The sequence below is a fragment of the Ruditapes philippinarum genome, unplaced genomic scaffold, assembly GCF_026571515.1.
Source record: "Ruditapes philippinarum isolate M1 unplaced genomic scaffold, ASM2657151v2 ctg7240_1_1_1_1, whole genome shotgun sequence".
Classification (NCBI taxonomy): domain Eukaryota; kingdom Metazoa; phylum Mollusca; class Bivalvia; order Venerida; family Veneridae; genus Ruditapes; species Ruditapes philippinarum.
This window is the reverse complement of record NW_026863495.1, coordinates 10,007-82,095: the sequence shown is the minus strand read 5'-3', so window position 1 is coordinate 82,095 and position 72,089 is coordinate 10,007. Positions and strand designations below refer to the sequence as shown.

The 72,089-nt window shown below is 32.6% G+C and overlaps 4 protein-coding genes across 9 annotated transcripts in view; 2 read left to right on the top strand and 2 right to left on the bottom strand.

Annotated features, from left to right (window-relative positions):
- The window catches only part of LOC132722235 (uncharacterized), a 23,966-nt gene extending 32 nt beyond the window's left edge, over positions 1–23,934 (top strand). Inside the window, exons 1-15 of one of the 3 annotated variants that reach the window (XM_060706688.1) lie at positions 1–86; positions 1,707–1,739; positions 2,007–2,029; positions 2,576–3,010; positions 3,275–3,309; positions 4,295–4,351; positions 7,850–7,879; positions 12,366–12,650; positions 12,948–13,249; positions 13,812–14,096; positions 14,662–14,971; positions 15,381–15,480; positions 18,722–18,992; positions 19,489–19,608; positions 21,826–23,934. The exon at positions 1–86 is cut by the window's left edge and continues 32 nt beyond it. In XM_060706688.1, coding sequence (XP_060562671.1) covers positions 1,713–1,739; positions 2,007–2,029; positions 2,576–3,010; positions 3,275–3,309; positions 4,295–4,351; positions 7,850–7,879; positions 12,366–12,650; positions 12,948–13,249; positions 13,812–14,096; positions 14,662–14,971; positions 15,381–15,480; positions 18,722–18,992; positions 19,489–19,608; positions 21,826–21,948 — 2,403 coding nt within the window. In that variant the 5' untranslated portion in view covers positions 1–86; positions 1,707–1,712 and the 3' untranslated portion in view covers positions 21,949–23,934. The remainder of the gene's footprint in view (positions 87–1,706; positions 1,740–2,006; positions 2,030–2,575; positions 3,011–3,274; positions 3,310–4,294; positions 4,352–7,849; positions 7,880–12,365; positions 12,651–12,947; positions 13,250–13,811; positions 14,097–14,661; positions 14,972–15,380; positions 15,481–18,721; positions 18,993–19,488; positions 19,609–21,825) is intronic. The other 2 variants (XM_060706691.1, XM_060706689.1) reach the window with 2 other exon arrangements.
- Positions 23,935–28,631: 4,697 nt separating this feature from the next.
- LOC132722234 (ciliary microtubule-associated protein 2-like) lies at positions 28,632–41,721 on the bottom strand. The gene is made up of 10 exons (XM_060706687.1): positions 41,382–41,721; positions 40,270–40,357; positions 39,770–39,940; positions 35,999–36,137; positions 35,470–35,588; positions 33,667–33,810; positions 32,629–32,796; positions 32,041–32,169; positions 30,991–31,115; positions 28,632–28,927 (listed from the first exon to the last, which is right to left on the bottom strand). The coding sequence occupies exons 1-10, from the start codon at positions 41,429–41,431 to the stop codon at positions 28,789–28,791; spliced, it is 1,272 nt and encodes a 423-aa protein (XP_060562670.1). The 5' UTR covers positions 41,432–41,721; the 3' UTR covers positions 28,632–28,788.
- Positions 41,722–47,520: 5,799 nt separating this feature from the next.
- On the top strand, positions 47,521–64,784 carry LOC132722233 (antiviral innate immune response receptor RIG-I-like). 4 transcript variants are annotated; one of them, XM_060706685.1, is made up of 18 exons: positions 47,521–47,618; positions 51,544–51,730; positions 52,519–52,653; positions 52,966–53,298; positions 53,687–53,767; positions 54,189–54,473; positions 55,213–55,428; positions 55,904–55,978; positions 56,203–56,351; positions 56,707–56,891; positions 57,654–57,849; positions 59,457–59,619; positions 60,072–60,167; positions 60,672–60,844; positions 61,218–61,356; positions 61,906–62,133; positions 62,406–62,573; positions 62,710–64,784. In XM_060706685.1, the coding sequence occupies exons 2-18, from the start codon at positions 51,598–51,600 to the stop codon at positions 63,342–63,344; spliced, it is 3,390 nt and encodes a 1,129-aa protein (XP_060562668.1). In that variant the 5' UTR covers positions 47,521–47,618; positions 51,544–51,597; the 3' UTR covers positions 63,345–64,784. The 4 variants fall into 4 exon arrangements, with proteins under 4 accessions (XP_060562668.1, XP_060562666.1, XP_060562669.1 ...); XM_060706683.1 differs by lacking the exon at positions 47,521–47,618 and adding an exon at positions 49,857–49,983; XM_060706686.1 differs by lacking the exon at positions 47,521–47,618 and adding an exon at positions 50,764–50,782.
- A 2,975-nt stretch (positions 64,785–67,759) lies between these two features.
- LOC132722236 (uncharacterized) lies at positions 67,760–71,090 on the bottom strand. The gene is made up of 7 exons (XM_060706692.1): positions 71,071–71,090; positions 70,410–70,623; positions 69,892–70,019; positions 69,630–69,715; positions 68,485–68,627; positions 68,097–68,259; positions 67,760–67,925 (listed from the first exon to the last, which is right to left on the bottom strand). The coding sequence occupies exons 1-7, from the start codon at positions 71,088–71,090 to the stop codon at positions 67,882–67,884; spliced, it is 798 nt and encodes a 265-aa protein (XP_060562675.1). The 3' UTR covers positions 67,760–67,881.
- Between the last annotated feature and the right edge of the window lie 999 nt (positions 71,091–72,089).

Below are 72,089 nucleotides of genomic sequence, written 5' to 3'. Positions count from 1 at the left end.
AAGTCACGTGGTAGGAGTAAGTCGTAATTTTGCGGGAAGGGGAAACCATTTAGCAAGACCAAAACGAAACAGAAAATACGCAGAAGGTAATTCAGAATCAGTTGCTATATTTAAATTACAAGTACTGTTTTCATCATAAGCATAAATAAATTTGTCGCGCTCTGCTATTTTAAGATAGATGTTGTAAGACTTTGAACCTGACCTCGTGGTGAATTTTCTGGAAAATTATGTATATTTTTTTTTGGAAAAAATCTCAAGTCCATGAAAATTCAAGATGTATTTTATCAACTATTGGAGACACAGTCACTTATTAGTTTTCAGTCACATGAAGGACCTATGTGTTTATTTGAGGTTATTATCACGGGAATTTGGCACATGCCTGATGTATTTCAGCAGAGACATTTTCTGAAAGCTTTTGCATTTGTCTATGCCTGCAGGTAAAAACACAGACACTTTGGGTGTGGAGCTTAAAACGCCTTTAAAATCCAAATAAAATATAAAAGGTATATTTGTCAATCCCAGCACATGTACTCAACCAGTGTTTTTTTTATTTAGAGACATTTCGACCACAAGAAATATCGGCCCCTATTCACCCAAGACATTTCGGCCCCAGACGTTTCGGCACTTTATCAAATCGGCCCCAGAATAAGTACTGCGTTTTAAACCGATATATTTAAATTTCATAGTTATAATAATCATAAATGACAATTTTCATGAAGTGGAACGCCAATTTCCAGGTACCTTGAAAGATTTACGATACCTCTTATATATTTTACGTAAGATTAAATCTTTACCAAAACCATCAACAATTAGATACTTGTTGCATTTAATGTTAACTTCAATGTTTATAAATATCTCACAATAAATAGCTACTCGTAATTAGTTCCTTGATATTGAAAAATCTAACACATTTAATTATCGGGTAAGGAAAGTTAGTTGTTCATGCACGGGAAAATCGAAACATTCGGTCATGTAATTTTACAATGAAAAGAAAACAGAAGCCATAATAACTATAATTCTTTTGTCACTGTAAACATTGTTTGATTAAACTTTTTTTTTCTTTTTCATTAAAACTAAATAATAAATATAAAGCAGGTACATAGCATAAATTTATAATTTGGTTTAATTCAGTCTTTCAATCACTTTAATAACATCTAGCATCTAATAACAATAATTATTAAAAATATTATCAGGAGATTATAGCAAACCGTTTTTTTTTAAACTTTTGAAATTTTCTCTGATATAACTTACATAAAGCTATAAATAGTTAATTAGTTACACCTTGAAAAAATACGATAGTTTAATTTAAAATCCAAAAATATTTTTTTCTAAGGAATAATTTTAATTAACTTTCGTAACCAAGAAGTTTAAGTGGTTTGTTTTATAAATTAAGGATTAACCTGCCTTTAATAACAAATTTTGAATTGAGTCGCGCCATGACAAAACCAATTTAATGGGTTTGCGACCAGCATGGATCCAGACCAGCCTGTGCATCCGCACAGTCTGATCAGGATCCATGCTGTACGCTATCAGTTTCTCTACTTGTTATAGACTTTGTAAGCGAACAGCATGGATCCTGATCAGTCTGCGCAGATGCGCAGGCTGGTCTGGATCCATGCTGCTCGCAAACGCACAATGTTGGTTTTGTCATGACGCGGCTCAATTAATGAAGACTGACACATTAAAATGACTATTTCTTTTTATAGGTGAAAATGTCGGATGACTGGGATGAATCACCAGTGAGTACAATTTACTAATTTCCTTGGCCAGAGCAAAAGATTAAGCATGGTTGATTTAATTTTAAATGAAACCAATTTGAAACTTAATTTCTGTTCTGTAAAAGTAATTAGAATAAAGTTCATCATGTTAAAACTCTTAATCTCTTGTAAACAAGTGAAAACAATTTACTAATCATTTTCGTTTAATCTCCTTACTTTGTCAACTATAATGTGGACTAATGTGGCGTAGAATAAGTACATATACTGAATACTATTTTCCATTTGCAGGCTCAAGTAGCGCCATCATTTGGGTAAGTGTGTTTTATTGTGCTCTAAATTAAATACAGTTTTTAGGCTTTCAATTCTAATTGAAGAAGTAAGACAAATTGTTTTAAATAGAATGAAGATGTTTGTGTTCTGTTTTGTTACTATTTAATGCTTAATCTGTAGAATTGATACTAAATTATAAGTTGGATTTATACAGTGCCCTAATTACCTTAAATGAGAGTCCAATCAAAATAAAATTTTGTCTTGTCATCAATAATGGTTGTAATACACATTTTATTTCTTATAAAGCAAATTCAAGGTCATATTAAGGGCCTCCTACTATAAAAGGCTACTTTAGGCAGAGGCAGGAAAAACGTAAACAAATAAAAGTTCTTGGTTTTTGTTTGTATAATTATTTAAAAAAAAAAAAGAAGGGAAAATGTCAATTATTTGGGGTAAGGTATGGGGTATTACAAATTTATAATATTTCCACATTAAGGGACAAATTTGGATAACGAGCATTTGTTCAACAAATTTCTGCTCCAGAAAGATGAGTTGCAGTCAAGCTAAAGCATTATTTTTTTAAACAGGGGAGGACAGAAAGGTTTTGGTCGTGGTGTACTAAGACAAGATGATTCTAGTGCTGGAGATACAAATGTGGGCAAAGTAAATGGCTTTGGAGGAGGCCGAGGGGGATTTGGTGGCAGCAAACCAAATGGTTTTGGAGGTGGAAGAGGAGGCTTTGGAGGCGGGGACCGATCCAACGGTTCAGAAAGTGGGGGGTTCGGATCTAACAGAACAGATGGTGGTGATGGGGGTTTTGGACAAAAGAAAAGTTTTGGGGGTGGAGGTTTTGGTGGGGGACGAGGCGGTGGGGGTGGGGGTTTTGGTGGTGGGAGAGGTGGTGGTGGCTTTGGAAATAAGTCAGAGAATGGTGACAGCAGCAGTGGGGGTGGTGGATTTGGAAGCAAAGGTGGTTTCGGCAGTGGAGGTGGTGGTGGATTTGGAAGTGACCGTCCACCTAGGTGTGTATCTAAAGTTTGTAATCTTAAGTTTAGAATTTTTGTAACTTAATTTTTAATGTGATACATGCATATTTATTTTTTTGAATCGAACTAAATAAGCCAAAATCTTTGTGTCTTGCATAATATTCTGATACTGTTTTATGTAAAGGACACAATATTTTAATATATTTCAGTTAATCTTAAAACTTAGGCCAGTATAAAAATTAAGATTTTATGTGAGTTCATCAATTTTCAATCATTGTTATCTTTGGTTTCACATTGCAGGGGTGGTGGATTTGGTGGTGGAGAGAAAAAATCAGGTATGTGTATGTTTTAAGATCTGTCATGTATACCATATGCTGTTGTAGTAGATTTATTATCATTGCTTAAAGACTAATAATCCTTTCCCTATCGGGACAGGCTTAGAAAGGTTAAAATAAATGCATTAGAGATAGTCATTTTGGCCTAGATTCCAATTGACAACCCTGTAAATTGGTCTTAGATTAAATGTCATTCAAGGTCATGTATGTCTATGTTGAGGGATTACTGTTTACAGATCTACATGAATCCCTTGTTGGAAATGTATTCTGCCATTGACCTTTTGGAACTTTTAACAGATAAGTCTACTGGAAAAGTGATTAAAATAGCAAAATAGTCAAGCTTTCAAAGTATAGAGTCAGAACAAGTTCTGTGTTTGTATAGGCTGATCAGCTTCTGTATAAAACTGGAAGCAAATCTCTGGTTCCAGCATGTTTAAAATTAGATACAAGATACAAGAAAAGAAATGTCTGTATGACCAGAAAGCAGATAGTAAATGTCAGTCTGTAAAGCCTGTGTTGTGTTTGGTGTTTGTGTGGTCATCAATAATCCTGAGATAAAATGCTTGTTAACTCTTTTATCATTGTGGGTACATTGCCATTTTATCACATTGTAAATAGCTGTAACACCTGTTATCATATGTGTGTGTAATGTCATATTATTATTAAATTTACATGGATTAATATGTGGCCTTGATAACCACCTGTAGTCAGCAATTAGTTTTTGTCCTAGCTTCATATTATTGCCATGGTTTAAAAAAATAACAAATTTAGAAAATTGATAAAGGGATCGAAAAGTTAAACTCATCAAGTTGTAGAATGGGGGGCCCTGTTTCAAGATTAGATCACTTGGTTTATCAAATCCTTTAAAAGTTTTGTATATAAAACATCATCTATGAGGGAATGGAATGTTCAATAATTCATAGACCATGTTAACAGTGGATAGTCATGCATTTTATCATCATTGATCATTGTCTGTTTATAAAAGGTGATGGATGCTTTAAATGTGGAGAAAGCGGTCATTTCTCAAGAGAATGCCCCAATGGTTTGTATAACCCTTCATCAATTGTATCATTTTTGCTATAGACCGGTTAATTTTCTCATCGATACCTATATATTTTGTCATTTTTCGATTTCTGAGTTAGATATTATGAAAAAAGTAAAAATGTCAAGTGGTGCAATATTTCTATGATTTGATAAACATGTGAAAATCGATGTATGTAATCAAGTGGTATATATTATTGAGATGAAAATTAACCTGTTTATAGTCTCATTGTTTAGGCCATCCTTAATAATATATATGTTTGCTATTGCCGACCCAGAGTTATAAGGAGTGGGTCGGTAGGTAGGCTTTTTTTTTTTTGATATATGATTTTTACTGAACGTAAGTTAATACGCGTAGTACGTTGTAGCAGATTGTGGAAATTTGGACTACACTATCATCATCGGCGACGGCAAAACTGACATGTAAAGACAGTCAAAAAACAATAAAAAAACATGTTCACTAGTAATCATAACATGAAATAAAAAAATGACTATGTGGACATAAATTCAAGCATGGTCAAATTACCGAACTGTGATAAACTTATCCTGCGTAAATATTCCCGTACGAACTGAAAAAATTATAGTGGATCTCCAGGACATTTCATGCTCTCGGGTGATCATTACTCAATCTATTACACGTCTGTAAAAAATAACACACGCAAGATTTGTCAATGGCAAATGTTTGCACCCCTGTTTTAAAAATGTTAAAATATTTCATTGTTAGTTACCGAAAATTATCGCCGATTGTTGAAATTCCATAGCGCTAAAAGACACAAAAACACTCGCGCAAAAAGTAGCATCCATAAATAAAAGGAATATAATGTTTCCATTGTTAAATAATAAATACAAAATTTACACACGAAATGACCTCTGACAAATGACTGGTCGGCTCTTCTGAAGAATCTGTGAATCTTTGATGTTTACACACCTGTAGTTGTTGCCGAATCATCAAAAAAAATGCCCGACACTCAATTGACTTCCACCTCTTTTTTATATATCAGAAAAAAAAACTGTCATTTCTTTTTGTCAATGAATGATTACACATGTTTAATTATTGCTCAAGTAAAAAAAACTGTTGGATATTTAGTGTGTCAATTATTGACATATTATTAATCGTAAGTGCATTTTGACATGGAGTTTAATTAGACGTATGTATATCTGTGATATTTTATTTACATTTTTATGATCTTGAAGATATTGTGCAATACTTTGTGTCTGCTATCAAAACAATAATGCATATGAAAGGACCACAGCTTCCAAAAAAATTATTTTTTCGGTCAATTTTATGACAGAATCCCCGCTGCTACCAAAATGTTTATTGCATGCGCTAAGTATTTAATCTGTGTCGACAGTCGCATAACAAACGTAACATGTACTGCCAAAGCACATTAAAATTACACATGGTAAACTAGTGAACCATATAATGCTTTAACAATATTCATTAATTGAACAAACATTATTTTTAATCCCGTTTCCAACACCTTAATTTGATACGTTATATTATTAGTTAATTTCAACTTAATTGCCGCGCGCATGCAGTACTGGCGTGACGTAAGGAAAATATCCTTCCCTGGTTGGTCGCTTTTTATGTAAATACTTTAGATAGGAACGCACAGAATGCCCTCATGAATGATCACTCGTTACTTTACATATTAAATATGTGATTTTCCTCCGATTTTATTTTTGTTTTCGAGGGATTTTTTTAAGTCGAATGCCCTGGCTGATTTGGTGGAAATAAAAAAAAATCTGATTTTTTTAAGCTGAAAAAAACTTTTGAGCCGGGGCATTTTCGATGGGTCGGCCGGCAATAGCAAACAGATAATTTTTTAAGAGTGGCCTTATTCATACAATGTTACTGCCTGCTTGATGGAATTATTGGGAACCCAGCTGTTGTAACATTGTTAATTTTCTACACAGTTGCCATGTGAATTGAGACCAGTTATCGGCATTGACATACAATGTTTTTCAATATACTAAAAAAGTATTAATGCACAGCCCTAACGATTTGGCTGTTCACTTGTTACATCAAAGTAAAGCCTCAAAGGTTTCTTTTTGCAATATGATTAAAAAAAATTAGCACAATATGATTTAAAAAAAATTGGCAGTAAGAGAAGTTTATTTTCTTTTAAATGAAACATCTTTCAAGCTATTTGGTTTTAAAGCTTTAGCTTAAAAATAAAAGGTAAATGGTTCTATATCTAAATGTAATGTACTTTTTAATGAAAAATGTATAGTTAACCTTTTGATTTTGTTCTAAAAAGGTAATATTCTCATTTTAATAATGAAATAATTCTGAAAATGAAAAAAAGGTGCAGTATTAAATTTAATAAAGTTAATCTTGAGAATTTGAGTATTTGACTAGTGTCATCCCACTTGAAATTAACTTGTAGTGATGTACATAGAAAATAACCAATAAAATTGTTATTATAATTATCATATAAATGCACATAATGAGTAAAAAGATATTGAAACAAAATACCAAGTATAAACATTTTTGAGAAATAAAAAGGGAGCATGTCTTAGGCATAATGGCTTTTACAACTTTACTGTGTACATTTTTTTGTTGCACTGTGGAATGAAATTATTAAATAAAGTAAAGTAGATGTTTTACTTTGATTATAATCTGTTCAGAATAGCAAGTAATGAATGAAAGATTTTTGCATGTTCTTAATATGTCCTTCAGAGTTATATGATATTACTGTTATTAAATTGATTTCATACAACTCTTGGTATGAAAAGCGAATATTGATTTTAACTGTTCTGTCACCTGTATGACTAATCATAAGAGAGGAATATTGAAGATATTTAAGTATCACTGAAGATCTTTTGAAATACTGTTTTCTAAAAATTGATGCTTTTAAACTTACAGATTATTCAACTGTTGCTATTTATATCTTGTTATATGCATTAATGACATAATATAAGTAGTAAGTAAATAGAAATATATTTGAAAATTGCATGTATGTCAATGCCTGACTGAATCTTAATCACATGTATGAACATGTTGGGGAAAGTTTTACCAAGGTTATACATGAGGGGTTTATGGCCCGATGTAAAGATTGTTATATGACCTTTCACCTGCTGAATTATGTAATGGATTTCGTCCATTGCAAATTTTAAACTGTCCATTTAGAGTTAATCAAAATACAAAAAAAAATGAGCTACCAACAGTATGGGGTCAGTTGAGGCTGCACCAACCCATGTGCAGGCAGACCTTGCTCTTTCTCTGGTAGCAAAAGCTAATCACTTTCATTTTCAGTGGTGCAATGGTTTCATTAAGAGTTTAAGTAAGAATTAAGGGAAAGAAAATAAAGATATAGAAATATTTGAATACTTCTTGGGTGTTTTCATGCATTTATGAAAAAAATAAATCCAAGACAATTGGCTATAAACCCCTATTTGTATATTGTTGGTATTTTATTTCTCCATAGTCAAGCTAACTTCAAGAATTTTCATTTAAATTTCAAGATGAAATAATTTTATGTAATACTGTTGCCAGGTTTTGGCCGTGGTAGAGGTCGATTTTCAGGTAAGATTTGTGCACAACTAGTGATATATAATAACCTAGACTTGCTGTGTATCCTTGTATATTATTTCTTCCTTTACCCTTATTGCTGTGTGGTGATTTGGACTGGTGTTGATAATGTACTATCATTGTATTTCTGCCAATCTCATTACCATGGATGCTGTTTTACTTGGTGAAAATGATGATCAAATGTTATGCTATTTAAAAATATTTGAGATGCATACATGTGCTTTCCTGCAATTTCTCTTGCTTACTTCCATTTCATTGACCAATATCTTTCGTATTTGGTTGGGAGATACCTAGGATGGTTCTTACTTTTGGTGGGGTTGGGGGTCATTGAGGTCAAGGTCAGCAGTGCTAAAAGTTTTAATTGACAAATGTCTTTTATTTGGTAAAAATACATCTTTGTTGGAGTATGGGGACATAGGGGTCAAGGTCACCGATTGGATGGTCCTCTAAGTTTAAGTGGGGTTTGGAAGCACTTAGGTCAAGGTCAAGGACACCAGTGCTAAAATAGATTTTTTGTGCCCCCACGTTAGTGGCGGGCATTTAGATTTACCCTTGTCCGTCCTTCCGTCCGTCCGTTCACTTTTGTGTCGCACGTAACTCAAAAAGTATTTGACCTATAGTCATGAAACTTTACAGGAATGTTGATCAGCATGTGTAGTTGTGCACCTGGGTATTTTCGTCTGGATATTTTTAGTATTTTCAGAGTTATTGCCCTTGACTTAGTAAAATTTTGCAATTTTCAACTTGTGTCGCACGTAACTCAAAAAGTATTTGACCTAGAGTCATGAAACTTTACAGGAATGTTGATCAGCATGTGTAGTTGTGCACCTGGGTATTTTCGTCTGGATATTTTTAGTATTTTCAGAGTTATTGCCCTTGACTTAGTAAAATTTTGCAATTTTCAACTTGTGTCGCACGTAACTCAAAAAGTATTTGACCTAGAGTCATGAAACTTTACAGGAATGTTGATCAGCATGTGTAGTTGTGCACCTGGGTATTTTCGAGTGGATATTTTTAGTATTTTCAGAGTTATTGCCCTTGACTTAGTAAAATTTTGCAATTTTCAACTTGTGTCGCACGTAACTCAAAAAGTATTTGACCTAGAGTCATGAAACTTTACAGGAATGTTGATCAGCATGTGTAGTTGTGCACCTGGGTATTTTCGAGTGGATTTTTTTATTATTTTCAGAGTTATTGCCCTTGAGTTAGTAAAATTTTGCAATTTTCAACTTGTGTCGCACGTAACTCAAAAAGTATTTGACCTAGAGTCATGTAACTTTACAGGAATATTGATCAGCATGTGCAGTTGTGCACCAGGTATTTTAGTCTGGATTTATTTAATATTTTTAGAGTTATTGCCCTTCACTTAGAAAATTTTTGCAATTTTCAACTTGTGTTGCAAGTTTCTCAAAAAGGATTTGACATAGTCATTAAACCTTATGGGCAGGTTGCTCAGCATATTTTAGATTTGCACCTGGGGTTTTGCTTGTGGATTTATCCAGTATTTGTAGAGTTATTTCCCTTGACTTAGTAAAAAGATTGACAGAACAGTGGCGCGGTGGGGGCACCCGTGTCCTATGGACACATTTCTAGTTTATTCACTTGATTGTACAGCCTTTACATCTAACCAGGAATAACACTTACTTGGAATGAATCTACCTTGGATGGTCCTTAAATTTTGTGTGGTGTTAAGGGGTACTAGTTCAAGGTCACTAGTGCTAAAAATAGATTATTCACTTTGCTTATACAGCTTTTATTTACTGATCAATATCTTTCATATTTAGTATTTTACCTATACAGTAGAATGTTATGATTTACCTATGTTAATTCTCAGTCTTTTGTTGGAGATTCAAAGTCAAGGTCACTGATGCTAAAAATAGTTTTTCACATGTTCTTACATATTTTTGATGTTGGGGAACATTCTTTGTCTTTGGAATAATTTTCTTTTTTTCTGTATCGCTTTAGATATTTTTCTTTGTATGCTTCATATTTATTAAGTGCATTTTTATGTATCATACTTTCTGTATACGGAAAAAAAACCCCAGTAAATTATGCTTATAAATAAATAGTTAAATTGCAAACTGGCTTTGAATGAATATCCTGATTGTAGAGCACACTGTTCATAGCTTCGTAGTGCTTAAGATACATGCTTGTTTTACTTTTTATAGTGTACATTTTATATTAATACATAAGAGATTGATGTGGTTTTAGGAATAATGCTACATGTAATGTAACAGCTGGTTATTATGATAAACTACATAATTATAACATGGTTTATAATTAGAAAAAAAATGAATTCTTATATCTTTTTGAAATGATTAAATAAAACATGGGATGTGGTAGAAATTGTAGTACAAAGCATATTTTAACCCTTACCATGCATACAATCATCCATGCCATCTTGTCAGTTCACACTGTTCAAAACTTAGTATTCTTCAAGTATTTATTTTGAAATTGTCCCTAAAAATGATGGTTTTGGCCAGATTTAAAGACGGAGAAGTCTGTTTAAGATATACAGCATGGTAAGGGTTAAATAATGCAGTTACTGTAGAACTTGTAGAATCGTTCTGTGAAAACTAGAAAATATGTTGCCTTCATTTTGATTTATTAGGAAAATATTCAAGAAATTTGGTCTGTGCATATTATTTTAGAAGTACAAGCATGTAATTTATAAATTTATAAATTATGTTCCTTGAAAGATTTAAATAAAAACGGATGCTTGGAGGCATGTTATCTTACTGAAAATAAAGTGAAAAGTTAATTTAATTTATTAAATTTCTCCTGATACTACCCTATTATCAATTATTATTAGCTGTTCCTTTCTCCATAAATTTTTAATGATAAATATTTCTTAATATGTGAATGATTTATGAGATTGTATAATATGATAATAATTGTGGTAGTTGTAATTATATAAATTACATCATGCATTAGTGTGTCTGCCAAATTAATTAACTAATTTACTGCTTTATCAGTAGATACAGAAGAGCACCTGGTCTAAGCTCTCTCCCTTAAAGTTTTGCTCTTTCAGTTAAAGTTTTGCATTATGTTTCAGGCCAGTAAACAGTTATGCATTTCATACATGATTTAATAGATCACTGCACTTTCATTTTCAGTTAATTGAATTTACTGGTTATAAAATTAATGTAAATAATAATGTATATTTCAATTAAAAAGATTTTTTAGGAAGTCGGTTGGACCCTTGATAATGTTTGTATAACTTTCAACCCTTTCTTATGTAAATTGTACATGTATTAATGCTTAAGATAATGGAAGTTAAATAGTGTAAATTTATCATTTATAAGTATACAATAAAGTACTATTAAATTAAATTAACAATTAAATAGTTTGTTTCTATAGTTTGTAAAGAGATTAAACAGATATATAAAGAAAGAGGGAAATGACATACAAGCCCAAGTAAAGATTAAATAACTGAACATTTCTGAGGATATCTATTTCATAAAGGCCTGTTAGTAGTGGTTGGCATCACCTATACATACAACACTTATCATTGTACACACTGATAAACACAAGCAAGTGTTGCTAATTAGGCCAGATAAAAAGCATTTCATCAACAAGAAAAGGCATAAATAATATAGATAAACACTAGTTAATTGAGATAAAACAAAACTGGCTGGTGTCTGTTAGCATTAATGAGTGTAATTCTAGTGCTAGTTATTGTTCCAACATTTTTGTTGTAATAAAGGGTTTTTAGAGATGAAATTAATAAGATGAAAGATATGTGTAGAGATAGTATGTCAAGCTTATAAGAGAAAAGTTTCTAATTACAGAACTAAAGTACACACAGTGTCAAGATTAAAAAGTTATAATAAAGAGAAAATGGGAAAGATTATTTTATAGCTGAGTGTTTTTTTGTTGTTTTTTTTTGGGAGGGGGTGGAGGTTACTTTATGTCTGTGTTTTGTTCACATTTAAAATATTTTTACTGTGAAATTATGTTTTTCTCCCAATGTTTATAAAAAGATGTAAGAAAACTAGTTATTAAGGCTATCTTGTGCCAAGATTGGATATTCAATAACAGTTCACACAAATTTAAAAGGAAAATTATATTAACACCCACAAGGTTACCAGGTTTCTCAATAACTTTTACCTCGGGTGTCCAGAGGCAAAAAAAAAAAAAACAGCCCAAAATCAACAATTTAGATGCCTCGCTTGCAAATTTTCTGCAGTTTAAAAATACTCGTTTCTGTTAACCAAAAGCACATTTTCATCTTGATATCCCTTAAATTGTTAAGATTTGGCAGTTCCTTGATAAAATACAGATATAGAGTATATAAAGATGCATGGAGAAAGATAAAGAAATAAGTCAAAATGGCTGATGTTGTTAATGTTCTAGACATCTGCAGAATTCAGTCCAGTTTTAATGAATCATATTGATTTAAAAAAACAGGTCAGCTATCTACATGTTAAGAGCTGAATATTTCTTGTGATTTAATACAAAGTTAAAAATCTTTCTGCAGCTGAAAGTGGAGGTGGTGGAGGGGGCGACAAAAGCTGTTTCAAGTGTGGCGAGACGGGACACTTCTCCAGAGAATGCCCAAAGGGTGGTGGAGGTGGAGGCGGTGGAGACAAGAGCTGCTTCAAGTGTGGAGAGACGGGACACTTTTCCCGGGAATGTCCTCAAGGTGGTGGAGGAGGAGGTGGCGGGGGAGACAAAAACTGCTTCAAGTGCGGTGAAGCGGGACATTTCTCAAGAGAATGTCCTAATGCTGATAAAGGCGGTGATGGGAAGGGTGTTACTTTAGGTAAGATTTATCAATTAACTTGATTACTTTAGTATTAAGAGAGAGGAAAACATTGAGTACAATTTTGTTTAACAAATAAGAACAAATATATTTAAAGGATATTTTTTCTCCTGTTTAAGTGTAACTGTATTGTCTGGGTTAGTTTTGAAAGAAGGATAGACTATACAAGATGTATTTTGAAAAGCAAGAGAGTAGGGTTTTGTTCTTAAGTTAAAAGTTAAAGGTTCAATAATTTCATGATTTTTGGCATTTATAAATGCAAGAAGAGTCGTACATTATCATATTGAATAATTTTAGATGGTGATCGTCCACCACCATATATCCCACCAGCACCTTCTGAGAATGAAGAGGATATATTCATGTCTATACAGAAAGGTATAAACTTTGATAACTTTGACAAGATTCCTGTTGAGGTCACCGGTAGAGAAGCACCGCCATGTATACAAAGTTTTGACGATGCCGGAATTTACGATACATTCCTTGGAAATGTGAGGAAGGCAAAGTATGAAAAACCAACACCTGTACAGAAATATTCCATACCCATCATATCTGCTGGACGTGATTTGATGGGCTGTGCACAGACTGGATCTGGAAAAACTGTAAGTTAATGTTCATCCTCTAGAAATGTACATTGAAATGATATTGGATATAGTTAAAGATATCCTTGGTCTTGTATATAATATTATCATTCATGTGGCAGTGGCTTCTTTATCCCTTTAAGACATAAAATATCTATCTTGCAATATAAACAAATTCCAAAATTTTACAGAAAATTTCTAAATGAATATTCGTTGAATACAAACAATGCAGAACTTGATCTTGGTCTTCCACGGTCATATTGATAGAATCAATTCCTGCCAAAAGACTAAGGTTTAAAAGTGTTACAACTTTTATCATTGAAGAAAAAATACAACACTATGCAAAAGAATAAATGTGTCCAGATATCATGTAGGAAATAAAAGCTCAATGTTTAGGAAATTTAAGGTTTCACTGGATGGATACTATATTTAATGCCTGACAAAGAGATAAAAATGTTTATATATGTTGAAAAAATTTCATTAGTGAAATGGCAACAATTACATCTGCTAAGACCTAGAGTTATAGTGGCATTGCTCTGGTTGTTGGAGTTCTGCTTTAATTTTGTTATCTGTTTTTGTTCAGGCTGCATTTCTACTGCCAGTGTTGAGTGGTATGATGAAGGCTGGTTTATCGGGAAGCTCTTTCTCAGCTGTCCAGGAGCCACAAGCCCTTGTGGTGGCTCCTACCAGAGAGTTAGCTACACAGATATACATGGATGCTAGGAAATTTGCTCATGGTTCCATGCTCCGACCTGTTGTATTGTATGGTGGTACTTCTGTTGGGTATCAGCTTCGTCAGGTAGAACAAGGGTGCCATATTCTAGTGGGAACTCCAGGACGTCTCCTTGACGTTTTTGGAAAGGGAAAAGTAAGTATTAATCTTGATATATTGCTTAAAGTTTTGTAATAGCTAAAGAATGTATAATCGCCATTGAGTAATAAGTTCATATTTAAATCTCATTGTGTTACCTTAAATGTTTTCATCTCTTGAAAATTCAGTTTGTTTGGTCTTGTGCTGGTTTTAGCATATACTTTTTAGCATATCTGCAGTCAGTCTACAAAGGTTTTCCTAGATTACAAATTATTAGCAATTTCTCTGCAAGTGATCAACTTCTAAATTGTTCATTAGGTCTGAAACATCAGTGAGACTTAACCATTAAGATCCATTCTTGCTGAGAAATTGTGCCTTGACCTGGGATTGAACCAGAGACTGCTAGATTACAAATACGATGCTCTTCCTACTGCTTATAAAAGGCCTCTTTCCAATCAAAATTTTCTTTAAAATCATGTAGATTTTCCAAAAATCTGAACTTGCACAAGCTTTTTTACTTCTCATTATAGCAATTTTAGCGATATTTTTAAAAAATTGAAAGGCTAATGTCTCTTCCCAATAAAATGAGGAAAAAAAATCACTGCTATGTACATTATTTTAGGTAAGCTTAGGGAAGATAAAGTATCTGATACTAGATGAAGCTGATAGGATGTTAGATATGGGTTTTGGTCCAGAAATCAAGAAGATAATCAGCGATTTTGAAATGCCTGGGAAAACAGAGAGGCAAACGTTGATGTTCAGTGCTACATTCCCGGAGGAGATCCAGAAGCTGGCCTCCGAATACCTAAATGATTACCTATTCTTAAGTGTTGGAGTTGTAGGAGGTGCAAACACTGATGTCTCGCAACATGTGTTCGAAGTAGATCGATTACAGAAGCGAGACAAACTTACAGAAATCCTGAATGAATCCGGTATGTACACTTTAGGCAGTTGATAACACTTATGTAATACATGTAGTTAATGGAATTCCAATCTTTAGTCGTTGTATTTATAAGTTTAGTAGTCTTTTCTACCACTGTAGAGCCAGGCTAATATGTGAATCCATTTAAAGACTTAATATTTTCATTTTGATACCCCCAAAAATAAATTGACAGTTTTAAAAAGGGACACTGGAAACAAATCTATTTAAATCTTTTAAGAAATTCTGCAGGTTAAGTTGAATGTTTTATATAATACATTTGTTCCAAAACTTCATGTTATTATATAAGCAATGTTAACATCAGTTGTTGTGTAAAGTTCATCACTTTATAATGTAAAGATATTTTATACACAGATATATATACCTAAATTTAATTGCTCTGTTAAAATTTTCTATTTTAGGGTCAGACAAGACACTTGTGTTTGTGGAACAGAAAAGAAATGCAGATTTCCTGGCTTCATATTTGTCTCAGTCTGGGTTTCCAGCAACTAGTATCCATGGGTAGGTATATGTTATATATGTTTCAAAACATATGTGGTAACTGGAATCCTGTATGTTCAAATCACTATCTGGTCTGGACACTTCTAAAAATAATTGATACATTCTGAAAGACCTTGAAGATGTCAAAATATTTATGGTCACCTTTTTTGAGAGTGGCTCATCCAGTGCCAGGCATAGTTTAAACAAAAATATTAGATCACAGAAAAAGCGGGATATAGGAGATGCAAAACGACCAACACCAGGGTAGGTTTAACTTCTTTTAATTATGGTCTACCGGTTTCGGTCTCACTAAAGACCTTCTTCAGGACAATTTTACATTGAAAATATATAGCTAAAGTACACAAAATGATCGGATATGTAAATGACGTATGTTACTATATATAGTAACATGAACGTTCTGGTAATTGGCACTGTGCCAAGTCCTTGGTTAGTTTTATTGATGAGACAGTTTACACGTGCATTTGTCGTTCTTTCTGGAAAATTCCGTAGATGTTGACAATGTTAATGATTAGTTCATTGCTTTCGCTATTTTGTCCATATTCGTCTCTCTACAGAGAGTTGTATCATGGAGAGTTTTATTTGGTGAAACTATGGGTGTAATAAGATCTAGTACCTGGATTTTACAGTCCTCAACGTCTTCTTGTTTGGGTTGTTTTGTTTCTGTTCTTGGATTCTTTCCTTCAATGATCCTAAATCTAGGGGTCACTTTATAATTCAATTCCGGATCATACTTCTCAACTTTTGGTTTTGGTGTTCTATTTGCTCTTTTTGGTTGTTGTAGCTCCACTTCCGTCATATGCATCGATTTTCTTGCATGCCGTTTGAGGTTAGATTTACTGGAAAATGTTTTTAGGCACCAACTACACTCGTATTCTGTTTTTTCTTTTTCAGTTTGATCATGTTTCATCTTGTGTTTGTAAAACATGGAGGATGTTGTCGAGATATATCCACATATGTCACATAGTCTCATAAAGTTGGCTGTTCTTGTCCTCTTCTGTTTCTTACGTGATATTCTGTCCCATACTGCTGGTTCTTCATTGATTTCCGCATTTATGTCATCTGTCGTAGCTTTTCTAGCTGTATATACTTCCATATTTGATTTACTGAATGATATTTAAACCTTCTGGTTGTTTGGTTTTCAAAAGACGTATCCAAACTTCTTCGGTTCTAAGTCTGACGTTCGTGTTTTTTGTTGTTGTTTGTATTATGACGACGTTCATGTTCGTGACGTCGTGCGTCAAAAAGTGGCGGGAAACCGGTTTCACGTTGTTTTTAGCGCGTATATCAGCTGAATGTCCACAGAGCCTGTCTCTAAATGAGTTACCAGATTGACCTACATATTGGATATTGCATTTCTTACATGTAATCAAATATATAATACTCGTACTTTTGCATGTATAGTTGCCTTTGATCTCGTAGGTTTTATTCGTTTGCGAGCTTTTGAATTCCTTACATTTGGCCATAAATGGGCATGCATAACATTTTTCGCCGCACGGGTAGCTTCCGCTGATTTTGAGGGTACCTGTAATGCTGATCTAACAAGAATCGATTTTATATTAGTTGTCCTCTTTGGACTGCTAAAATTGCTGTATCTTTAATAAATTTAGTCGTATCGTTTTCGTATAGAATATTTTTGAGCGTGTTTATCAATTTGCTAACTGGTGGATTTTTAGGATTGAATGTGTACGTGAATGGAATTGTTTTTCTTATAATAGGTTTGTTTTGACGAAGAAGTAGCTCGTCTCGATTTAGTGCAGAGGCCTTTTTGATTGCTTTTTTAATTAACTGTAACGGATATCCTCTGGCTGTTAGGTTGGTTTCCAGTTTCCTTGTGCATTCTTCATATGCTATTTGGTCGCTGCAGATGCGTCTAATCCTGACAGCTTGGCTGTACGGTATGCTATTTTTCTGGTGATCTTGATGATATGATGAATAATGGAGGTAAAGGTGAGCGTCGGTGGGTTTCGTGTATACCGTTGTGTTTAAGTACCCGTTAGAGTCTTTTGTGATTGTAACATCCAAAAAGTGAGCCGTTTCTGTGTCGACTTCGTAAGTGAACTTGATTGACTTGTGAAAGCTGTTTATAGCCTCCAGGAAGGAATACAATTCCTGTCGAGGGTGGGCCCATATCATAAAAATATCGTCAATGAACCGCCACCATTCCAATGGTTTATATTTTTGGGTTGCGAGAAATCTTGTTTCTAGGTAGGACATAAATAGTATGGCGTAACTTGGCGCGCATTTCGTACCCATTGTAGTACCTGATATCTGTTCATAAAATTTATCATTGAATTTAAAACCAGTTTTTTTCAGAACAAAAAGCATAAGTCTAAGAATGATCCAAGTTCTTGGTTCTTGTGTTGAGCGTTGGTCTAAGGCTATCTTTAGAGCTTTAATACCTTCGTGGTGAGGGATAGATGTGTATAGGGCGCTTACGTCTATAGTTACTTATATTGAATCAGGGGGTATTTTCCCTAAGTTATTAAGTTTTAGCAAAAAATCATTCGTGTCTTTGATGTACGAGGGGACTTGTTGGGCTAATGGTTTGATAAAGTGATCAATGTATGAAGAGATTTTTTCAGTAGGGCCTTCGCATGCTGAGACTATTGGTCTCCCGGGGTTATCTTTTTTATGTATTTTGGGGAGCATATAAAATATGGGGGTCCGAGGATGTTTAGGTTGCATGTATTTTACGTGTTCATCTGGTAAAAGGTGATGTTTCTTGAGGTAGTTTAAGAAATTGTTTATTTCCTGTGTACTCTTGATTGTGATGTCATTGGGTATTTCGCGATAAAATGATGCGTTTCCTAGTTGTTTTAAACCTTCATTTATATAATCAGATTTGTTGAGAATGACAATGGCACCACCCTTGTCAGCGGGTTTTATGACTATCTTGGGGTTGCTCCTTAACGATTTTAAAGCTTGCCATTCCTCAAGCTTAGTGTTGGATGCTAAAATATTAGATGACGAAAGGAGCTTTAAATCTATGTAAAACAGTCTGACATGACTGTAAGGTCTAACAGAATAAAATCAGTATTGATTGAACAAATGTCCAGTAATATTTTAATGTCTGTCGATGAACAATATTTGACCATATGTATTTTAAAATAATTCCTGCGGACAGTTGATTTAAATGAATTTCTACATTATAATTTTGGATATGAAAAAAGTACTATCTAAATATTAACAATTTTGGATGCATTTTAAATGACGTCTTAAAATAATTTTGGTTATGTTGCAGTGATCGTTTGCAGAGGGAAAGAGAAGAGGCTTTAGAAGACTTCAAGAAAGGGAGAGCACCGATACTTATAGCTACTTCAGTTGCTGCTCGTGGTCTTGATATTCCGTTTGTTAAACATGTAGTCAATTATGATCTCCCACAATCCATCGACGAGTACGTTCATCGTATTGGTAGAACTGGTAGATGTGGTAACCTTGGTAAAGCTACGTCTTTCTACACGCACGATTCCGACTCCGGGATGGCAAAAGCTCTAGTCAAAATTCTTACACAGGTAAACTTAGTTTAACTTGGTGTGAGATAAAAAATTTATAGTTTTGTGGTCATTTGAACCATTATTTACCTGCAAATTTTTGACTCCTAGACTTCCACAGCATTGTGTTTAGGTCTATACATATTTTATCTAAAAAAATTTAAATAGAAACAACTGGAAAGTTGTTATAATCTCTAGTGCTCAGTGGTTAATTGATGAAATACTAATTGGTAAGTGTTAATAATGATATGACATGAACAGTAAATAATTATAGTAATGAGATGAGCTGAAATGTTGTATGAATAAATAAACTGAAAAAAAATAGTAGTTAAATGTCTTATTTGTTTAAGTAGGACAATTTGTTTAATACTCGACATTCAAATCGTGATATTACATTTAAATATTGTATAAATAACTGAAATTGAATCTATTGTTGTATCAGTTTTTAAAAAAGCATCAGTCATTCTATTGATATTGGAGTATTCTCATATTTAATATAAAAAGAATGATATTACAGGCGTCTCAAGTTGTTCCTGAATGGTTGGAAACGTATGGTCAAGGCAGTGTTTCTACGGCTGGCTATATTCCAATGGGAGGCAAGTTTGGTGGAAAGGATATTAGAAAAGGAATGCCAAAGGTATGGTTAATTTATTGGTATATAAATGATATTATTGATTCATTGAATCCTGCTGCCTTTCGCAACAGCTTTATATACAAAATAATTTTTAGGTCAACTATTTAAAGAATAGGGAGAGCTATTTATCATGCCATTACTATGACAACTGCCTGATAAAGCCTGTCTGAGAACAGCAACCTTTCTCAGTCAGTGACTTGAGAACACTATGTTCCTACGCCAGATCAGCACTGATGATGTTTATTGTTGGTATTGTTTAATTGACTTTGCTGAATATCTATGATAATACACAGTAAATAAATTGTTAAAGCAAATTGTACCAAAATTTGTGTTGTGTTATAAAATTATTGGTAAAAACCCTCGAACTACTTTTTTGGCGTATTACCCTCTTGTGGTTACCGTACTTTCAGAAATTGGCGCCCCGAATAAAAAAAATAAGATGCAAAATCATAATAGAGGCATGATAAAAAGAATAACAGGTTACTGTCTTTTGAGAAAGGGATTTCTCAGACTCGGCTAGATATGGTCCGGAAAGGGGCTCGGCAAGCCTCGCCCTTTCCAGGACCATATCTAACCTCGTCTGAGAAACCCTTTCTCAAAAGACAGTAACCTGTTATTCTCTATTTGTCATGTGTCTCCCTTGGGTTAAGTTTTTGCATACAAGTATGTATCTCTAAAACTACTGGAGGAATAAGAGGTCGCTTTCCAAGGCTCAAAACACGGATTTTGACAATTTTAAAGTAAACAAATTGGCCAGTGACTATATCTTAATGCTGTCAATTCATTTCTGTAGTTTCAGATAATATAAACAGGCCTCGACATTAGCGGTGGTCCGTTGGTCCGAGACCACCTGATTTTGGCAAGGACCACCTAATTTTAAAATGCACTGGTCCGTCGGACCACTTGAATTTTCTGGTTTGTGCAAGGCTCATTTGGGAGAAGGCGATTTGGTCAAAAACATGTTATATATATTTTGTTTCAAACCATTTTTCCTATGAACATGTATATGGTTCATTAATAGATTAATCTGATAAGTTAAAGAAGGTCTTAAATCATCAATAACTTTCATTTTTAAGTCGCTAAAATTTTGTCTATGCAAAGTTAAAAAGAGTTAAGAATTTGTGATATTAAGCTAGGTACAAATTCCATTCAAATGATGCTAGTAATGATGCATCATCGGATTTACCACGGTGAACCTTTAACATTTATGTTTAATTTACATGTTAATCACATGTGGTATCCGACGATTGTAATTATGATATTGTATGGGATACCGTATGAACTTTCAATTTCATATACATAAATAATGGGCAGCAAACTAAAGGAACTGAGAAATACATCAAGTTATTTGCTAGTTATCTTTATTTTTAACTTTTTAACGCTAAGAGATCCATTTCTTTCCAGAGTTAAAATTTACTTTTTTTTTTTAATTTTTGATAAAAAAGGTTAAAAATACTCAATGTAAAAAATAAATATCAACCAACAAGCAACGGGGAGGTAAAAATTCTGTATTCATAATAAATCTGTGAGAAAAATAAGCTAAACTATAGTTATATATAAAGTTGTTTTTATTTTTTATCCTTTAGAAATTTTCTTGTTTTAAGATAATTTATTAGTTTTTATTAAATTGTTAATCTATAAAAGATACGTGGTACGTCTTATAATCAGCAATGTATATTTGAATAACAGTAAGGAAAAAACCCAGACACAAATGGTTTCACTATTCCCTAACTTGAGTTGAGACAGAAATCACTTCAATATGTAAGTTAACACAAATAAGAGCCCTGTTGTGTATTTTTGAATGAGCTATGAAAAAAAAAAAAAACAATAACTTCACAACAGAATACCTACTAACTTCGCTCTCAGATAAAAATATATATCTAAAAATGTCTGTTTTCTTTTTAAAGGTTAATAAATACATTTAGTTTTGTCATCAATTTTAAGCATACTTTTTTTCTAAACTTACAGTTAAACTTGATATAATAATAATAATTGACCACTTGACTTCTGGAAGGACCACCTTAATTTCAAATCTAGTGGTCCGGCTTACCACCTGATAAAAAAGTTAATGTCAAGGCCTGATAAATGTGTGAAGTTTATAAGAAAAGAATGGGTTAAACATAAATGTTTATAAATAAAATTGCAATAACTGTGAGAATAAAATTGTTGTGATTAAATTATTTACAGAAATTATCATGAATCCTATTTAATTTTTTTCAGACACGTGATGAGGGAGAAAATCCCACATTTGGTGGTGGATTTGGAGGCGGGTTTACTGGAGGTATGGGAGGTGGTGGGAGCTCCGCCTTCAATACCACAGAAGATGATGAAAGCTGGGATTGAAGAGGACAACCTGAAGACTACAAAATTGTTACGTGTTCTTTGTTGATTTTTTTTTTACTTTTGTTTTAATCGGTGAGTCATTGAGATTAGAAAAGAGGAGAGTGGTGTAAATATGTTTTAAACCAAGCTACACAGGAAGTGCTTCTTGGATATGTGCTCTTAAAGACCTGAAAAGGATAGTGACCTTTGCTTTGTAAATATGGGGAGCTTGTTAGAATTTTTTGTTCCTTTGTTTTTAAAGTCGCTTTAGTTGTTAGGATTCAGATCCAGTGGAAAGGAAAATAATTAGGAAAATGACACAATTGTGAAATCCATGATGAAAAAAATTGTGATTTGACAAGATAAAAAAAATACCTGTTTAAACATAATAGTTGATGGTTACTCAACAGGATCAACCAGGTAAACAGGATCAACCAGGTTACATCATTTGTTCAACTGAAGAACACAGTAAGAAAACGTCAGTCAAGGAATAAGTGAAAAAGGATATTCTAAGGAAAGGTATCAAAAGATATAGATAAATGTCAAAATACAAGTGAAATAAACATCAAGAAACAACCGAGAACATCTTGAGATGAAACACTGAACATTAAAAAACAGTAGAGAATGAAGTTTTGTGATAACAAAAGAAACAATCATGGACACAGTAATATCTGGTGCTATAAAACAGGCATACATGTACACTATTTGTGTAAAAAAAAAAGAACAATTATAGAAGTGTGATCAGCAGCTGGTCATATAGTGTAAGAAACAATGTAGGGACATAATGACATGGTAAAAGTTGTGTACATGTATTGCCAAAGTATACTTTTGTAAAAATGGTGCTAGGGTTGCCTATTGTAGGCACTGAAAGACGACGAATCTCAGGGGTAAGGGAATTGGGGCACATATCATTTTGATACCGGTAGGTTAATCAGATGGTTAAGAGAGAAAAAAAATTACCAGTGTGCCAAATTGAACCAAATTGTAAGAGGGGAAAGGGGTTTCCCAGGAAACGTTAGTGGGTTTTTAAGGTGTCATAATGAACAAAGCACATGTAACAAGTGCTCACATCTAGTCTATTGTTGAAAATTTTCTCAGGGTGATTTACTTGATAATCATAGTTTCCATTTATTCATAGGGACCAATCATTATTGTTTATCAATAGTTTATCCATTATGTGTACAATCATCGAGCCAAAAAAGTATTAAAATGGAGAATGGCTGTTGATGGGATAAAAATTCTTGATAACCGTGGTATATCATACATGCTGATAGCAAGAGTTCTTGTACAGCACAATCACTGGGTTTCAGTCCATTTCACATCGAGGGTGTTGTGTTTATATCTGGTTGTAAAGGGAGAGAAATGTGTTGTCTGGAAATCAATTTAGCCAGACAGCATAATTATGGTGACGACAAGACATTGGGATTCCATAGGTTTAGCTAGGATGATTTACCTGTCCATGCAGTAGTATGTGGGATTTGAATATTACAGCTTCAGTATTCTGTACTTTCTGGTTTTAGAAAACTGAAAGTTGTATTACCCCGAGGCTTTGTTTTTGTTAGTCAAGGGGATACATGTAATATTTTACCAAAAGATTGGGCAGAATTTTTTCATTTGTTTCAGTTTTAAAATATCTGTGATAGTGAGAATTTCTGTCTTGTTGCGTGGGTAGTTGATGGGTGACATGGTCGGGTTTGTTATCTGTGATCGTTCCTAGGAACCTACAAGTCTTTCATTACCATTTTACAACTGTGATACTTAACCAAACTTCATGTTAACTGTTTGTCATGAAGGAAACCAGATGTGCCATAGGTTGTCGGACTGGAGCCAATAGCAGCAATCTGTTATACTATTCAATTGTTGCTATTGGTTTCATAAACAAGTTTTAATCACTAAATCAGCCTTCTCTTAATTGTTTTATGTTCACGTTTAAAAGATTTTTATAAGTTTTATATGTTTTACAATTCTTTGATGCCAATAAGGCAAAAATAAAAATGAAACTGAAAATTGGTGTCTTGTTTTAGCATAATAGATTTGTAGTAGGGGTATACACGATTGAGGTTGTCCTGTCATCTGGATTATGAAGGTCAATCTTGTGAAGTCAATACTTGACAAGAATTGTTGTCATCTGGTCTTGCGTATTTCATAAGAAATTTAACATACAAATAAATGGCCTTGATCAAGGTTGATTCCTTGATATTGGCTACAACTTGGTTATTAATGTATGTATTAAATTCATACTTTGGACATAGATAAACACCTTCAAGTAGGTTTAACAATTTGACCATGTATGACTGACATTTATGGTAAAATTGAATTTTGCTAAAAGTTTGCCACAACTAATGGATATTCATCTGTAGACCTTTGTAGTTTATAACATTTGGAGAAAATGATATGTTGGACAACATCATACATAATTTGTTTTGATCGATATTTAATATAATTTTGCTGTAACTTGGATTTAGTTTATTTAGCTAATTGATCTACAGGACCAAAGTTTCATATTGTGCAATTGATAATTTGGTCACAACATTTAAAAGGCCATCACTAAAACAAAACGCCTACCTATGTTTTTGTAAGTTTTTTTTTTGGTCGGCTGGCAATCCATAAGTCACTTATAAATCCAGTTAGGGGCAGGAAACTGACACTCATTGGGTAGTACTGGTTGTATCCAGGAAATGATTCAATTAAAGGGCTGTGACATCCAGACTTGGGCCTTAAATGCATCCTTGAGCTTCTGCAGAAGTAAGCATGTAAGAGTGCATTTACCCTCTTATTTAAGCCCAACTGTTTAAGGTTTCAGCTTATTTTAAGTGGCTCTGGCGTCAAATTCCTGGAACTGCGAACCAGGTTTGAAAACTTGCACTATACAAATTAAACCATGTAAAATCAACATTTTGTAGAAACCACTTACTACAAGCTACACAGTCCAGGTGGTTCAAACCCTACTGGGGTCACAAGTGTTGTTTTCTTTCAAATTGACATTTTATGAGTTAATATATCATGCCATTGAATTCTTTGGTATAAGTTTCAGATTATGCAAGGTTCCAGACCACTTTACTTGCCTGCTGCCGAAATAATTGCACATTTATTTGAAATAAAAATAAGAATTTTTTCTTTCAACAAGATCATTTTAATAGTCACACAGAAAATACACACCAAAAAAATAAGTAAATATAGACATGAAAAATAACAATGTAAAACAAAAAAATACCATGTTTATAACAATATTGTGAGATACTTATATTATCACAGTTGATGAATATATAAAATACTATAAATGATGTAAAATCTTTATAAAACTTTATTAATATTGCTTACTATACTGAAAGAGTGACATAACTTTTTCCTATATAATAGAAGTGAGATTATAAATAGAGTATCTTGCAGAGACAATTTTAACTAGAACGGACATTTAGTTCCAATTCAATTTGTATTTCATGATTAAATTAACTCCATTTAACTAAAAAATACACTTAAAATGGATAAACATGTTTAAAACTTCTTAAAAATTAAAAACAAAAAACTTTCAGCAGTTTACAAGATGGTTTCGAACCTTAAATAACTTTATAAATTATCACAGAATTTCATGTAAAATCTGAAATCTTTTAATATTGCCTATGCCCTTCATATATAGATACATTTGTATCGTATGTCAAATATGCAAGGCCTTAGAAGCTGAGACTATGCAATAGATTTTCCCTGTCTATACATTGTTGCTTCGAATAAATTTAATAACAATACTAAAATTTAAAATTTAGTCCCAGGTCAGAAAGCATGAATGTGCAAGTACTAGTGACTGGTGGCATAGGCCTTTTGTAAATAAGAGTGCAAATGGTAAGTTGGGGTAGTCTGACCCAAACATTATAATCATTGAAATTTTGAAGCATTAAGTAAAAATAACTTTGCCATTCCTTTATGCTACATGTATGCAATATAAATGATACATTCTTCTTGTACCAATACGGACAAAGTTATTTTAAGAATCTTTGAACAATTGTTGGTCTTTCATATGTTGGATGTTCAATATGAACAAATTGCTGAATAAACAAAATAAACAACCAAAGTTGTTCAGTCTGTTATTGTACACTGTACTTGGACATTTCACATATAGGAACATCCAACTATTCACTACTTTTCATAAAATTCAAATTAATGCCCCGTTGCACTTTGGTGCCCTGTATAGTTATTTTTTGATTGGAGGATGAGCATAAACATAAAAAAAATCAAAAAAGATCAAATCTAACCTACATCAACTTTCAACAACAAAAAACTGTGCTATCTAATTAAGGCAAATACATAAATACTGAGACAAGTGCTTTTATATAATACTGACAATAAAACTGTTTTGCACCAGGAAAGCAATTCAATAACAAGCATCTAAAACTGTAACATTGCACAGAATCATCACAATAAAACAATATCATTCTTCAAAGCCCCTCCACTCTGCCGCAACTCTCCTACATTTTTTATTTGTAACTAGTAATACTGAATTTGTAAACATACTATTTGTAATATATAGAATAAGTTTAATTACTCTTAATTTATCTCGTCTACTGTAATTAAATTCTATACATTCATATACAAAGATTTAGTTCTTTTATGTAAAAGCTGAGCAATACAAATTATAAATGTCTGGTTTGTGAAAGTATATTATAGACCTTTAATATTTTGTGTACATCTATAAGGTCAATAAAATACAAGGGTCTTTCAAAAATAACGCCATATCTTTATTAATATTTTTTAAAAACGTTGATAGTTGTATCTTGGAATAACATTAATATAAATCCAAATAAGTAATGAGTATGGCAATAGTATAAGTTCATAATGAATTTTATCATATAAACGTAATATCAGTTTTTTTTTTACAACCCTCATATTCACAAAATTCTACTTGCTTTAAAAGCAAAACAGGAAAAGTATTCCCGAAGTTTTATAGATAAACTAAAATGACATTTTTACATATTACTTACTGCATTGTATAACATACATGTAGTTCCATTTCTTAAATCAATTGTTTATACATCAGAATCCATTACAACAGTGAAATATTAATTTTTCACTTCTTATCGATGCTAAATAAAATGAATATAATATTTATTAAGTGTATAAACAGTATAAAATCAGATACAATATACAAGAAGGGTTTACCTCAAAACTGCAGTAAATTGTATGAAATAAAGGAGGACAAAAATTACAACAGTTTTGCAGTCAATCCTCCACATATACTCTGTTTTATCTTAAACTGAATGTTTAAGAGTTATTAATGATTTTTGTTTTCAACTAACTAAACTGTATTTGCAATACTACTAGTGCAATGTGCAAACAATATCACCATTTTATCAAGGTTAAAAAATTCTTCAAAAATCTGATTTCTAATAAAATACTAAGCAAAGACAAAAATGCACTCAACAATATATAAAATGGCAGCATATAAAGCAAGTAGTTTTCTTGAAAGTCAGTCATATCAACATATTTGCTGACACTTCAGCAGTAGAGAAAGATCTCTTGTGCCCTTCCGAATTATTTCCAAGCAGAATTTACAAAATGTGTTTACCGTGAAAACATTCTATAGCAGATGCAACAATGTGTTAATTCTGAATTAAAAATATCAAGAATTCCAATCATATAATCCACCTTTTAACATTTCAAATAAATGTTCAAGAAAAAAAAGAAGAAAAAGAAGAGGTCTATTTAACAAGTCTGGTAATATACAAGTGTTGGAGTCAATTCAGAATTTTTTTTATTATTTATAAGTTCTGAGAGAAAAAAAAAACTATTTTAAGTTCAGAAAAAAACAACATGAGTTTAGTAAGAACTAAATAAAACAGGAATATACTTATAATACGGTAATTAACAAAATGTCTAGAAATTTAATTTCATTACTAAAGTTAACTAGAAAAAGACATTTTTTTTGCTTTTTCATTGATTTCTATAAAACAAAATCAAGATACCTTAAGAGCCGAAAATGTTAAGCTGTTAAGCAATGTCGAAATGTTGCAAGAAACTTAAAACCTGTTACTTAAAAATTACTGCCAGGTTGTCTTTCTTGAAACAGAAAAAATATACTGCCAGTTGACAATTCGAAAAGCCAAGACAACTTCTAGTGCAGAAAGATATCTCTAGCTACATGTACTGAACAACAATTTCTCTATGAGCAAACCAAACAATATATTACATTTTATTTCCTCACACAATGATGTCTGCAAAATGAAAAAAATCAATTAAAAAAAATCTACCATAAAGTTGTTTAACTTGCAATAAAACTTGTTATTTGATTAACTATGAATTAAAAATGATTTGTTTTAACTGAGATCATTGATGTACTGGGTATTTTTGTTGTTGTTTTTATCTTGACCCTTAACCTGCTGAATTTCTTAAATGGACAAGTCCAGATTCCATTTATGGGACAGTCCATTATCAATTATGGGACAGTCCATTATCAATTACGGGACAGTCCTTTATCATTTATGGGAATATCACAATATCAACATGAAAATTCAAAAAGTCAGGTAACAGTATAGATGTGCCGGTTGACCTAGATCTATACTCGGTTCTGGCAAGAGCTGATCATTTCAGGTCACAGCAGGGTAAGTATTAAAACTTTTATCAATCTACAATTTTAAAATTTTATGAAAAAAGCTTATACACTCATAAATGTGTAGCGCAATACAAGGGCAGATAACTGAACACAAAAAATGAAATATCTTATACTTTTTATAATAACATACTATGGGATCTATTTGCCAGCATTATGCAACTAAATGGTACAAATAAGTTTTTTTTTTCTCCAAATTTGCTTTTTGCTTTTGATATATATATTATATTGAGCAATGACCACAAAAAAATATCTAAAACGTCTCATGCAATAGTCATAGCTTTGAGTTTAGTGAAGTTCTCCTGTGTTTTAGATCTATACATGTCGTACCCTGGAGGTGCTTGAGGCTCTACGAGGAATACACGATCTTCAACACGAACATCCTTGCCACGTACACGCTCTCTGAAGTAAAGAAAACAGTATGAGTAAGAACAAACAAATTCATCCAATTGTTATAAGGCAACAGTTTATTGATGAACTCGAACAACAGTTGAGTTCATCATCAAAAATTTTGTTAAAAAAAAAAGAAAAGAAAATTTTTTCCTTCTGTTTATTCTTGAACATTTAAGATTTCTATCCCCATACATCTAGGGGTTTTTCCTTTATTTTGGTGCCAAACTTATAGTCAGTGGGGAATTTAAGCATTAGAATTTGTGATTTGACAGTCCCTACTAGAGGCCTTTACAGAGGGTTTGAGTATCAGAAAGTCAAAGTCCCCACTATTTCCCAAATGTGCGGTAGGGATCAAGGATATATTCAGTTGCAATAATATGACATACTTCTACTTAAGCGTACTTTCTGACTTTGTAAATCTCAACTTCTTTTGAAAAAGAAGGATAAAAAACAGATTGATTTACTATTATTCTTTTTATCATATCACATATTCTGTGGATTACTTTTTTTTGTAACAGATATAAGTTTTATAGACTGAGTAATTGGTTGAACTGAGATTTATTATTGATACACTGTCACTGACATATTATTCATAAAAGATTGTATGATTTCTTGAAACATAATAATGCCCTATTTTCTTTTAGTATCAAGATGAAATTTTATGCTCATTAAAATTTTATGCTCATTTCTATTGATCTACAATATCATGCAAACAATAATGTTCATGTGAAACAAAAATATACTCTCAAACTGAATAGATTTGTTAATGTGTATAATGGGAAAGTTAGTTTGCATGCATGCGTCAGTTAAGAACAAAATGTACCATGCACAGAATATTTCTATATTTCATGACCTTAGTGCAGTAACAGGTTAAGTCCTTCGGATCTAAATTTAATATGAGTTAAATAGTTCTTGCACTAATGTGAAGAATTTAAGACTACTACAACAAAACAGAATGGAATGGTTTGTCAGAACCATAAGAACTAATTTCTGATTAAGTGACTACAACGTGGATAATATAAATTAAGTAAACCTGCAAGGCGGCGCATACCCTATTAAGACTTAATTATGTGTTTTTCAAGTTTCGATATCAAGTGAAAATGTTCTTCAAACTCTTATATATATTAGTGAAACGGGAGGGAATCTGTTATGTAGGTCATAAGCTTCAGTCACAAAAGGTCATGACCTTGACAGTTTCCTATTAGTTAAACAGTTAGTTAACCATTATGTGAACACCATTACAATAAGCTAAAGGTACTTCAGGGACCTAAACAAGGGAACAAAGAAAAATTAAAACCTTCCAAGTTAATCACAGAACATTATGTTGTGGCTTCGGGTACTAATTTGGTTCTAGATCTGTGAACGGTATTATTCTTGTCTCCTTTCCTGTTACCATAGCAACAATATTTATATAACTATTCTTGTTACTATAGCAACAGTATCTCTATAACTGTTCCTGTTACCAAAGCAACAATATTTATATAACTATTCCTGTTACCATAGCAACAATATTTATATAACTATTCCTGTTACTATAGCAACAATACTTATATAACTATTCCTGTTACCGTAGCAACAATATTTATATAACTATTCCTGTTACCATAGCAACAATATAACTATAAATACCTGATATCTTAAGTATGTTGAAAATATTATTAACCCTGAATCTGCCTAATTTCATAAATGAACTTACAATTTTGAAATTGTCTTTTTTCAATTTTAGGGATGTCAAAATTAAAAAACTTAAAAATGGTCACATATTTGCAGGCTGGCCTGGCCCTAAACTTGTGATCAAGGTCAATGACATCTGATTCAAGCAGGTTAAGGGTTAATTTAAGCATAACACAGCCAAACTTTACACAGCAAGAAATGTCTACAGATTTAATAACATCAAGTATTGGTTATGAATGGTTGAGGTATAGCATAGGCACAGAGGAGTACAATTTTCTGAAGAAAAAAATCACAAATATTATTTACATTCTTAGAGATGTTTGTTTTATTTTATTTGGAACGAATGGTTTGGATCCTAACATAAGTACATGAGATAAGTACAGAAGATAAATACATACTTGAGGAATTTTTCCATGGCAAGAGAAAGTCGTCCTGTCTTGGCTTGGAACACACTGCTGTTGCCATTACGATGCTGGGCCTCCTCATATTTCTGTATATCATAGCGACCTGGACCCACAGGGTTCTGTAATCATATAGTGGACAATTGATATGCTGCTGCAAACAGTTGAATGTGCAAGAGGTACATTAGTGAAGAACACAATTAGAAAGCAAGAGCACTGCATGTGGTGTTTAAATGCTCATCTTTTAAAAATTCCTTAGTTGAAAAGGGGCATAACTCAAAATTATGCCACCTGTCTAACAACAGCACTTTGTCATCATAAGCAAGTATTCCAAGATTCATGTTAATAACAATGTTTGAATGATGGGCTAAATTCAAGTTTTTGCTTGATGACCAGAACACTGCAGCAATTATAATAGCTCAAATTTTTCTTCAAAACAGATGAGCTAGTAATTTAATTTAGTGAAATGTATGAGTGCACACTGGCCCTGATTTTTTTTTTTTAAAACTTCTTTGTAACAATTTTAAAATGTTCATATTCATGAAATAACACAACATATATACATACACCATCATCACAATCACCCTGCCCAATGGGCCTACAAGTTGGTCACAATATATGAATAAATACGATAATACACAGATCATTACATGTAATATATGAAATTACTAAAAATAACAAGTAAATGTAAAATACCTTGCAATGCTTAACATTTTAGGCGTATTCACATTTATCAAAATTGTTTTTGTTTACAATATGTTTTTCAGTTTGAAGAATTAAAGCTGTAAAGTAGATCACATCTATAGAATATGTGTATAAATGTATCAGAAATGATAACCCTATTGTGTAAATCTGAAAGACAAACTATGAACTGATTTTTTTTCAGCATTTCATATAAGTAACTACCGTTACTTTGACTACAAAAAAAGAGGTTAAGATCAAGAGTTTCTTTTCTTGAAATTAATATCAAAAGTGCACAGATTCATTTGAGAACTAAAATACAGGAGAATCCAGTACAAACATTTGCATTGTTTTATGTGTACTTACAAAGTTTTGTGTGAAGAATTTTTGAGAGAGTTTATCATTTCTCTGCGCTGTGGAGAGGAATCCAGGAGCTTTCTTTGATCCTGGTCTAACTAATTCTTTAGGCTCATACTGACCGGGCCCAGGTTGTGTCTGAAAATAAAAACAATGTCTACATCATTTTTGGCCTGATAATTACACAACTAACACTACACAGTGAAATCATACAGGAATTCTTAATATAAAACTCTTATGAATGATCAAACATTGTATTTGTAAGCATTTGAAATATATGCTATTATATTCAAATGTTTGTTTGGTTAAATGGCGCACCAACACAGTATAGGTCATACATCGCAAAAAACAGGAATGATGATGTTGGCTAACCTCGGCTGTTACAAACTTAAAAGCAACACCAGGGGTCAATATCACCTCACCTGCTGGAGTAAGGGATGCATTATAGACTCCAGTTATTTGAAGATCTTCAAAACATGAAACAGACCAAAGCCAATGGGCTGACTCAGATCAGTCATCATCATGCTTAGAGGCCCTCAATGCTACGTAATATTGTAACATTTTATTACCAATATGCAGTAAAAAGATTTAACTTACCTCTTCTTTCGGACATTGTGACAATGTGCTGCAGAACACTCTGTCTGTTGGCTGTTCTGGGTATTGTTTTACCTTCCCAAATTTCCCCTGTCTGTTTCTGTGTATAGTTTCCCAATCATCTACAAATGACTTTAACTGATATTGCCCTGGTCCCAGATTGGCTAGTTTCTAGAGAAACAAAGAATGACTTATGTAAATAACACCTCTCCTGCTTGGTAAAACAGCTATAGGTATATAAATTAATTCTCATTAAGTGTTTAAAAATGAGATTGAACATATTACAGGACTGGAGCCGTACCTCTAGATGCTTGCAGAAATTATGATCACAAAACAGATAAATATCATTTTTTCTTTCTCTATTATTGTTACATTTTTCATTCATTATCGTACATAAATCGACCTTTTAAACTTCATTCTGTTTGGTGAAAAGGCAATTTTTTAGCGCCTTGTCTGGGATATACTGGAATACGGTATTTAGTGTGGTGCTGCAATTCTTTTTTAGTCTCACTCTTAAAAATGACATGTCCTTTGTGTAGAAAATGACACATAATTTGGCAAAAAAATTTCACAAGATTTTTTCTTCTTACCTGGCAATATGGTGACTTTCTATCTTTGCTGGTAGAGGACGATATATGTTTTAAAAACAGAGCATTTATGAAGTTCAACAAACAATTATACGCAGAAGCCTTGAAACACTTTGTTTTAAGGCAATTTTTGTCATTAATTTGTCATTGTTTAGAGGTGTTTTGTAGGACATGTTTAGTTTAAACATATTACTTTAGCTAAATTGTGAAGAAAGTTTTGAATTTTAAAATTGTGAAGAAATTTTTGAAGTTTATATAAATCACTCTGTGAGTCAACTTCCTGGAACTAACCGGTACTAATTTTTGTAAGAGAAAAAAATTGTGGGCTTATGGCCCAAGTACGGCTCTATTTCACAACTCTTGGATGAAAAGACAGACATCTCAACCATTAAACCACCACTACTTTCACATAACTCAAGTTATGCTTATTTTTTTATAAATGTCAAGTACTTACTGGTGCTGCTAGATAGCCGACTGTAATTGGTTTATTTCTATCACCTGAGAACAGATCATACGGTCCTCGAACACTTGTTACTTTGTTCACTGTCTGCTCAGCAAAACTCTTAAAGTTGTAGGTACCTGGTCCGAGTTTTGACCCCTGAAATATAATGAATGCAAAGTCTTTAAAATAAAACTGATATAATTTGATATATGAATTATTAATAAATAATAGTGTATAAATTAAGCCATGTTGACAGTATTGGATTACTCGATTGTTTCAAATAACTTAAATGAGGTATTTTGCATGCCTACAGCCCCCAGACTGGCCAACATCCTGTATTAGCAGAAATACAGTATGCTTAAATGCCACAAAACAATCAGTCTTAAAATCTCTCAACAAACTGTGTAATCCAGCATATATTTAACATATTTTTTCATTACAGTCCAACCCCACCCCACATCCCATACTAGGAAAAAAATATGGTACCCTTAAATGCCTGTATGATCAATTTAAAACTCTCTTAACAAATATACTACTACTGCATGTTTGTAACATGGATTTTCATTTGACCATCATGTTGATTATATTATCTATATGTACACAGCTGCTACAAATTTATGCATTGATTTTGTTTTTATTATAAATCAAAGAAAACATTTATTGTGCATTGATTATAAAATCATTATAAAATTTTTGACAGATTAAATGACCATGTACATATTATGTATTGCTATATAACCATCATCTAGTGGCTCAAGCCATATAAGAATTTATATTCAGCCATATAACCTGACAAAGATCTTTACATCTAATAAAATACAGATATCGTTCTGCTTGTGTAAATATACCCCACATCCAGAAAATTGATTTGATGTAGTCGAGACGGTGGTGAACAAAAGAACATAATTACATGTTGTGAATAATTAATTAGATTTATCGATAAAGTCTTGTTTATTTAAGCAGTATGATGTACATTATGATCGGAACTCAGATAAGAAACTTTGGCAGAACTTTGTTTAATCAGGCAGGGAGACAAATTGTTTTTTTTAAGTTAATCAACTGGGAATGTTTGTATCATTTTATTATGCTATGATTGTTAGATGAATCAATGACAATGAAAGATAATATAAAACACTACTATTCATAAGAGCACCATTAATTTGTATTACATTTGGTATAAGTAAATGATTGACTGACAATATTTCGTGATATTTTTTCCCTAGGTACAAATGTTTTACTATATTGATTTTATTGTTTAAATTTTTTTAAAAATGTCAACAGAAACAAGTTACCTACTTCATATGGCAATATAATATAAACATGGTGAACGTTGTCCACTTTTTTGCCTCGTTGAAACCATTGATTTGATCATTTCAATATATAGAAGTTAAGATTCAATGATGGAAGCTTGATTAATAGTTATTTAACCCTTATAACGTTAAGTATTTTAAATGGACTTGTCCTCCTGTCAATCCAGCAAACCCAGATTGAGACAGCTGGGATGTGCAGTGCAGACTGATCTTGGTCTGCACTGTATGCATGGGCAGAAAACCACTAACCACTTCTAAGTCTGCATCCTCGGGAGCTAACCAGTACTGGTGACATACAAGGACCATGACTATGACTCAAGTGGGGCTCAAACCTATAATTGTATCTTAAGGGACGGATACCATAATCGTTAGGTTACAGTAAGGGATTGGTAACCGTATGCAGGACATCCTTATATCAAAGTCAGCCTATGTTGTAATTTATTTGTGTTGACCACCCTTATTTGGTAATATCTGATAGATTATAATACATATAATAATAACTTACAACTGAGGGTAGGTTTCTAGGAGTAGATGAACCAGCATCTAGCATACCCACAGTAGATGTTGAAAGTTGGGCCTTCTCCTCGCAGGCTGAATGAGGGATACCACCTTTACCATAGGTTCCTGTTATATATATAATATATTACATCATATTATAATGGAAAAATATTTTTTTAATTCAAATTAAAATTATTCATCCAAATTCAGATATCAAATTCTCAAATCAACATAACGTACATCAAACTATACTATAAAATATCTAACCTTTTATTGTATTTTTATCATAGTTTTGGTTTTATACTGGAAAAATCAATTATATCATTCATATTATTTTCATCTATAAAGGCATAATGTGAAAAATTAGGATTTGTCTGTAACAAAGTCAATTCCTGTAATTTTTAGAAGTGTAATTGGCAAATACACTATAATAATACAATTACAGTACTGGTATCACAAAGTTTAATATCAAGCAGTAGTAAACTAAAATATTTATTTAAACAATGAGCATCAATGTCAATTATGCATTTCCTTACCTGGTCCTGGTATTTCATTCAGTAATTCTTTAAATCTTGTAGCTCGTGTTTCACATATGCCTCTAGCACTGCGAGGTTTTAAGTCACTGTTTTCCAGAAAATCTTTAATTTCATATGAACCAGGGCCAAGTTTCCTGATCTAAAATGAAAATGAATAATATGATAAAATTGGCATAATTTTCCATGTTTTAATGCATCCCATTAGGTACCTGTAGTTCTGCAAAGATAATGTTTTATGCAATTAAGCTGTGTACAAATCATGAATAATGCAAGCTAGCTCTGCACTGTCCATGAAAAATGCAAATGACCATGAATAATGCAGGCTAACTCTGTACTGATCATATATAATAGCTCTCCACTGACCATAAATAATGTAAACTAGCTCTGTTCTTACTATGAATAATACAAACAAACTGGCTCTGCAATGACCATGAATAATGCAAGCTAGCTCTACATGATCATGAATAATGCAAGCTAGCTCTGCAGTGACCATGAATAATGTAAGCTAGCTCTGTACTGATCATGAATAATGCAAGCTAGCTCTACACAGACCATGGTTAATGCAATCTAGCTCTACACTGACCATGAATAATGCAAGCTAGCTCTACATTGATCATGAATAATGCAAGGTAGCTCTACACTGATCATGAATAATGCAAGCTAGCTCTGCAGTGACCATGAATGATGCAAGCTAGCTCTACACTGACCATGAATAATGCAAGCTAGCTCTACACTGACAATGAATAATGCAAGCTAGCTTTACACTGACCATGAATAATGCAAGCTAGCTCTGCCCTGACCATGAATAATGCAAGCTATCTCTACACTGATCATGAATAATGCAAGCTAGCTCTGCAGTGACCATGAATGATGCAAGCTAGCTCAGCAGTGACCATGGATAATGCAAGCTAGCTCTGCAATGACCATGAATAATGCAAGCTAGCACTGTGATGACCATGAATAATGTAAGCTAGCTCTGTACTGACCATGAATAATGCAAGCTATATAGCACTGTACTGACCATGAATAATGTAAGCTAGCTCTGTACTGACCATGAATATTATAAGTTAGCTCTGTACTGACCATAAATAATGTAAGCTAGCCCTGTACTGACCATGAATAATGCAAGCTATCTCTGCACTGACCATAAATTATTAATTAATTATTAAAAGGAAGGGGTCACATTAAATTTGGTGGCGAAAAATTCTTCCAGCATTACCCAGATAAAAATGTATCTTAACAATATAAATGTTTGAAAACACTGACAAATAAATTTCCCAAGCACCATTTTATATTGCATTTGCTATACAATTACTCCCTAAGTTCACTAAGTTTAATTAATTAAATTTTTCTCTCAATCTTTGAGTCTCAAAAACTTTTCTATAAAGAAAATCTATTCTCAACCATATCAGTTAACTACATGTACACAATGCAACAGACTGATATAAATCCTTAAAATTCAACCCAATTTAGATTATAAAATCTACTTTAAAACATGCCATTTCTATGGGATAATTGTGTAAAGGTACATTTTATATTGACCAAACATAAAACATGCCTACATAGGCAGAAGTAATTAAATATATACTCTTAATCCCATATTTAGAATATTTATATTTGGGAAGTCATTTCAGATGATGCATAAAATATTTCAATGCTACGCATCTGTTATTTGATATTTACTAACCAAGGGCTTTTTTTCTTTCTATAACACCTGGGGCCGCTATTAGACCCCTTCACAATCGAAAATTGCACTTTTTTTTCCACAAAGCGGCAGAAAAAAATTCACAATTTCAAAAAAGATTTCATAAAATATTTGGACTTTGTCATCGAAATAAATTGTTCAACTTCCGGTGCCAATTGCAATAACACAGAAATAGTTTTATTCAAGTTAAATGGTTTTTGCACATGTTTACCGGGTTATTGTACTGACTTGAAGCAGATTTTACACAGGTCAGAAATAATAATAAACTGTTTCAGGTTTCAAAATGCCAAGTAATATGCCATTTTTTCACAATTTTATGACATATCACACTTTTTTTCCACAAAATGAACAGGCCCAGGCCCCTTCACAATTTTGACAAAAAAATGCCCTGTAACGTTAACACATTAACAAACTCTCACTGTAATTTTAATAAACTGATAAAATATTTGGGATGGATTCATCATTAAACTAAAAGTTACAATTTGGTAAGCAAATCTTTGCCATACACTTAAATCTTAAATGACTTGGTTACATAGGCACTTTAAACAGCCACTTAATATTTACAGATTTACAGAAATCTTTAAATCCAATACAACCCTAATTTATCATGTAAATAAATATCTGCATTGATAAGTCATCTGATCTCTCGATTGTTATAATAAATCCTTTCAAAATACAATTCAAATAGACGGTAGAATGACAAAATCTACAAATTGTTCCTATTTTGAATTGAAATATTTTAACTTTAATTGAGGCCTACATAATTATAAATGTTTAACTTTCATGGTGCATTATTTAAATATTTGAAAAGAAAGTAAATAGGTTTCATATTGATTATTGTATAGAAAGCTTATTTAAATTGTACTTGTTAAATATTTCCCGTTTATTTGTTATTAAAATTATAAAGACATTGAGATTAAGAAATATTGATAAGTTTAAATACATAATTAGCATAAAAGGGGCTTCTGTGTCGAGATAACGGATTTTAAAAGCCCCTTTCTGCTATAGGTTCAAATTCTTTTGGGAACTTTGGATTCTTTTTATGCCCACTAAGTGACTAACTTTCAGAAGGTTGGTGGTTCTACTCTGAAGCCAGTGCATGTGCATAAAATAACGCATAGAGGGACACATGGGGTCCTACTCCACTAGTAAAATTGTAATTTGCTATGACAGTGTGACTTAAAATCCCAACCAGAATACAAAGAATAGTTAATAAGCATTTAACCTTTAAACACTGCGAGTCCTTATTTTAATATTTAATATATTTATCAAGACATGACTTGTTTTCAGCCATGACTGGTTTTCTTTCTACAAATTTGGAAATGCTTTACAAGAATGACGCCTGAGGCATGTGGGTGGCATAAAATTATTCATAAAATCATCTTCATCATTCTGCAATCTGTGCATAAAATGATTATTTATAACATAAAGATAGACAGGTGGTAATAGTTTATCTCATAAAGCATACACAAAGAGTGCTAGATAAACACCTGACACTTACATGTTCAAATATCATTTATTTACTTTAACCCATGTTCATAAGAACATTTTATATATTCTAGCTCCTCTTATAAATCTTGAATCAATAAAAATCAGCTAAATAAACAACTTACTGAAGATTATCTATGCAAATGAACAAATTTTGAAACTTTTTCTCAAACAGATCATTATGGTATATTGAAATAAAAAGTTATGATTTCTTTTTCAATTTTAAATAATCTGTAAAGAGGGGTAAATATAAGGACCTAGAGATCTACAATAGTGAAGTAAATTGCTATAAGATATATAAATCTGACAAAACAAAAACATGTACAGAATGAGATATCAACGCAAATCAGGTTGATATCAAGGCAATTCAGATATCAAGCCAGATCAGATTCTGATATCAAGGCAATTCAGATATCAAGGCAAATACGGTTCAGATATCAAGTAAATATCAGTTACAAATTAAAAAATATATAATTGTCCACTTTTAGTTCTTAATGTCAATCAGTGATGTTGTATAACTTGACAGTATTTCAATGAATGTCATTGTTTTGTAAGATTGTATTCATTGGTAAACTTACAAGTTCTTTCTTCATTTCCCATTGTTCTTTATGTAGTAGATGTGGCAATGCTGCACTTCTTTCCACTTCATGTGCACGAGCCCAACCGGGACCTGACGCTTTCTCGTCAACTGTTTTTCTATTGAATCCACCTACGTCAACATGGTATGAGCCAGGACCCATGCGACGATTCTAAATTAGAAAAGAGGTATGACTGTTAAAAATTCAAGTTTTTTTTTATGATTTTATACTTCGATAAACTAGCAAATAGCTGTAAACTTCAATTTTTTCCAGACTTTTTCTTGTATTCCCATTTTCAAAAGACATGTAATCCAGATATATTTAGCAGTTTGACAGAAATTAGTGTATTTATCAATTTTTGTCACGTTTTACATGGCAATAAACATGACCAAAGATATTCAAAAACTTTACCAGTCAATGAATAATAAATAACATTTCAAGTACTTGTAAGTAAATAATAACAATGAAGAAAGAAAAAATATATAAATAACTGTACTCACAAGCTCTTCAATAGATTTTTTGTCATATGGTATTTCTGTAAATGTTCCAGGCACTTTAACTTTTGGATGTACACCTGACACATCAAACCTTAAAAAAACCCAATACATTCAGATTATGAGATACATGTAGTATGTCTACTATCACCTGTTGTCTAGTATCAATGTACTCACCAATACATTTTAACTCTAACCTCCTTTTCCCAAGAGGAGTGCAAGGCAATGAAAACAGTGTCTACCTGCACACTTTCCAGGACTGAAGGACGATTGAATTACTTTTGATACAGCCTAAACTGCCGTGACAGGGACTTAACAAGGACACAATCATTCATATCATTTTCAGACTTGGACACGGATTTTCCAGTCACAAATTCAAAGACCCTGGTATTCAAGTTTTTTCCTCCAATCTGTCCTTACACTGTCTGGTGATAGATGTCTGACATGCAGTGAAGGGACCTAAATTTGGAATGAACAGAGAGTCAAGTGCTTTAGGTGATCACTGTTCTATTTTCAGTTAAAGTGCTTTTGGCACCCAACGGGGGACCGTGACTGAATATAGCACAGTGTTTAAGTTACATTGCTCTGTAACTCTATGAAATTTCGAGGACAAATTTCAATATAGCAGGGTAGTATGTAACTGTTCAGAACTGTTCACAATTTAGGGGAGAAGATGTGTAAGCAGAGCCCAGTCGGTAGAGCCACGATACAGTATTTTTAGGGTCCCTTGTTCGAGTCCCATTCAGGCTGCACATTTTTCTCACCCAGTGACATGAAATACTGTATCTTTTATTAAGAAAACAGGTTATTAATGTACTGTATATCATATTACTTTACAAGCATTTTATAACCTCGGAGTCAGATTGATTTACTTCCATTCAAAAAACAAATATGGATTGTCTCATATTTTTACAAATTTTAAACTGTATATGTATGTTTTAACTAAGGTTTCATTCAAATTACACATACAAATCAACAGATATAATATGCACAAATAAATTGCAAGAGCATAGCATATCATGCGTCCACTCATATGGCGCAGTCATAAAACGCTACTTTATCAATACGCACTAACGCAGTCAATATATTTGCAGACTCCGTACCAAAGCACATATTACCTGGCAGTTTGTGTTCCAAATGGAGAACCTTTGAACTTTTTCTCAGCCATTTCTTTTTATTTTGATTTAACCCAGACAATTTACAATAAATACTGCTACATAATCCTCTTTTATTTCACTTAATTGGGAATTATCTGAAAAACAACCCGCCAACTTGTCACTAGGATCTGGCCCATGGCAACATGAAGCCAAGCCTCGTTTTCATCTTACTTTCATTTTGGTGTTTCCCATACAAATTATACAGAAAAGCAGAAAAATATTATTAAGTAGCTGTACACAATAAACTTTATAAATACTTTGAATGTTTGGTAAACACTGATTACCAAGTATTATATCTAAAACTCTAAAATAATCGGGGATATCTTTTTGAAGTTATGGAGGGAAGTGAAGAGTATTTCATGTTTCGCTGAAATAAATTTCGCCCCTTAATTTTCGTACCGAGTGCATTTCGCAACGGATTTTAAAATTAAGATCCGTGATTTCGCGAATTCAGTACAGGCATTCGGTTAATTTTTCTTGTCAATAATGACAGCATTATGGACCTAACATTATCTTCCGTTGATCATAATTAACTAATTATTAACCGGCACGCGTTTACAGTATTTAATCCATTACATACATGTAAACGTTGGTTGGGTTATATCTTTTAGGATAATGTTATTTTTATTGACACGACGAATGAGCCGAATGTGGAGTTCGGATACGAAATATTTTATGTGCATTCAAAACCTGTAATTTTTTAACAACGAAAACATTTGATGTCTGAATAGGCTTGTAAAAATTTAATTTCTGACATTTATCGGCTGTATAATGGCTTTTTTTTTGGAACCACACTTAAGGCCCGTTTAGTTAAGAAAAATAATACAAGAATACAAACCATGATAACTTTAGCATTTACATTGATATGTAAAATTAATTATTTAAAAAAATAATTTGTTTTGTTATGTTTTTAGTCAGGTATTATATCAGAATATATAAGACATTTCAAAAAGTTAAGAGGTTTATTCATTTACACAAGAAAAGGGACAAAAGGATGAAAAAGAAAAGAGTAAATAAACTGCTTTGGTAGCATTTTTCTCTGCATGTACTATTTAGATATCAAACAATTCAATTAGATTTATCCAGCAATTTTCAAATTCTTCTAATGTATCATTTTGTAACGCAATAAATCTTTCAATTTTTAATCTGTTTAAAAAAATTCTTTTGAAGATACTTATATCTGGAGTTTGTTTCTTTAATTTACTGGTATAAATGTAATATTTTGAAAAGAGAAAAAATATACGATGTTTTCTTATCTTTAGCATGAAAGAAAGATGTAAAATTGTCATACGTAACATTTATTGCTATTTCATTAAGCCATTTGAATAAATTATTCCAGAATATTTGTACCGTTCGGCAGTCCCAAAATAGGTGCTCTATACATTCAACATCCATACAGCAAAAATCACAAAGACTAGATTCGGTTAATTTACATTGAAGAAGAAATTTGTTTGTTGCAATATTCCTGTGTAAAAAATTATATTGAAAGTTTTGTAAAATATTATCTTTGAAATAAACAAAATCGTTTTCGTAAATATTTTGCCATTGAAATTCTTTTTGCGGAAATCGTTCTTCCCATTTTATTTGCGATTTTTTAAATTATTTTTACACAGTCTTATTGCTTTTGAATCTGTGTTAACTTTTTACTGATATTGGACGTGTTTGTTTTTTCTACATATCAAAAGTGCTTATTTCTTTAGGCGTTGAAGTTTGATTAATTTGTTGTAGTTTACGTTTCCATTCTTTGGGTATTGATGAAATTAATTTATAAAAGTTTAATATTTCTGTATCAGGAATGTCAAAAGTAAGTTTCAGCTGGTTTAAATTGTTTTGTTTCAGTGTTAAAAATTAATATTTCGACATTTCCAGTTTGGAAAAAGAATTAAAGATCCATTATTTTTTATGTATGAATTCTGCCATATTATTTGGTCTAATAGATTTTGTGGATTTTTATTAAAATTTCTTTTACTCCATGCCAGTAGTAATTCTTTTAAGAAAATATTTTTGATTTTAAATTTCTGAATATCATTTGTGTTTAAATTACTTTAAAATAAGTCGATTCCACCTATTTTTGTAAATTTTTCTTTATTATCTCTTTCCACAATCCATGGTTATTTTCATCAAATAATCTTTTAATCCAGCTTGATTTAATCGAGTTCATAAAAATTGGCAAGTCTATCATATTTAATTCTCTATATTTAAAGTCTTGAGTTGTTATGAGATAGACATTTGCGCTAAAGTATTTCAAAATCCCTCAATGCATGACAAAGTTACAGTCTGGACAAGTGGGAACACACGGACAGACGGAGCCTTAGCCGCGACGCATTGTCTTGATATATTAGACATTTGTTATTTTAAAATCCTTCCATGCATGACAAAGTTACAGTCCGGACATGAATGTGTATCTTCAAACTATTCTCGAGAGAACGAGTACCTTCAAACTATAAGTGTGACCTTGACCTTGAAGGTAGGGACATGGGTCTTTAATTGTCGCGACATATGTCGTCTTGGTGTGGTAGTTATTATGCCTAGTTATTTTAAAATCCTTCGATGCATGACAAAGTTACAGCCCGGACACAAATTTAATGTGTGTACCTATAAACTCTTATTGTGATAAAGTGAAACTTCAAAATGTGAGTGTGTCTTTGACCTTTGAGGTAGGGACGTGATTATTGGACGCGACACATCGTCTTGATGTGGAAGACATGTATGCCAAGTTATTCCAAAATCCTTCCATGCATGACAAAGTTACAGCCCGGACACGATTGTGTGTACCTATTAATTCTAATTATTGTGATAATGTGAAACTTCAAAATGTTAGTGTGACCTTGACCTTTGAGGTACAGACGTAATTCTTGGACGCGACACATCGTCTTGATGTGGTAGACATTTGTGCCTAGTTATTTCAAAATCATTCGATGCATGACAAAGTTACAGTCCGTACCTATTTACTCTTATTGCGATAATGTGAAACTTCAAAATGTTAGTGTGACCTTGACCTTTGAGGTAGGGACGTGATTCTTGGACGCGACACACTGTACTATATATAAGGTAGACATTGGTGCCAAGTTATTTCAAAATCCCTCAATTTATGACAAAATATAGGTTAAAGATTATTAGTACGTATTTAAAAAAATAAATTGGTCAGGCGCGTCGCGACCAATTTAATTTGTTAATACAATGTACGCACTAATAAATTTTAACCAACTGTTTTGAATTATTTTTATAAACAGTCGATTTACTTAGAGATGTCTATTTAATGTCACTATCTACATGTATATTAAAATGGCAAACGTGCACAGTAGTTCTAATAAAGCATGACCTAGTGGTACTACTTGCAAATGCGTATGCTGACTCGGATGGTTTCCGGCAGGTTGCTTTGATAACGACAACAGAGTAAACGCCATGATCCGGTAAAATATAGTGATTATCTATGGTCATTGGTCAGGTGATTTGACGATCGCATGTTTTCAAAAACTGCAATACGTAATTGCCTTTTTGGCAAAAAGCCAAATTTAAATAATATAAAACGGGGAGATCATTGAAACCAGTTGAATAGTGACAAAGATTTTATCTTCTAACCATGTATATACAAGTGTTATATCATATGACAATATTTTTTTCTAAAAATCGCCCGTTTAGATTATTTAGAAAAGAAAACAGAAAAATTCAGCAAGATACCATATAATGGATTTTAAAATGTATGTGAATAAAGTTCAGACTGCGGAACTATTGTACAGTATGCGTTTAATCGGTTTAGAGATTAATTTGCATATGAATCAAGTTATCGGGAAAAACCACAAACAGTTTTTGATAGCAAGTGCTGTATCAAGGAGAGAAATCGAAACAAAAACATTTCATGTCCTTTTGAATGATACATATTCACATTTTCTGCGTCTTCTGAACGGAGTAAATGGACTTTACGGACGGGGCCGATTTTTGAAATTCAAAAGAGTTGTGTTTTTGATGAATTCGAAAGACAAGACAGGACAGAACCGTCATACTGAAGCGCGTCTCTTTGACCCAAAAGGGGTCATTTTGAATAATATACAAGCAAGTTGCAGAACTGCTATGAGTGAGTCTGGCCTTCAAAATAACGAAGAAGGCTTTTTAGCATGTCTAAGAAATGACTTTCGAAAAGAATTTGGAAGTAATGAAGAATGCATAATAGCCATGTTTTCATTCTTTTTACCATGTACACAAAAAGATCACATGTGTTCTATGCTTGTTGGAAACTATGCAGAAATTTCAAAAACACGGTTGATAATTTCGTACGAAATGCCATTCAAGACAACGCATAAAGAATTGTCTCTTTGGTTAATGAACTCTGACAAGATATTGATAATACACCCCGAGTTCTATCAGATTCAAACAAGAAAATTTCTTATGGAACAGATGCTGCTTCAATCATACCTGAATATGACATTCTGCTTTTTTCCTCAGTGGTTCCTATATAGCAACAGGGAAACCTCCATTCCGGCAACAGCATTCACTGCAGGTGTCGAACTATGTCAGAGAGAGAGAGAGAGAGTTTAAGAGTATGGACCCAAACACATCACAACTTACTAAAATTCATCAAAACTAACTCCAGCATCATTTCACATTGATTCGATTTTACAGAAATAAAGAGCAAATATAGCAATGGGGCTAAATATAATTCTGTGATATATCTAAACATGTGCAAGACAACTCATATGATATTTGCTTATTAGAGGGATATGATCGTGCAACCATCTATATATCGCTGCACAATTTCATCAGAAAGATTTAGAATGTTTCGTTTTGTTATATATATGTAAATATTTAAACGACTCTAACAAATTTCGTGTTTTCAGTGACAAAGACTGGTGCACAACCACATCTGATAATCATAAAGGGTTTATATGGTCTAGCTAGTACATTAGCATTATATATATAGACATGTATTATTTATTTTATTTCATTGTACATTTTAATTTTTTTTTACAGATTTATTATTTTTCTATATAGAGTGGATGTATACGCATTACCAAACACTTCGGAATTTTCGAAGAGAAGTATATGGTCTCGGCCTAGTGAAATTTCGTACTCTATATGTTCTATAGTAAATCAGTCACATTTGAGGCTTAATTCTGGATTCCACTATCCTTAATGAATTATATATTGTCTCAAACTTTAAACATCAACACTATCTTAGTCAAATTTGACCCGAACTATAATATGTCACCAATCTCCATTCTGTTGTAACACGGTTTAAATTAACGACTTCCCACTTCCGCCCAGAAATAATTAAGGTCCTGGTAATATATAAGTCATCAATATATAACACACAAAAACTACATAGATGCAATAAATACAGTTTAAATATGATCATTCAAACAAGAGATGACTTAAATTGTCAAAATGTTCATGAACTATTTTCCTGGCTACAACGGGTTGGGCCCAGCCGTACCGGGGTGACACAATTTTCATTATAATTTTGTAACGTGTTATGTGGTGTCTGAAAACTATATCTTATTCAGGCTTTCGTTAATATTGCCATCTTAAGCTGCTTGGGTAAGTATATGGCGGCATTTTAATTAAGTAGTTGACAAGGCATCGTATCTTTACGAAAATATCTGTCACTTAGAATTATGAAAAAAAAAACTTAGATCTAAGTCTACTCGAAGGTTCTTTGAAAATATTCAGGGGTTTTGTTAATTTTGATATATAAGTACGGGTACTCTGCGCCTTTTTTCGTCAAAACTGGTTGGGTAACAATAAAGAAAAAAAACAACACCTGAATCGGGCAAAAATGCGATTGTTCCGTATCCATAAGGACACGTGGTATCCCGACACACTGAAAAGTGCCATATTTTGATATATATTTTTTCATTTATCCCTATGTAACTAAATATACATTGTAACAAAATTTAGGGTATTTTTAAAGCCATTATGGCAAGGTCTAGGCCATTATGCAATTTCGACGCACGTGCAAAATGACGTGAACAACATCAGTGAGTTTCACGATGGCTGCTGTTTAAATCACCCACGTCAAAACAAACAAAGGGACTTTCTTATATATAACACGCTTCATGTCATTTTTCTTTTAAACAAACAGGCCAGTTGCGTGTATTATAAATGCACGACATAAAAAGAATGCTTACACGTCAGATATGACGTCATATGTGGCGTCAATATACCAAATGACGTCAGGAAAATCTTTCCCGCTTTATGTAGGTGAGAATTTTTATCAATAATATTGACAGTTCCATTTTTTATTTATACATTTAAGAATAGATTGCCATAATTTACCATTTTTTGTTATTTATCGCTAAGGCCTCGCAGCCTTTGTAATTATGTATCTGTGCATTATTCTACAAAAAACTTGAACAAGGCACCGAAAGATTGATATGATGATTCGTCTGTAGATCTAGATCTATTCCAATCTCCACGCAGTGATCTCCCCTTAATTCTTCGGCATAGATCTCTGCCACCAAGGTCCCGATATATCAGAATTTCTGATATACTATATTTTTTTCAAAAATTGTTTTATTTACTGCTTTTATCTATCAGTTAAGTTTTTTCTCATTGATTAAACAATGTTTATGGATAAATAAATGAATAATATGAATATTTAGAAATAATTTTAAAATTATGAGAATATTTCCTACCGAGATAATATTTTGATATTTTATATTTTTTAGCTTTTGAATTTATTTTTCGTTATCTTGTACACTTTTGATAATTTTTTTGATAAACTATATCGAACGTAGGCACTAAAAGTTAAAAATAAAACAGAAAGAGAAAAATGACGTTAGATTTTCTATGTAACGGTCGATATTTACATTTGAATTTCGACGTTACGTCATGTGACTTTCATCATCATGTGACGTCTTTGAAGGCAGTGATTACAATTCTGCCAAGGGAGGTAATCACTGTGAGGAGTTTGGATCTATTCCCTAACGGAATTATTCATTTCACTATTATCATTCACTGCTGCATAGTGCAGACAAATTTGGCTATGAAAAGTATGACATACAGTATAAACCTGTGACTAAAGGTCAGCCAAAGAAGAGACCATGCATAGCATTTATAGACTCGGAATAATATTCGTTGAAAATGAAAGTTTGTCAAAGCGGGGTCTTTACTTACAAGATAGTCTTTATACGGAGGTGTTCTTTAACAAAGGTTTGGCTGTAATTACTTATAACTTTATGTAACTCCTAATTTCTTAAACTTTTTTGGAAAAGTTTACAACTTTTGTTTACGCCGTAGATTTCCATTGACTTACTTGGTTGGATTCATTATCAATAACAAAATAAATAGAATCTGTGCTACTGGATATACAAAATGAGTTTTACCCGCATGTTCAGCAATACAATGTGTCTTCCGCTAGCGCCGACCGTTCTTTCATCAGAATATATGTCTGTAGACGCAAAAAAAATCGCCATCTGATACTTTTATCTGACTTACTAATTAAGTGAAAGCTTTATTTTAGATTATTTCAGTTTTATATGTTGATCCTAATATTATGTACATCCAAGACCTTGAAAACTAGCCATTTGATTTTGAAATATCTAAACTACGTCGAATATTCGAGAGATGAGCCTTAATATCCCAGTACCAAATCTCGTCGTCCCTGCAGGCCAACACACATAGGCTATAGTCATCAGCTGGTATCCAGTAAGACAGGGTACTAAATTCAGGTACATTGTGAAGCTCCATCCGCAAAGCCGATGCATTGTGCCTTCATACGGCACGTACGGACGCGGCCCGGTGAATTTTCGTACTATTTGTTCTATAGTAAATCAGTCAAATTTGAGGCTTAATTCTGGATTCCACTGTTCTTGATGAATTATATACTGTCTTCAACTTTAAACATTAACACTATCTAAGTCCAATGAGGCCCAAAATATAATAGGTTAGCCATCTACTTTTTTCAGAAATCTTCAATCTGTTGTAACACTGTTTAAATTCACCACTTTAAAAACTCCTGACAGCTGGTGGGTAGTACATCTTTAATCCTTCCACCAACAAATGAGTTCCTGGAGAATACACAAAAAACAACTTTTAAAGTCATCATATAACACACAAAAACTACACACATGCAATAATACACTTTAATCATGACCAATCTAACTAGAGATGACTTAAATTGAGCCATTTCAAAATTTCAAAGAACTACTTTCTAGATACAATGGGTTCGGTCTAATTCCGTACCGGGTTGAGACCGTACGTGTAACAAAGGGTATAAATGTTAGTAGTTCAAACTTGAACATACCGGCCTTCGTAAATTTATATCAATATTAAAATATTAGATCTGGAATCGAAATCTACCGTGCCCCGAACTTGACAAAAAATACCGAATATTACTACATTTCATGCAATTCAAAATATATTCCAACATGAAGACGGGTCAGTATGCACCAGCTATATTGTTTTTTATAAATGAAAGTACGTATTTTCGGAAAATCCTATATGATTCGTGGCCTAACGCTTTTACCTTGCTTTATTACACTATACAACTATAGTTGAAATGAACGCGAGAACCAGGCATTTCTCTATCCGGCTAAATTTAGATTGGGGTTTTCCGAGCACAAAAGTAAGTTAAATATTTTTTATTTATAAATTACGATTAAAACTCATTTGTTCCAATTAAAACTTATTTTGAATAATTGTTCGCGTGTTCATATAAATCAATGTATACTATTTAAAGATTAGTAGTGAAATGTAAAATCGACTGATTGATAAAGGAAGGCAACGAGACATAAATTCTGAGTCTAAAAATAGTTCACGCTTAACTTGCTATTTTTGTGTGTTTGCTTTTAAATTTGACCACATTCCCTATCAATAGAACATAATTCATTTAGTTTGACCGTGTGTTAAGCAAATATAAACAACATTTTATCACTAATTGTTATCTAGAAGGTTCCGGATTTGACTAGATCTCTGTATTACATTATGTATACAGTAAACATGTATAACAGTATATATGTATGCACATGTTGAATTACTCGCCATATATATATGAGGCACATATAAATACTACATATTGTCTGCCTGTTAACTTTTCTTTATGAAATTATGAAGTATTAGTGACAGGTAGACATAACAGTTTATAAGTTGTTTTTTTTTTAATTTGAGTGTTTACTTTTGATTTGATATACATGCGCATTATTCAGTTTTCACTTTCACTTTCAAATAAGCATAACACCCTACCTGCATATACGATTGCTAAAAACTAAATGTCGACTATTGCCAGGTCATGTGACGACTTTAATTTACAGCTATAGACTTAGGCCTACTCCGGAATTAAGAATATTTGGGTTTTCCAATACAGTATACCAGCTTAGAAAATAAGCGAAACAGGTGACGGGTAGTGCACCTTGAAGCTATTAGCGGTAAATTTAGTATGTACCCACGGATTAGCTGGGAAAACCCACTTTTCCGTATTCGATGTCGTAGGCCTATACATGATCATATATAATGTACACAAAGTTATCAACTTGCTTTAATCACTTTTGGGCCTACATGTACTTCTTGTATTTAGCAGGACTTTATGGTGCTAAATCATTATCAGATATGCCTGAAACCCTTATTCATTCATTGCATTGGGCGTAGTCATCAAACTCACGCTGCCGGAGGGTTCTATATAAATACTATATACATGTAATTATACTTCTCAGTATGTCTGATAATTAAATACTGTTTTATTTATTTCATGTTTTTTGTTTATTTCATTATATGGTTCACGAGAAGTAGATGTTTTGAATGATTCAAGAGACGAAGTTATAGTGAAATTATGTCAAACATTAATATCAATATAGCTTAAAATTGTGCACATTTGTTTTGGGAAAATTAAACTTAACTTTTGAAAGTAGCAAATGTCCTATGAAATAAATGAAATCATAGCATTTGTGAAAATTAAACTTTACTTTTTGGAAGAAGCAAATGTCCTATGAAATAAATTAAATCATAGCATAATCATCAATGCATTATTTTCTCAATTTTTCGTTTGTGATAAAATCCTACCCCATATTGTGATAAATTGGGAATGAATACAGATACCTGTACATAATATATACATGTACATTAATTTGAACTATTTACTACATTTTATAATGATAGTTATTTCAACATGCTTGGATGTTTATGGCTGCAGGTATTTGGTAGATTACTAAAACCATACGAAACCAAGAAAAAATTGTGAGCAAAAATGGCAGAAGCAGACATGGATGATTTCCCGCGAGATGATGTAATTAAATTTAACATTCAGGTTTTCCTACCATACATTTGTGACTGTGTGAAAGCCACTGACTTGTTGGTACATCTTCAATATTTCACAAGAGGTATGTTTTTATTCTTTGTTTGCAAAGAAAACAATGTACTTGTGATTAAAATATTTCATTTTGATAGGTATACCAGCGTTATCGATTTGATATTATATACAGTTTGTTTTTTACCGAACCACAAGTGATAATCTTTTGACACAATTATCAGACAAGGCTACCTTGCACATCTTTAATTTGCAGTCTGACCAGGCTCTATACTGTTGGTAGTTAATTTTTTTGTATAATGGTAATGAAATCCCTGAAATTCGAAAGACCGGTGGTGTTGTTTCAGCTTCTTGAAATATATGGTTCATGTTCATGGATTCACAATTTCAACTTCACGAACTCACGCTTTCAACATACAGAATTCACGAATTCACGATTTCAGCGTCAAGATTCACGATTTCAAAATTACGAATTAATGATTTCAACTTCATGAATTTACGATTTTCACTTCATGACTTCAACTTCATGAATTCGCATTTTGAACTTCACGATTTAAATTTCATGAACTTGAATTCACGAATTGAACTTTGTTTATTATGAAGGATCAATCTTGAAATCGTGAGGTTCAAACCATGAATTCATGAAGCTGAAATCGTGAATTCGTGAAGTTGAATTGCTGAAATCGTAAATCGTGAAGTTAAAATCGTTGTGTTGAAACCAAGTTGTGTTCTTTTGCTATTAACCTTTACGTTTAGTTTCAACATATCACATTTACCTAGCTCCTAGGTTTTTTTAATTGGCCAGTTTAAGCTGGTGCAACAATGTGTCATTTTTTGTATATATTTTTTCTCATTTAACAGAACAAAGGAAGGACATATTTAAAACATGTGCTCAAAACAGTGTGCAGGGTATGCGTAAGGCCATGGAAGTTTTAATGAACGAGGTGGAAGATGATGGAAGATTTATTGCAATCAGGAATGCCATAGAGGATAGTCGTAAGAAAAAACATTTAAATATAAAATAACCTAAACGTGTTGTGAAGCGTAGGCCATAAAGCTTATGATCAAACAGTTTTGTCGAGTCGTTTAAAAAAAACCTATTTGTATATATGAAAGGAGCCAAGACTAATGTTATAAACATTTTGCAAATGGTGATCGTGTATTTTTAATGTAAATGAAAATTCAATTGCAGTTTTTCAGAAATTATTTACAAAGTTTCGTCAAAGTAATTAATATTATCGAAAAATTTATATATAATTTTTATCATAAACACATTGGTTTATAGTATGTATGCCCTATATTTCTTAGGTTACCCAAAAATTGTTAAAATGATTGATGGCAACATAGTTGCTGATGATAATAATTACCGGAAAATTATCGACCTATTTGCTGAAGAAATCATTGATCGATTAAGTCCTGCAGAATTGCTTCCGAATCTAGTAAGTCAAGGTACCCTCACAAGGAATGACGCAGATGAAATAAGGGCCGAGGAACGAAATCACGGCAGTAGAAGAGCCTGTTGGGTTTTGCTGTTCCATTTGCCAAATCGAGTAGAGGATTGGTTTAGAAATTTCATGGAAGCTCTTCTAGATTGTAAATACGATGACATTGCAGAAATTCTGGATCCAGATATGTTTCAGAGTAAGTGTCGAATATGATGAATATTATACATATTAAGGGTAAATCAGCAAAGCAACAACGGCGAACAAAAGTAAATCTATGGACATGAAATTGAAAGGGTTTTGCTTGATTTTCTGAACAATTAGTTTAAATGAATACCTCCGGAAATATTACATTAGTTTGTTTGCTGAATAATGTTTAGTCACACCAGTGGTAAGAATACGTAATAATCCAAAATTATCCTGCACCATAGTTAACAGTTACTGTATATAGAGATAAATAACTCACAATTAAAACCATTTTTGGACCTCTTAAACCGGAATTGTGATGGAAGAGAGCTTCTTGTTTGGTTTCTTTAATATTTTATGATAAAAAGATATATAATTATGTAAATTATTGTGTGTTGTAGAACTAATGGTTCAACGAGAAGATGCAAGACAAGCTTTCAAGACTGAGTTAGAAAGTGATATCCGAGAAGATATACTTGAAGGTATTACGATAATGAATTAACATTTCTTTGTTTATATCAAATTGTGTGTAATGTTATCTTAAACATAACTGGCTATTGATGAAATTTCTGTTGTGGAGAAAAAAGTAGATCTATACTGAAACCAAAATGAAAAATCAGTCATAATATATGGCGGTAACTTGTTCCTTCCAGTACCGTCCATGAACAGGCTCAATCAAACCGAGTCTGCATATTTTCAGTTGTGTCGTTTTGGGTCTTCTCCAATGATTCCGTTTCTCTAATTTATAACTTATATGCATGCTACTGAGGCACATTGGTCGTTTTGAAGATGTTGATATTGATTTTAAATATTTTAATTTCATATACATATATAATAGGACATTACAGGGACATTACAGGAACATTGTAAATTATGATTTATTTTACTTTCATTTCATAATAGATGACAACTTTGACAATACAATTGAAAAGGATGATTTTGCAGAACCAGAAAAGGATGAAAAGTGTTCAGATCACAACGTCTATAAAACTGATAAAAAGATATCAGAAAAATCTGGCATAGAATCACTTGTGAAAGAAATAAACGTTCTGTCGATTGAAAGTAACTGTAAGCAGGTTGTAGATGAAGCGGTAACGGAGGATGTGTTGCGAAGCGAAGGGGTAGAAGATGTGGGTGACAGTTTAACAGAGGTGAAACAGGAAGCAATGATTCTATATAAACGACAAAGTATGTATACAAAAAAGAATGTTCTATATACAATACAATAGGGACTCCTTAGGTATTTGACGGATGGGAATAGATATAATTTTTCGAGATAAATTTTCAATTTGATGTTGGTCTAGAATGATAAATTCTTTGCAAATTTTAGGTCATTTTAATTGTGAAAAATGACCTAAATTTAAAAGCATTTTAACGTTTGCCACTCAAATCGAGATAAGAAAAGCTTAAAACTAGGGTTTTCAATTTATTTCGAAGTAACTTCTTGATTTATGTTTTAACGCTTTTGGACCTCAGTGGAGTGCCTGTAGTATTCTGAGATCGGTCTTATGAAAATAATGTTTATATTCATTTAACTGTTAATGCACACACTAGCTGTGTGTAATACAAACAAGATAAATAAACTGAGTTAAGGATTTTATATTCATTTCTGTTTGAATTTTCCTTTATTTTTGTTGAACTTGTACATATTTCCTGTTTTAGCTTTTTTTGAAACATATAATTTGTTTTGTTTAAAAAGACAAACGTGATAGGATTTTTTTCTCAACGTATTGATTCATACACTTCACATGAGTATGTCATGTAAACAAACAAGATGTCATCTCACGCAGAGCGTTATCTTAATTCAAGATAGTGGTAGAATATATTTATCAGTTTTAACATTTTGCATGTTTATAATCTGCGTACACGTAACTGTGTTCACCTTATTAGCTTTAACTTAGAACACTGAAAGGATGATATATTTCAGACACGGATAGATGTAAAGAAGAACAGGAACTGTCAGATCATTCAAAAGGATCTCATAAAACACGAGGTGAAGACAAAATGTCATCAAACGCTGTGTTCAATAACGTTTTTGAAGATCTAGACGGTATGGACACTATTGATGCCAACGATCAATCTATAGACTTTGATGAATTACTTGCTGGCGGAGCTGACACAGGAATAAACAATGGCCTTAATGGTAAGTTGTAGAATGTTGAAAATGATAACATAAAATGTACGTGTGAGTTTTGTGGAATGATTACTACCCGTCATTGTTTCTCTGTAATTGTTTCAAATGTCATCAGCAGTGATAACCAAACGGCATACTATTTTAAAATGTGCATTGTGATTAACTTAAATAAAGCTCTTCTAACTTTGTTCACATGGTTCCTGTTTATTGCGTTTAAGATAATTGTAGCTTAAATAGATGCTTTTTGTTTGACCTGATACATTGTGTAGTAGACCACTAACAAGTTTGTGAAAATATCTCGGTGCCAGGGGAATTGTTTCATTACTGAAATTGTGACATTTTCTAGCAATGTACCTCAGATGCTTGATCTAGGACCATCGTTTAATTCATATACCAAAAAGTATGAAATTGAAAATGTATTATTCATACGCTGTACTTGTGTTTGTAATAAGCTATGCTTACACACCTATTTTGCTCATTTTAGATTTACAAAACGACCTAGGCAATGATGGAAATGATTACGAACAAAATGGAGAAGTTGATTTTAACATAGTTACAGGTATGTTTTTTAAAAAAAATATAATCTTGTCATTTCAGATAAACTTCAGTAAAGTGAATTTGATAAAAAATAATAAAAAATATAAACTTAAAGCTGTGTCAAAAGCTAATTTCGTAATAAGAGTGGGAAATTATATCCTATGACAGCCTAAAGAAACTCATTATTTTCTTTTGCTAATTTCAGTAATGCATGAAATATTCTTACATTGAAATAAAATCTTTTAGATGAAGACGAAGTTGGCGCAGATGACAAAGATGTAGAATTAAGAGAATATCAAAAGGAACTTGCAAAAGAAGGTTGTGAAGGGGAAAATGTTATTGTTATGGCACCAACAAACACTGGAAAAACTAGGGTGGCATGGCGCATTATGCAAGTACGTGTACTTATATCATTCATTTTTAATGGTTTACGAAATTTAAATAGATAGTATGGAGACAGAAAGAAAAATGAGGTCTTTTTATTGAAATTTTGTCATAAATGCCACATATAACGTCTGCTTTTACTGTTAAGTTTTGTCCAGCTGTTTTTGTTTTGTATCAGTGCTTAATCATTAATAATTATCCATTGTTTGTAAAAAAGAAATTAAGGATAAAAATCGTATGGAAATATTTCTCATATTTAGAATTATTTATAAACATGATTGAATTTATAACATTAATTAAAAGATATATTAACAGTATATGTACTTCTACCTATCAAGGCATGGCATGTTCTGATTAAAAAAACAGGTGCACTTACGACGTCAAAGAAACGCTGGAAAGATTGGGAAGGTGATATTTTTGGTAGAAAATGAAGCGTTAGCCTTCCAGCAGGGCAAAGATTGTGCCAAACGACTACCTGCATACAGAACAAAAGTGATAAGTGGGAGCGTTCAAAGGGACCAGAAACAGTATCTACGAGATTTTATCGATAGGTACATGGTTAATATTAGTCATCTTTTAACATGTATTACTATGATTTTTCATCAAACTCTATCTCTTTTTTTCCTGTTCTTTTTGTTATTTCAAAGTTGCTTGTTGTCAACTGTTAACGGTTGCAGCTGTTAGAAAAACATGTCATGTTAACTGAAGAAAAATAAAACAGTTATCAAAGGATTTTTAGTAAAAACAACTAGCAGTCGTGTCATGATTTGATTAGAGGTTTTAAACAATGTTATCTGTTAGTAAATATTTTCCATATGCCATTACAGGACTGGCAGCATTCATAAACAAATGATTATAATACGTTTTATATGTCTTTAAGCTTAAACTTTGTTTTTGTCACGACTACAGAGAGATGCAATGCATCTGCGAACATATATAATAATGATACCATTACAGAAAGGGAAGACTTGAAGATGCTATTGTTAACAATTTAAAATATTACTTCCTGTTATTTCTAATTGCATATGTGACTTAACCAGTGCTACGGGGCGTTGAAACTAGCTTGCAATTACAAAATATACATAAACAGGCTCAGTGAAATCGAGCTTGTAATGTTTTCATATTTGCCGTTTTGGATTTTCTTTAGTGACTCATTTTTTCTCTCCATTTTAGGACAACTTCAGTAGATAAATAATTTGGAAAACAATATAAGCATGAAAGCAGCTATTTATTATGTTAGACATTTAAGTGGTTTATAACCATTTACTTCTTATAAACATAGAGTTAATTTTTTCAAGTTTCGCGTTTTTTAGGAGAGATATAATGGTGGTGACGGCCCAAGTCTTACTGAACGCTCTGAAGCAGAAGGAAATTGACAGTATAACGAGATTTTCTATGATCGTGTTTGACGAATGTCATCACACCGACAACTATCACAGATTTAATGAGATCATGAGCCTTTACATGCATCTTAAATTAAGGGGCAATTTAAAAGGAGAACTCCCGCAGGTTTTATCATTTACAAGATTTATATTCATGTTTTCATTACCGGTATTTATTTAATTAAGACATACGAAATAAGGCATTTTTAAGTTTTATTCAACTGTTTTAATGTAATCATACAAACAATTTTTTTATGCCCCCACAAAGTGGGGAGCATATAGCGTTGCACTTGTCCGTCCGTCCGTACGTCTGTCCGCACTCACAGGACAGTAATTATGTGGCTAGAGGGACAATAGGTAACTGTTCTTTCTCTTTGATGTCATTCATTCCGTAATGCTTTTATGTGGCTATTTTCTTTTGTGTGGCTTAAAAGAACAATAGAGAGAACAATAGAGTAGCCACATAATTACTGTCCTGTGAGAACTTCCGTCCGAGCGCACGAGAGCACACGAGAGGGTATATGTTGGGTAATAAATACCCAACAACTACCAATCCTACTCACTCCGTATGTATTGTTGGGTATTTTCTTTGATTGTTGGGTACTTTTTTTACACAGTAAAATACCCAACAAGAATACAAATGTAAGGGGAGCATATAGCGTTGCACTTGTCCGTCCGTCCGTGCGACTGTCCGTACGTCCCGAAATTTTGTGAACGCAACTCCTCTTAAACCGGATGGCAGATTTTGCTTAAACTTCCAGGGATGAACAACCTTAATGTGTAGATCGCAGTATAGAAGGAATTTTCGCTGCGACCAAATTTAACAGAATTATGGCCCTTTGTTGATTTTTTCACTATATACCATATAGAAATTTTGTGAACGCAACTCCTCTTAAACCGGATGGCGTATTTGCTTAAACTTCCAGGGATGAACAACCTTAATGTGTAGATGGAAGTAAATGAAGGAATTTTCGCTGCGACCAAATTTAACAGAATTATGGCCCTTTGTTGATTTTTTTACTATATGCCATAAAGAAATTTTGTGAACGCAACTCCTGTTAAAACGGATGGCAGATTTTAATAAAAAGTTCCACATAAAAATCTTACATACAGATATGCATGCTCTTGTTTACGAGCACATCTGCACAGTGGGGGCATCCGTGTCACAGTTCTAGTTGTTAAATACATCAAATTGATTTGGATACATTTAAATGATTAATATATCGTTTCATGCCGAAGTTTTGAGGATACAATATTTGAATGAATTTTTTGGACATTGAATAAATAATATTGCATCGTTTAGAATTTCATCATTATCATGTTAGATGTATACAATAAAGACTGTCACTACTACTTTACCTATGTTTATAGTTGATATTTTTACATATGAGCCGTGTCACGACAAAACCAACATAGTGTGTTTGCGACCAGCATGGATCCAGACCAGCCTGCGCATCAGCGCAGTCTGATCAGGATCCATGCTGTTCGCTATCATTTTCTCTACATGTAATAGGGTTGGTAAGCGAACAGCATGGATCCTGATCAGACTGCGCATCCATGCTGTTCGCTATCATTTTCTCTACATGTAATAGGGTTGGTAAGCAAACAGCATGGATCCTGATCAGACTGCGCGGATGCGCAGGCTGGTCTGGATCCATGCTGGTCGCAAACCCACTATGTCGGTTTTGTCGTGACACGGCTCATAAGACATTTGATATCATTATGTAAAAATAGATCGTCGGACTCACTGCATCTCTTGGAGTTGGCGGAAATACAAGACATGATGCTGCAATGGGCCACATGAAAAGCTTACTAGCAAATCTTGATGCCAAATTCTTGTGTACTGTTCGAAGGAACAAAGAAGAGCTAAAACGATTTGAAAACAATCCTATTGAAAGTAAGATGGAATTGAATTCAAACATTGTTTTTTACCATTGACTAAAACAATAAATATTGAAGTTCTAGTGCAGAAATAAATTACTATTTTATGTATTTACATGGTTTGGAAATTTGACTTTAAAAATATTTGATTAGAAAATCATGCTGTCATAATGTTCATATATCGCTTTACCAAATCACTGTCCATTAGTATATTATTTTGTTCTCTTGCCAATGGAATTTGACTTTTAGACATACGATGTAATAATATGTTGTTTTTTCATATATTTATTGACGTGATCTTTGAGCACGTATATGTTTAAACTACTAATCCTATTCTGTTAGACTTATTTAGTCCTAAAGTTACAAACGCAAAATGAAGATTAATACATTTGACGTCAATATTGGCACAATGTTTTACTGGTACCATGCATGTATGTAGGTTACGTAATTTATTTTATGACATTACAGAGACAGTTGCTGCAAGGAAGCGGGTAAACGATAGGTATCGGAAAGCGGTATTGGCTATAATGGATATTATTAATGAATACATGATATCACATCCAAGTAAGGTTCTATGCGTATTTTAGTGTAATAATACTTTATAGATATGTGAAAAAAGTTACATTGCTAAAATTAGTCTGAATTAAAAAAAAGTATATTAGTCTGAATTAAAAAATGGAATTTCAAACTCAATATTGTAAACAAAGAAATTGCTTATTTAGTAAAATGATTAGATGAATTTTTGTTTGAGTTTGTAGTTTGTTTACATAAAACAATGTACATTTTGTAATTATTATAAAAAATGTTTATGATAGTATACAGTGTGTTGTTAAAGTAAGTACTTGTAACTGGGTAAAAATAAGGTTGTCAGCTTTGCGACATCAGTCAAAAAGAGTTCCAACGTTAGAAGAAAGATATTGGCATGACATTATGTCCTTTTAATGAACTAAATAATACAAAAGTTCTTACACACTAAGCATATAAAATGAAAACCACTGATAAACAAATTCCCATTTCTGAAATAGAACATCAGTAAACGGTACATTACCAACTACATTTTCTTTTAAGGTTTACACAACATTCCTAGAAAAGATGCGTTTATTAAAGAGGCATGTGTCGTGCCACCAACTCGAGGATCAGAGAAATTTCAGCAGTGGCTCAGCGAATTTAAGAAAGCGTTAGGGAAGCTTAGTTCAGACGAAGTTAGGAGAATGATGAATCCTTGCCGATTACATTTAGAGGTCGTTTAAAGTAGAATTTATATAAAGCGTTTGCTTCTACTTTAAATAGCTTTTGACCGGTCGAATTTTTCTTAAATATGTTTTTGATGTACAAATATGGCCGTCAAACTTCTAAAAAAATGAATATATGAATTTGAAAAAAGAGGATAATTTAATAGCTGAGTTAAGCAGGTGACCAATTTTTCCTGATAATAGAATATATTTACATATTGTTCTTTTTTCCTTTTCCTTTTGAGAACTTTTGACAAGTTTATTTTTATTAATAGTATAATAAAATGATTAAGTTCCCAATTATAAAGTAACTTGTTAATCTGGTTTTAATTGGAAAAGACAGTAAATTAAATATCTAAATATATTATGCTATTTTATTTAGCATTACAACAAAGCGTTACTTATTCACGCTGACGCAAGAATTAAAGATGCTGAAGTGATTCTTGAGGATTTCATGGAAATAGAAAGAGAAATTAATCCCAAAAATGACACAGATGTGATGCTTCTTGAATTATATGATAGTGAGTAGTTATATCCAATTTTGAAGACTTTTTTTCCAGATTTTGTTTGTTTGTTTGTTTTGGGTTTTACGTCACATCGACACAGTATAAGTCATATCGCGACGATCCAGCTTTACTGTTTGATGAAGACCTCAGGTGTCCTTCCGTGCATTATTTCAGGCACGAACGTGCACCCGAGTAGAACTACCGACGTTCCGTTAGCTAGCTAGATAGTTTTTTCCAGATACTGATAAAAATGATAACAAGTATTGAATCATGTTTTGAAATTTGGCCTTTGATTTGTTTTCAACGCAATTCTCTATTTTTATGGATAATGTTTTTTTATTCATTTAACGTTATGCCAATTACTGATTGTTTACATTAAGTGTCGACATTATTTTGATCTTGCGCTATGTAATCAGTGTTGTTTGTGTCGGTTAATCATAGTTAAATTTGACAGACACTAGCCTTAGATGTGTTACAATTTTAGATGTCCCAGCGTTTCTGTATAAATATTAAACCGATGTAAAATCAGACTACTTGTTCATTTGGATATTTTTTTATTCGTAGATCTAAAACAACAAAGTTTTACTGATGAGCCAGAAAATCCAAAGCTAGTAGAAATGCAAACAATTGTTATGCAAATATTTGACAAAAATGAGGATGCTCGAGGCATTATATTTGTGAAGACAAGAGAATTAGCGCAAGCTTTGGTTAATTGGATGAAGCAAACAGCTCCTCTAGATACACTTAATGCTTCAGAATTTGTAGGCCAAGCTGCGTCCAAAGCGGAAGGAGGTTAGTAAATTTTAATTTCTATTTTATATTCTCTTAAGGTTGTCAAAATGACATTTTGGCTACATAGAAATTTCCATCATTGGTTCGATTGTTATAGTTAAAATGTGACTTTTTTTACAACATAATTTTCACAACAATATGTGTATACTAAGAAAGACAAGAATAAATAAACATGATTTACAACAGACAGCTTAAAATGAGTACTCTATAAAATCAATTATTTGTTATTGAAAAACTATTTACCTTCTTCTATAAATTTCCAATAATTACAGGCATGACGAAAGTTGGTCAGAAAGACGTTTTGGAATATTTCGATGGTGGGCGTCACAAAATAATAATTGCAACTTCTGTAGCCGAAGAAGGATTGGACATCACAAAATGCAACCTTGTCATTCGATATGAGCACGTCACAAACGAAATTGTGCGACTTCAGTCAAGAGGTAAATTTTGAAATACTAAACAATAAAACATATATTGGATATATGATTGCCATGATGAATAACATATGCTTCATATTTCTATAGTCTGATTTTACAACTTAAATAAATGATGCCATATGTGTTTTCTATTTAAAAGGACGAGCAAGACGGCAGGACAGTCGCTATTACGTTTTGACAGAAGAAGGTTCTTGGATCGTGGCAAAGGAAGAAAAAAATGCACTTCTGGAAAAGATCATGAATGCTATTGTACCAGAATTGCAGGTTTATATAGAAGATCATCCAAACCTTTGGGAAAAAGAAATGCGAGAGATGCAGGAAGAGAAGAAGCTCCAGGAAGAACTTAAAGAAGAAGAACGCCGACTTAACATGTCAAATGACGAGCATGAATTTAGATGTTTAAATTGCAACCATTTCATTTGCTTCTTATCTGACATACGTAAAATTCAAGAAGCTCATCACGTGGTAGTTGATGAAGCAGCATCAACCAGGCTGATTTCTTACCGAAATCCGCATCCAAGATTTATAGATGATGAGTTAAAATTTGATGGTGCTATATTCTGTGGAAACATAGATTGTCAACGTGAACTTGGCGGTGTGTGCGAGTATAGACATGCAGAATTTCCTTTACTCAAAATAAAGAATTTCAGGGTTGTCAATAAGAACGGACAAGGAAATACATACAAACAATGGAAAAAGGCTAATTTCAATATTGAAGCGTTTACGCTAGATGATCTTCGGCGTGTTGTTGAGCGTCGCAGAGATGCCATGTGAAGGATGCAGACGTTGTGAGTAGAAATGCAGTTGAGTCTGTCAAAATGATTTCTTTCACATTTTAAGATCGTTGTAATGTATTTGTTGATAGTAATAAAGGGACTTCACAGAGTATTTTTGGACATTACGGGACTGAAGATATTTTAACGATCTTTGTCTCCAGATTGATGTACCTCTAAACAATTAACTTGTGTACAAAACGTCAGGTCATTCGCTAATTACGTTTACAAGAATTTTTTTATTTTAATTTGCAAAATGTCTAAAAAATTAAAAGCGTTTATATCGTTTTAACTCAAACCAAGCTAGAAATAACACAATAAAAACCGAATTTCAATTTTATTTTATTATATTCCTTTATTATTGTTTTGCATATTTTTTGTTTTAAGTATCCCAATTGAGTTATGTAAGCAATACAACTTTAGTTTTTTGGACCTCATATGATCTTCTTTATTACTAAAAGTGTCCCATATTTTGTAAATCAACCATTTATAATTTAAACATTTTACTCTTTAATGTATGTACATGTACCTGTGGTTGTGCACAGTTCAGCATGTCGTATGCTTATGACCTGCGTGTTTGTTTGTCACTGTGTGTGATCGTGTGTGCGTGCGTGTGCGTGTGCAGTAAATGAATGATTTGTGAGGCAGTAATAAGTAACCGACATATAAGAAAGTGAATGAGTATCTTTAGATAACTTTTCAAAAATTCTTGCTGTATCAAATGGTTCTGGACGATGTTATTTCATGTGTTTTTTTCTTATTTAAGCACACGTAGTCGAATGGTGTAGATATTCTTTACATGTATTGTGAATGATACTTTATTCATTCAGTTATTTATTAAATTATTCAGTATGATTTTAATATAAACTATATATATTTCCTCAAGTCTTGTGTCAAAAGTATTTCTACTGTGTCTTTCATGCATATTTCATTACATGTATATGTTTTTTTTTATTTTTGTTTCATTTTTGAAAAAGTATGGTCAGCAATTGTATATTTTTCAATTGAATGTATATGGATTGTTAGCTTGACAAATGTGTTCTCCCCGTGATTATATTTTGATAATCTTAGGATTTATATTCCAATAATATCATACGACTTAATTTGGTATATTTTTCTCATTATTTATGTATTCCGTGGCCGAGTGTTTATGTCATTAAATTCAAAGCACTTGCCCCTCAACGCTGTTAGGAAGCTATCCAGTTAGCTGACGGATCGTCGGTGGCTCAACTCGGTGCCCGCTTGGTGGGGTACCTGCGGTCTTCCTTCATCAGTAAGCTGGAAAGTTGCCATATGGCATTTACTGTGCTGGTGCAACGTTAAACGCAATAGAAAATAAAAAGAAAACTTACTTGTAACGATAAAAATCTACATGAAAAATCACATTATTATTTCATTGTTTTGTAGCATCAGACGAATAACTTTAACAATTCATAGTCTCTTTTTTTTTATCACAACGGGATTAAGACCCGTCTCATAGAATGACTCACAGTTACTGTTGATATTTTCGTTATTTTCTTCCATAAACAGTCTCCTAAATAGTCTTATAAAAAGTTGAAATGGCATTGGAGTACGTGTAATTTGATTGGTATATTGTATATACTTTGGTTAGGAAACTACCCGCCTATATGACGGAAATACTGTTGGGGAAAAGGCGTAAAATGAAACAAACAAACAAAAGTATATACTAATTTAACTAAAGTATCATGATTTACAAATCATTCCTCTACATGAGAATGCATACATTTGTCGTCGATTTACATTTATGTATATTTATAATAACTATATTTATCAACAGCAGGTCAAAGATACATGTAATTGTTAGATGTGTTAGAAAAACATAGACATTATCTATCAAATTCAAATATTATTTATAGGATATATTTTCACATTAAGGAAAACCAAAAGAAATAATTAATGTTCACACTTATAAAATCATATATTTGTGTTTGTAGGATATTCTTAGAAAACCAGCTGAATCATATATTTGTGGTTGAAGGGTATTCTTAGAAAACCAGCTGCCAAAACGCAATTTAATCCATAGCTATACTGTGTATACAAGGAAACGTCAATAAATGTTTATTTATGTTTGTTTGTTTTTACATTCAGAGAATAATCAAACCACTAGAAATATAGATGTCATGACTAGCTGTCGGATAAACATATACATTTTACTTTTCTTTTTCTTCTTTGCTTATTGACTTGAGGTCGAGAGCTCACTTTTATATATCTTCGGTTGAAATTCATTTCAAAATTAAACGTCGAGCAGTGAAACATGTAGTACATCTATGAATCACATACAAAATAGATGAAGATTAAATACTGCTTACGCAAGAACAATGGTGCCGAGGGTTATTGCAATCATGATCAGATTCATTTGAAAAAAGGTCTTTTTGTCCTATGTTTATATTGTTTTCGGTGCTCTCGAGGGATCTTCCAGATTTAACACTTGAAATATGATGTATAGTTTGAGTTGTGCTTAAGTCGTTTATTGGATGGAGGTTGGAGCCTTTATCAGACGGGGCTTGTAACTTTCCAAATACTTTCCAGTGTTGAAATACCTTAAATGATTTAATTTAAACTTCTTTGAAGTTGAAATAAAACTTTGCATATATGCATAAAGAAATCAAATTTATTGGATATTGTTTTATGATCCATGGTAACATTCGCATTCTTCTTACATAAACTTCAAAACTGCCCAGAAATTATAATTAGCTAGCTTTTGTAAATGACAGACTGAACACAAGTTTTTTTTCCACATTTATCGAGATATAGACCTAGTGCCAAATTCTTATCTCGTTTGATTGTCTATGTCACTCTGATATAAAAGGTGTATATGACTTCAGCTATTGTTTCTATGGATGTTGATTTTATTAAAAAAAATCATTAATTCTATTACCATTATAAAGGCTTCACGGACTATTAACCCGTGTATCAATTGCCCGGTGTCTCGGGTCATATAATCTTGCACATGGCCATATCACATGTGAAAAAATCCTTACAACTTTTCTAAGAATAAATGTTACAAATAAATCTTTCATTTGTTCGCCATAGACAAACATTCCGGTAAAAAAACGAATGACTATTAGTGAGAACATTAAATATGAATGGGAGTAAGTTATCATTAAATATCTTATAGTTGTAGTATAGCGACCAGACTGTTATGTGGAAATATCATGGCCTGGGACGACATCGAGGAGTTTTCCCGACGCCGTAAATGACCGATTTTTTTTTCATTGCAAACCCCATAACGTGAGAGCCTATCAGAAGTACAGTGGGTGTTCCTGATTGGTTGAATGACGACCGACAAATACATTTCTGTATATGATTGTGACGCACCAGTATGACGCTAACCGCCGTTTGATCAGCATTTGTTTTAATGGCATGCCAAAAGATGGATTTAAATCTTTTTTCAATGAAAACTATTATTGTTATTTTTTTCGGGGACTTGACATTGCAAATATTGCTAGTGTATCTACCCATGAATATGTTTATACATGTAGTGCCTCCTTGCACCAAATTACATTCAGGAAAAAAAGGATTAAAAGGTTTATAAAAAAGTACTTTCAAGTCCCAGACAAAACTTTTTTAAACTAACAGCCATATCCCCAGTACCCAAATATCTTTTCCCAATCTGAATATATTCGTTGTTTTTCCAGCCTTAATTTTAGTACCGTCCAGTGACCCTTGTGTATTTGTCTACGGTCACGCTTTTACATGAACCAAGTGAACTTAGATAACACTGTGCCTTATTTGAAATAATTCACACTTTTTATGCCCCCACAATGTTGGAGCATATAGCGTTGCACTTGTCCGTCCGTCCCGAAATATTGTGAACGCAACTCCTCTTAAGCCGGATGGCAGATTTTGCTTCAACTTACAGGGATGAACAATCTTAATGTGTAGATGTTAGTAAAGGAAGGAATTTTCGCTGCGACCAAATTTAACAGAATTATGGCCCTTTGTTGATTTTTTCACTATATACTATATATAGAAATTTTGTGAACGCAACTCCTCTTAAACCAGATGGCAGATTTTGCTTCAACTTCCAGGGATGAACAACCTTAATGTGTAGATGGTAGACAAGGAAGGAATTTTTGCTGCGACCAAATTTAACAGAATTATGGCCCTTTGTTGATTTTTTTTCACTATATACTATGTAGAAATATTGTGAACGCAACTCCTATTAAACCGGATGGCAGATTTTGTTTAAACTTCCAGGGATAAACAACCTTAATGTGTAGATGGCAGTAAAGGAAGACATTTTTGCTGCGACCAAATTTCTAGTTTCTAAAGAAGTATGCTTTATCTGAGATCTCACTGTGCGTTGCAACCAATGAAGCATGTTACTGGCGTATTAAAACTGAGGAACATCAAAGACAAATCGCCGCAACATGCGATAATCTTTATCATTTCAGTTATGTATTTAATAAAGTTCTAATAGTACATCAGAGTGCCTTATTTCGGATATTAGTGCCCTTTTTCCATTACGAGTGTCCTATATCCGATATAAGTGCTCTGTTTCCGATATGAGTGCCCTATTTCCCCTGTTCAGCGGCTGGTGTCCACGGTTTTGGACATTCTGAATAGTAAAATAAAACAACATAAAAGGTGTAATAAAATCATATTAAGGTTTATGAAAAATTTCAGGTCCACCATTTCTAAAAAAAATATTTTTCAAAATAGTGCCATCAATTAACCAAATAATGTGATGCTTGAGAATAAATATGGTAATGAATGAAAAAATCTGTACCTTCATTTCGCCAAGTCCAAACAACTTTAGGATCTGTATCGTCAATAAAAGACTGACGGTGACATCTTTGTAAGTCTGCTTCTATCTCAGACCATGGAATATCATTCATCCTAATAGGACCACCTCTCACGCCCTTGTCGTTTAAATCATTTTCTCTTTGATCCTAGGGAAGACATTTTATTTGTTAATTTTAAAATATCATAGATGTACGTACATAGATGTATATAATTAACAGACCCTTTATGCCAATAAATGCAAATACTAGTATTTATTTTTATAGCAGTATATGACGTTAAAACGTTTCTGTAAAATTTACCCCATGAATAACAACAAATGAGTTTACCAATTAAAATAAATTTCTTTTAACAACTACGTAAACGGAACCTACTTTGATCATCACTAAAATAATCGAAGATGGGCAACGACCATCAACAACTTCTGTATTATCGATACATACAAAATAGAAGAAGTATTTCTCTGGGTTTGAGCTCACATAATAGTCATTTCTAGTTGGAAGTGCGACCAAATTTCCTGAAATATTATAACCACAAAAAAATGTGAAATAGAAATTGCAATTCAATGGTGACTAAACTACATTCAATACAAAATAATGGATAAGGGAATCCTTAAGAAACGCCCAAAACGACAAAATTGAAAATGTTACAGACTCGATTGAGTCTGCCATGGACTTGAATTATTTAAAAGGAAGCCGCGTCCAGATCTCCAGAACGGTTCAAGCAGAATTTAACTTAATATAGTAAAATTTTGAATTAATGCAATTCACTTAACAGTGTATTTATAACAAGACTAGTTATATTATATAAATTAAATTACAGTTAGTCAAAATTAATTGAAACTTTCGCCTTATTAGAAAACGTATGCAGGGGGTTGCCAGAAGGGGGATGTGCCCCCTTCTGTGTGGGGGGTTTGAAGGGGGCGACAGTCCTCCTCATCGCCAGGAAAATATTTGACTTGTGAGAGGCTAAAAATGACCCCAGATCGATCATAAGGTAACGTGTAACGAACGCTGAAAAGCATTTGACTCTATCTCAATCCATTGAGAAGTTGCAGCACTTTGAAATCAATTTTGATGGAAAAAATCACGCAAAATAGTGATTTTTGGCAATTTTGAGATGTCCCCTCGTTGCCATGGTTACAGGAAATTTAAGCCTGAGCATGTTGTTACAAAGCTAATGGTCCAGTCAACATTTGTGCCAAGTTTGATTAGTATTGAAGCATTTTTTTTATAGTTTTATAGCAATTTGAACTTGTAACGGGAGACTTTTCAATGAAAACAGCCATTTTTCACAAAATGCTTATGAAGTCATGGGTTAACTCTTTTGGTTTTGTGTCCCGCCAAGGATTTGAAATAATGATGAATCTAGCTAGCTAGACTAAAGAACGTCAGTATTTCTACTCACTCCCCCTTTACCACTGTTAAAGCTATGAAATCGCAACGTGACCTTAATAGTGTCGCTGTGACTTAAAACCAAATAGTTAAAAAAATTACGTAAACTGCACTTTTTCACTTACCGGTTTGAGATACAAAAATCGCTCGTGAATCGTGAATTCGTGCAAATGTATTATCGCCATACACACACCCCTTCACAATTGAATCCCTGAATATAGATATCAAACCAGTAGTACCAGTTGTCTTTTTTTGTTCACAAATCACATACAGTTGCGAATTTAAAGGCACTCGGTACGTTCAAAATATCGTATTCTTATATTTTCTTACATCTTCAATTTCAGACAAGCGAATATCAGATGGGAAAAGATTCAGTAAATGCCTTACCAGAAACTAGTTCTTCTTCGAATGACAGTGTCACTCACTACCGTCCAGATTGTAGAATATTTCAAGAGCTCACCCGTCACTTGCTCATTGTTTACTGCATACACGTTTATCCAGTCTCTGTCTTTGATCTATTTGTTTAATTTAATGTTTGTGAAACATAAGCATCGATCATATTAGCAATAAAACTGTATAGAAAGTATTAATATCTACACTTAAATAAACTGGTTCAAATAATCTTCAATCCGAATCGAGCTAAACAAGAAAACTAAACAACAAGATATAACAGTATCACACTTATCATATCGCACAGCTTTAGCATGTGATCATTTGATTCCAGTTTTCCCATAAAGTAAAGGGAAAAAAGAGAGAAAAACAGTCAAAATTGCGATTTCTAATGATTATTTGTAAACCGAATATCTCTGAAATTATTGTGGTTTTTTTTCAAATTCTGTATTTAATGTAAAAGTGTTTTCAAGTATCATTAGATAAAGAACAAAAATTGTACTCGTAATACTCACATGTTCATTAAATTGATCCCAAGTTATAACACAGTCATCACTGGGAATTTTGATACCTTTCTCCGCAGCTTGTTTATCATCTTCCTCGCTTAAAGTCATAACATTAGGCGTAGTTCCCGGGTCAGCTGGTGTTGTATTAGGAGGGTAAACAAAATGGTTTCTTGATAAGAAGTGGTTGAAGTTAGGACTTTGTGGGTACCACACACAGATCAACCTTAAATAAAAAAAATGTATTGGAAACTTACTTAACGAAGCATTGTCTGCAAAACAATTACTTTTTAAAGATCCTTTAGGCTATGCCGTTTTAGTCAGATGAAATAATAATTTTTTTTTACTTCCAAAGTTTTCAAATTAATGTCAAACAGAAAAAAATGAATAGTACTTAATTTTATAAAGATATCACAGACAAATTTATATTATTTCTAGAATTATAAAGTACAGAAAGAAATAGATAACAACAATTACATAAATCTTTATGTGTTTTTTTTTGTAAATAAGCTACTATTACAACTGATATCCAAATTCCTCACTATATGAAATAAGAAATTAAAGAGTATTTATTCATACATTTTGCAATGTTGTGCCCAATTCTGTGTCCTCGACTACACTGGAAATATTTCTACTAATCAATTAGTGCTGAAAGCATGTTTATTTGAATTACGTTACCGCAATCTTCCGCATATTGACATCCCTAGGTTTATTTGCGACTTCAGTTAAGTCATGTTTTATTTCAAACATTTTGCACAAACATATATAACATACAATGATGAATATTACAATAAAGTTATTTTCCTAACAAGTGTTTTTCAGCTCACAATTAAGCGGCGTTTTGAAAAGATATCTTTGAAATGCTTAATAAACAAAGAATATGTTATATACAAAGATGTCAAATTAAATAACATTGACAAAATATTGGAGAAAGGTGATTTATAACAACTGTAGGTTCGATGTAACAACTTTTATGGTTGTCGAATAAAAAACATTTAACACCTACATTTGTACAGAAATAATGATGATATTATAAAGGAGAGAACTGAAAAGTGACATGATATGGCTGTTGATCTAAAAAAGGTAAGAATAACTCCTAAAATAACCAGTGCTGATAAATATCTATATAGTAGAAATGATACTTATTTTTGGTTATAAAGGAGAACAATTATTTGATCTATTCGGTGAGTAAATGAAGGACCAGTAGAGTTTTACATAGACTTTTGAGTCCAAATTTATGTAAAAAGATACGCAAAACTTAGTTAGTGAAACGTTCGCCTGTGTTGATGTCTTTACTTAAATTTTGAGAAGAGTAAGGTCGGAGTGAGTCGACAGTGTTTGTAAGAGATTGCTTTTGACAGTTTTATTTTTCGACATTCTAGTAAAAATATAAGCACAGAGATTTTTTTTTGATTTTTTTTTCTCTTAGAGAGTTGCACCAAAATCGTTGAAGTGTATTTGCTATATTCGAATACCGGTATATTTGTCTGATGTATGATGTTTTAAAAGAAAGTTTAAGATATGCTTGTTTCTTGATTGTCTAGAGTTTCATTAGAAGTGGATAGAAGGCTTTTTATTGACATGGTCTCAGATTAGATAAATTAAACTTTATTTGCCGTTTTTATCCCATAAAAGATCTTTTTCTCATCAGAATGAAGCGTGTCAAACATTTTTTTTCATACATTACGGAAG

What these genes read in the sequence shown, in the direction of transcription:
- LOC132722233 (XM_060706685.1), top strand. Translation starts at nt 51,598, where the DNA reads ATGGCAGAAGCAGACATGGATGATTTCCCGCGAGATGATGTAATTAAA. An exon ending in GATTCTATATAAACGACAAA is followed by an intron (nt 54,474 to 55,212) that starts GTATGTATACAA and finishes GATATATTTCAG; the next exon opens with ACACGGATAGATGTAAAGAA. An exon ending in ATACATGATATCACATCCAA is followed by an intron (nt 60,168 to 60,671) that starts GTAAGGTTCTAT and finishes TTTTCTTTTAAG; the next exon opens with GTTTACACAACATTCCTAGA.
- LOC132722236 (XM_060706692.1), bottom strand. Translation starts at nt 71,090, where the DNA reads ATGCGGAAGATTGCGGTAAC. An exon ending in ATGCGGAAGATTGCGGTAAC is followed by an intron (nt 70,624 to 71,070) that starts GTAATTCAAATA and finishes TTTTTATTTAAG; the next exon opens with GTTGATCTGTGTGTGGTACC. An exon ending in TTATTTTAGTGATGATCAAA is followed by an intron (nt 68,260 to 68,484) that starts GTAGGTTCCGTT and finishes TGTCTTCCCTAG; the next exon opens with GATCAAAGAGAAAATGATTT.
- LOC132722234 (XM_060706687.1), bottom strand. Translation starts at nt 41,431, where the DNA reads ATGGCTGAGAAAAAGTTCAAAGGTTCTCCATTTGGAACACAAACTGCC. An exon ending in CTAGAAACCTACCCTCAGTT is followed by an intron (nt 33,811 to 35,469) that starts GTAAGTTATTAT and finishes ATTATATTTCAG; the next exon opens with GGGTCAAAACTCGGACCAGG. An exon ending in CACAATGTCCGAAAGAAGAG is followed by an intron (nt 32,170 to 32,628) that starts GTAAGTTAAATC and finishes TTTTATTTTCAG; the next exon opens with ACACAACCTGGGCCCGGTCA.